Raw genomic sequence first — 72,089 nt, forward strand, 5'->3', positions numbered from 1 at the left:
GTGTAAATGGATTGTTTACTCGCAGGGTTTGACAGCAAACCGGCGACGCCAAAAGTGGCTTATTAGTGAAATTAATGTGGTTGTGCTATTTTAAGGGCTATGCTCCAGAGAGTACACATTCCTTCAGAAAAAGCCATTACGGGGAGCTAATTGTGCGCCATAAATGTCAGGTATGACTAATGCAGGATCTGTGCAGGGAAACTAAGTGTATAATGTCACCTCTTGAGGCTTGAGCTAGCATCTGACTGCATATAGTATATAAAAACAAAAACAGATATCTCTGTAATTAATAAGCCCTTCATACAAAGAGAATTTGTCAACAATTCTTGAAATTGAGAAGGAACAAATTGAAGTGTCTCAGTGTTTTATTACTATGAAATGTCCTGTGTTGTAACAGCTGAATTGGGGTGTGTGTGATTTTAAGCGCCGCACGAAACATGAGCCCCTTCACCGCCTGATCAATTTTAATTTAAGCTTTTTTATGATCTGACAAAAACAAGTTCTAAATCCAATCAATCATGCGTAGCAGTGTGCTGCTGGCACATAGCAAGAGTCATGCAAAGAATAATTGATCACAGCTAAATCCAAAGCTGTCAGACTGTGTTTATACGCGTAGCCCTGGAGGATACGTAAGGCCTGACTTTTAATGACATTATCTACCTGATTTATAACTTCCTCACCCATTGTGAGTGGCTGATGTTTCATTTCTTTTTTTTTTTTTTTTCCAGGAGACAGTGTACGCGCTGTTTTCCCCCTGAATTTCGGACCATCTGGCCACCTCGCATGTGTGCTTTACTTCAAAAGACTATAAATGAACATTCCTTAAAGCGAGATTAATCAAGGTGCCTTTAGACAGCAGGGAACACAAAAAGACAAACATAAAAACAATTTGCATGTACGGAGGCAAACCATATCTGGCGTGAGCAGATTTTGTAAGATTTTGGGTCTTGTCTTTGATGGATGGACACCTTCTTAGAGGTTAAACACAGGCCTTAGGCTCCATTTCTTGTAATTCATGCCAGTGTGTATTGTTCAAGCCTCTGATCGTGTTTGATCGGTATTCTTCTTTGATTGAAATTATGATCAGAAGTACTCTTTCAGGAGCTTCTCCAGAAATAAAAGCCCTCCTTTGTCATGATTTAACAAGTGTGGTGTGTCCGCCCGGAGACAAATACAGCCTTGGTGCTGTATTTTTGAGTCGATGAGGGCAGCTAACAGTCTATTAGAGACAGTCCTGGATGGCAAAGTGAGATGACAAGACTCCAAAGAGAGTCTCCAACTTTAACTGCAACTCAAATAACATCACAATAGTTAGTTTAACCCTTTTAAGCCTGGACGGACATCAGTTTTTCTTGCGCTGCATTCAGATACCTTTCAGAGGTGTTTAAACCTTTAAAACCTGAGCAAAAAGGTTTAATTCTCTCCAAAAACATGGGGAAAGGCAGGAGTAAATCTCAAGTACTTGGTAAGAGGTGACAAGAAAACAAAAATTTGTTTAATAAAAGAGAGAGAGAGAGAGAGAGAGAGAGAGAGAGAGAGAGAGAGAGAGAGGGAGGGAGAGGGAGAGAGAGAAAGGATAAAAAATTTAGTAAATAATAAAAAAGGGAAAGAATTTCCAAAAACTAGCTCTGAACTCAACTCGAAGTTATGCTGGTCATATTGGATTTGACTGTTTAATATGAATATTCCACGTTGTGTTTTGTTTTGCATATTAAATTTAAGTTATTAAGTTTTGAAGTTTGAATGGGCTCTGAGGGACATTCAGTGTGACAGCAGCATTCATCTAATGTAGGTAACCAGCTAATGATGCTAACAACAGGTCTTAAATGTGCAACAGCATTTTTTGCTGTTCAAACAAAAGCCAGACACTGTGTCATATTAAGTTGCTGTGAGCTGTAAATTCACCACTTTGAAGAATTAGGTCTCTCCTTTTCTCTCCCTGTTTGCTGCTGCCTGCATATCTGCAGGACCCTTTATCAAAGAGCAGTGTGACAGTCAAGAGCGCTCACTCTGCAGCAAAATCTGGGGAGCAAAACATCCCCAGAGGTACTCTGCATAGAAAAAAAAACAGAAAAAAAGCTTGACTTGAAGCAACCTCAGTCGACTGATGGTGTTTAACTTTAAATTTGAATCTCTGACTTTAAACGGGCAGCCCTACCAGAAAGTATATTTATGGTTATTTATTCTATTTTACAAATATATTGCAAAATACATAATATTTTTAATTATTTTGCACTTCAGCTAATTTCCTTCTTTGTTTTCTTTTCTTGTAATTTTTTACTGATTTGTTGCTAATATTTGGTTAATTTCTTGTTAAATTGCTCACTGCCTTCCTCCCATGTTTTTGAATGACATCGAGCAGATCTGCTCAGGTTTCAAAGAGTTAAGGGTGATTTTGTATTGATTTCTTACCCACCTCAAACTCAGCTCTTTAGTAATTGCTTAACTGTGTTATTGTCTCAGTTTTTCCTCTTGGATGTGTCTGTCGGGGTCTTAAAACCAGCCAAAAGAGGATGAACAGGGGTTTAAGTCAATGGGATGCGAACTGGACTCCAACATGGAATACTTCCATTACTCAAACCCGCTCGACAAAAAAGAAAAAACTTCCCCAATTCCCCTTCTTCTCACCCTCCAGCTTGACCTCTCTCCAGTCACTGTGGCTAATCTTGGCTGACAGAGGGCCTGTAGGGAGAGAAAGCTGGAAAAGAAAAGGAAGGGCGGAGGAAAAAAAAAACTGTACATCCCCAAAAAACTTTTCCACGAAGTCTGCAGGAGCGATGCCGTTCCCGTGAGGGGGAGTTGTTCTCTTCCTGGGCTCCCTGGAGGTGTGTTGGAGGGAAGGTGCGACTGCTATATGTGTCCTGGTTTCGAAAGGTAGGCGATGAGAGCTACCACCACCCCCACATACACGCCGGTGCCTATAGTGATGGAGAGAGCGGCGAGGAACAAAGCACGTCTGGAGGCGATGTTGGCCAGTGGGAAGTCACCTTTGTTCACCGCCTTGGTGGTCTGGAAAAGAGAAAATACAAGAGAAGAAGGAAGTCAGATACAGTTTGGATGGACCTCAAGAGAAGGAGTGACCCATTTTTCAAAAGAGCCATAATTACAGAAGCTGTCTGTTATTTCTGTGGCAGTGTGGAGGAAAAAATGTGAGTGGAGGATGGGCTCATTGACCGAGTGGCTCGCTGTGACCCAGGAGAGCTCATCGTCTCATGGCAGGACTAAAAAATGGCAATTAGTGTGAAAATGTCAAGGACCGGAGGTTACGGTCATATTGGCTGCTAGCAGTGAATGATAAATGACATATGAGCAACGCAAATTTATCATAATTTCACAATAATTCTGTGGAAACAGGACATTTCTTGTCAAATTACTCAGTATATATTTTACCCATATTTTTTGAGAGAAATCACACTAATTTTCTCAGATTTCAGAGGTTATATGCTTATGAAAGCCATCTGAACACAGCAGAGGAAACCTGACGTCGATCCAGGAGTTAAAGGGTTAAAGGAAAACATTTTTGACAAAGACCAAACATATGAAGAGTGCATTTAACAGTGCTGCTTTTGTTGGAAAGCTGCATTTTAAATTAACTTCATTAAAAGATTATGTTAAAAGATAAAAGCTAAACATCTGAATGCCTTTTGAAACAGGTCATTAAAGCAGGTTCCTCGTGTATTTTGTTGCACAAGAGGTTGTTACCCTTATTTCCCCTGACAACAGCCCTCAACAGCATGACCCAGTTACCATGTATTTAAGGTTATAGTGCATCTTTACAGCCCTCTATAGGCTTGTATAGGTCCTCTGTGTGGTGTTGTGTTTACCATTCTGCTCACATAATAGTTGTTGTGCTCCGCCTGACTACAGTACAGCGGTTCTCTGAGTTTGTCACTACGAGTGTCACATTTCACATTATACATAGTATTTTGATCCATTGCTAGGATCATTATATATTACAAAATATCACATAAGCTTTAAATCATTCCTTACTTAAAGGGACAGTTCACCTCAAAATTAAAAATTCATATAAACATCCAATTTAATTTAACTAGATTGCACATCCCTTTTTTAAATGAAATCTCTAATGTCTTTTAAGAAATCATGACCCAGTTACTCAAGATAATCCACAGACCTTGGTGTGAGCAGTATTTTCTTTCTACTAAACTACACCCACCTACTGTATCACCATGAAGAGGGCAGATTATTCGACTGCACTGTTGACACATACAACTATGTAAGGTAATGCAGAAGATACATAAACCATGTAATCAGGAAGGCTGCGATCACAATACCAATGTGCTGACAGGAGTAAAGAATTAAGTCTTGTCAAGAGCAAAACTCTGATGAGGGAGGTTAGGATTGTGGATTTATCAAACAAACACAGGACTTTCCCCAAGTATACTGCTGATAATATTCCATGCAAAATTAAGTGGTCTTTTAGCTATTTCATGGTACATTGTTACCATGTGTCTTTTTCCTAAATCTTACATATGTAATTTAATCTTCCTTAATCTAACCTATGTAACTTTATCTTCCTTAACCTAACCTATGTAACTTTACATTAAGTATAGAACATAACTATGCCTAACCATGTTCCTTTTCCTAAACGTAACCTATGCTACTTTACATTTAGTTCATAACTTTAAGTCAGGTGATATGAGGATACATTTCATTGGGAAGAGTGCATCTACTGAGCTAGCTAATGTTGCAACTCAGTCGAGGAGGACCCCATGAATGTTTACATCTCTTTCTGTCACAAGTACAAGCCTCTCATCCATGAGTAGATGCACTCTTCCTTCTGTGCAGTGATTCATTTGGAAGGTGCAGTTCGGCAGAAAGAACGTACTTTCTACATCAAACTGCTCACAACAAGATCTGTGGATTATCTTGAGTATGCAAGTCATGATTTCTGGAAAGGGACATTGCTGTTGAGTCTTTTGAATATTATTGTTTTGATGCTTTGAGCAAAACAAGACAACTGCCATTGTTTTGGAGAGAAGACAGGAATTTCTACTACTGATATCTCCAACACTCTGCATCTGACACCCAAAAAATCTAAACTGATATATAGCTTAGCTACAGCTAAGAGGGAAAACTTGTCATTTTAATTCTGGATGATGATTTTGTCCCTTTAAGAGCTTAAAGATGCCCTCTGACTTTTTTGGTGTTTCTAGTATTTAATACTGTTAAGTATGCAGTTAATGAGTGAGACAAAGTAAACTATCCATCTGAGGCTCTGTTTAACAATAAGCCAGTTGGTAACATCAGAGTGTACCTGATGCTAGAATGGATTCTTGCTTCTTGTATCATTCCATAGTATCTGGATAACATATACAAATACTTGGCTTGAAAATACAACAGTGACTAGGGGTTGAATAGTGGTTCCTTGTGTGTATCCTGCCCATTGTTGGGCAGATAATCTAGCTATCTCGCTCTTTGAATAACATGCTTACCACGATGGAAACGAATGAAAAGAGACGCCTGTTTTGATTTGTTGTTTTCATTCATAAAGCTGAATTGAGGTCAGAAATTACACACCGACAAATCGTTACAGTGTCTTTGTTTGGACTTTGTATTGCCTTTTCCATCTCCATTGTCTTCCCCTAAACTAATTTATGTTCCCATTTTACTCCAAATGCCATCACATATTATTCTATTAATTTATTGTTATTGTATTTATTTTTAATTCTGGCATCAGTGCATAATTTACTCTGCCTATGACAGGATACATTGGTCACACTGTTTTGCTGAATGTGTGCCAGAGCAGTTTGAAATGTGGAATATGAAATGACCTTCATTATTCTATTGAATTCATTCTAATGATAATGGAGCGGACTTCCAGCTCCGAGGCCACGGTCATCTCTGATAAAAAATCTGTCCCATTCATTTTGGAGCTCCAAGTAGACAAGGTTACGCTTCTTATTCATGGCGGAGGTTAAGAGGAACTGCAACTGCCAGAGTGTGTGGTGATGTTGATTTTTGTATTTGGCAGTGAATAGAAAAATAAACACAAAAGCGAGGCTCTTTACAAATCCTTGTTTTGGCCATGGTTTTTTCCTCCTGAGCTCTCAGACTGCGGATGGAGGTGGCTGAAATGAGGCTTCTTTGCAGGATGCCGAACCTTGCTCATAATAACTATGAGGACGTTTGGAATCGAGCCAGTGCTTTTCCTCATTGAGAGGAGCCAGCTGGTTCAGGTACCTGACCCTGTGGCTTCTTTATTTTTAGGTGCATGACTAGCTGAAGGCAGAGCCTGAGGTAGAAGAGACTAACAGTTAGTGGCTCTTGTAATATCAAGTAAAAACTAGATATATCGTCACGAGGTTGTGTGCCTCTGCCCACCGGTCAAGTTTCACTTTCAGCTTATATCCATGTCTAAAAAAACAGTGATGTTTCACACACATCTTCCCCTCAGCAACACAGAAGATCTATACAATCACAATTTAAAGGTGGGCACCCAAGAGTGAGTTATGACCCAAAACATGTTTTATGAGGTCACTGAGACCTTTGACCATCAGGTTCCTGTCAGTTCATTCTTTGTGCCAAATTTGAGAAAACTCGCTCAAGGTCCTCTTTAGATATTACACTTGAACATTTGTGCCAAATTTGAAGGAATTTCCTCAAGGTGTGAGGAGATATTGAGATATTGCGTTCACAAGAGTCAGACAGATCAGTTCACAGGGATCTTGCCCCTTGACCTTCGACCACAAACATCTAATCAGTTCATCATCTAATAAGACAAACACAAGATCACTGTGACCTTGACCTTTGACCAACACATGCTTATCAACTTATTGTTGAGTCCAAGTGAATGTTTGTGTCAAATTTGAAGAATTCAAACTTAAGTCTTTCTTGAGATGAATGTGCTGGTCGTACATACGGACGGACATCCCGAAAACATAATGCCTCTGGCCTTACGAGGTATAAAAATCAGTCTATAATTATTAAACCGATTTTACACCCTCACAGGCTATATGTCAACCTTTTTTTAAATGTATATGTCAGTTTTTCATTTCTACAGATGCTTTTTATGAATATTTAATATTTACTGACGCCTTTTCATCTCCATATTGTACCTGGAATTATTTAAAAAATACTCCATTATTCATAGTCTCTGCCCATTTGCACTACAGTCATGCAGATAAGGCCAGAGCAGACGCCCCAGACAGCGAACTCCCATCTACACTTTGACTCATCCCTGTTTGTCTCGGCAGTCTGGATCTTAATGTTTGCAATTTTGTAGAAAGTCAATTCAGTAAGACGGATGCAAATTACATTTGACACAAAGTGTGATGTGTTAAGCCTGGCTCCTGCCTACCATATTAGTATAATGAGGCGGAGAAGGTGCATATATCACTGCAGAATACTGCTAAGCAAAGCAAATGCAGAAAAGACAGATACCTCTCTGACTGCAGAATGGATACTTACTCATGTCAAGTGCTTTGTTGTGTTTGTTGAGGTGGAATGAGATATAAGTTCTCATTTGCGACTGCATGTCACCATGTTAGGGTTGTCTTTAGGGTGGGGAGAATTTCTTTTTGGCATTTATTGAAAAAGTTGAGATGTTTAAAACTTTGGTCCTGATGGCGTTTTTTTTTGCGTGGAAAACGGTGGTGGAATGAAAAAAATTATATTTACTCAAGTTCTTTACTTAAGGACAAAGTAGAGGGACTTGTGCTGAGAGTTGGGTGGATTCATGAGTGTGCTGGTCTGATTTGGTTTACCATTTTTGCACATTTCTGCACAAGACTTTACAGTTTTCTTATAGTTCAACAGCTACATTGCACATATTTGTTTTGTTTTGGTACTGTTTAAAGTATCTTTACCTTTTTTGTATTGTGCATTTTTGAAACCTGAGCAAATTGGCTGCATTATTTTCAAAGACAATGGGAAGAAGTCAATGGGCAACTTAACAAGAAATGGACCAAAACTAAGCAAGAAACCAATAAAAGGCAAAAAGGAAATTACCTGAAAATAAAAAAAAGAAAATTAAAATACAAACACAAACAGAATAACATGGTCTTAACAAAGATCCGTAACATCACTTTAATGTGGAAGATTTATTGTTTTCAGGACATTTTCCATGTGTGTGTGTGTGTGTGTGTGTGTGTGTGTGTGTGTGTGTACGGTATATATAGATATATAGAGATATATATATAGATATATATAAATATGTGTGTGTGTGTGTGTGTGTATACAGTATATACAGATAGATATATAAATATATATATATTTATCAAATAATCCTAAATTTTTATGTCATTTTTATGTCACCTCTTCCACATTTTCGCAATTTGCCTGACATTTCTTGCCAAGTTGCTCATTGCTGTTCCCCCCATGTTTTTAAAAATAAATAAAAAACTTTTCAGGTTTCAGAGGTTTAAATACTTAAAGGTGGCTGAATGCAGCAAAACAATACTGATTTGAACTATTTTTACATAATTAAGTAAAATTTTGATTGCAGGACTCTAACAGAGTAATTCTATAGAACGGTTTTAAGTACTTTTTCTTAAGTAAATGACCTAAATACTTCATCCACCATTGGTGGACAATGCAGCCAAAACAAGAGTACTTCTTGCACTGAAAAACTGACTAGTTAGGCAGCCCAAGCACAGAGTTAGTGCAGTACTTTTACTGTGTTGTAGGTACGATGCTTTCTGTGGCTGAGTTGTTTCTCCTCATGAAGCAGCCAGCTTTGCATCTCACAGTATGTTTAAACGTAGCACCTTCATCTACAGAATAATTAATAAATAATAAACACAAAAAAAATTCACCATTTCCCAGTGACTGTTGTTGCTGCTGAAAAACACTTCACATGAGGTCTTTCCCACTGTCTGCCAAATGTTTCATTAGTGCCAAGAAGCTTTTAGAAGACAATGCCTAATAGTCCAAGACAAAGACGGCCAGATGAGAGCCAGAGAGAAAGAGTCTTTAGACAAACGCCTGGAAAAGGTCAGGAAGCAAGTCAAGACAAAGGACATGCATTCAAGGCAAAGCCTTTAGCTTCCATGTCAATACTGTAATTATTGGAACAAAAGCGCCGTATGGAGACCTTATGGGAAATTAGGTTTCAAAACGAGACGGAGCGCCTTCTCCTTTTGACTACAGCCCTTACAGCAAGGTCTTTAGGAAGAGATGAGCCTAAAAAGAGTCATCGTGTGATGGTTGAATTGAAGTTGAAGGGCACATGCTTATTATTTCATTTCTCCTGTGAAAGCAGTTATTAAACTTTATAATAGATGCTTCAATCTTTCTAACACAAGTGATTAAAAATAATCATGTTGTGGCTTCCTGAGAGACACGACTACGACATACAATAATGCTATAATGTGGACAAAACAGATGAGTATAGTACAGGGATACTCAACGTGCTTTACTTGGGGGCCACTTTTGCAGTGACAGGAGGCCAGGGGCCAGTCGTAGCAGCCCCACACGTTTCTAGGAATTTAGGATTTTTCTAGGATTTTAGTTCGTTTCTAGGACTTCAGGACATTACTCAGATTTTTAGATGTTTCTAGGATTTTAGTCCATTTCCAGGATAGTAGCATGTTTCAATTTAAGGCAGTTTGTTGGATTTTAGGACGTTTGTATGATGTTAGGATATTTCTAAGATTATAGGATGCTTCTAGGACTTTAGGCCATTTCTAGGATTTGGCAAAATTTTTAGGATTTTAGGACTTTTCTCAAATTTTGAACATTTTTAGGATTTCAGGATGTTTCTGGGATTTTAAGCCATTTCTATAATTTGGGGAAAGCTTTAGGATTTTAGGGCATTTCTCAAATTTTAGGACATTTTTAGGATTCCAGGATGTTTCTGGGATTTCAGGGGCTTAACTGGGACCTCTGTCAGGGGGTGCAGAGGATCCTCCACTGGCATTTTTTTTAAATTAACTATTTTGATGCTGTCTTATCTACTCAAGCACCTTATGTTTAAGTACAAAAACAATTTCCACTGTGAATCACTTTATTTTTATTGTGCATTATAAAATGGTTGAGGGGCCACCCTGCACCCTGTCAGGGGCCAGATTTGGCCCATGAGCCATAAACTGGTATTGTAGGTTAGTGTGTCTGTGCTCTCATCTCCATGAGCATCCACTTTGTATAATGTACTGCATATTGTCAATGTGAAGATTTTTCCTTGAATCCCCTTGAGAGGAAAATGGTGAGAAGCATGAAGGCTTTATCTCCTCAACCTTGACAAAATGATTGAAATGTGGTGTCATAGAAAAAAAGATAACATCTCAGACTTAGCTGCATGGGGATTCATATTATGACGCGCTCTCGTAAGTCAATTCAGCATCCTTAACAGGTTTTTCCTCAGAATAAACAAATTTAAAATAAAAACACATAAAGCCCCCAAATCTCTCTCCCTCCAGCTCTCTGTCTCCCGACCTCCCCTGCACAGACAGGCACGCAAACACATCAACTGTTTCACAATAATTAGCTCGTTCATTTTCATCCATTATGATGACTTGTATGCTGTAAGATAACTTCAGGGGAGTCTTATTTGCATAATCGTGAAAGGAATCGCAGCGGCTCCTCAACCCTGCTCTCTCCAGCGCAGATGTCTCAGAGCCGAGAGAAACATTTATCAGCATCTCCAAACAAAACACTCACCCTATTAGTGGCAATAATTGAAACTCAATTCCGCTTCCCAATCAAATGCTCCAAGCTAATTTTCCCCAGATATTCACAGCATTTTAGTCATTATCAGTGCTGTGTGTGTGTGTGTGGGTGTGTGTGTGGGCGGTTAACACTGAATTCTAAAATGGTAAAGCACTATTTACCACAAAGTCGTTACAGAGAATTAAAAATGCAGTCTTCGGCAAATAGGATATGAGCCGTTTAAAGCAGCACATGAATGGACGGCTGTTTCTGTGTGTTCGCCGATGCCCTCCCTCAAAGTCCTCTTGGGAAGCCACTTGGTGGCTCTCTGTTCGACGAGGCCTGACCTTCCAGTGGGACAAAAACACTATTGATCTGCGTTCCACAGACTCTATTACAGTAGCTAAGCTGTTTGTTTGTAAATGTCCTCGGAGTAAGTGACGATGCTGATGTGCTATCAATTCTGAACTTTTCCTCTTGGCTCTTTCTGCTGTCCTTGTCGACCCATAATGCATCTGTTTACACTCTAAGGCGGAGAGCAGTAACCACAGAAAATAGCGAAGTTGAGAAAAAAAGTTGTGTAGTGTGAAGATTCTTTGTTATACATTAAAGTTTGATTTTTTCAATCTGGTCGCTGTTTTCCCAGGTGTCTGTGTCTGAGTAATGGGAACAACATTTTTTTAAACTGGCCCAGTATTGCGTGAGAGGGCTGCAGACGACAGCCACAAAACGGACTGCAGCTTAACCACATCTATCAAAATTGTTTGTTTTTTTGCCATTTTGCTCAGATTATTATTCTAAGTGTCTGGCGATCTTATGGAAAGGATCCCCACAGAGACAGACCTTCTGTTTAACTAGAAACAGCCCCAAAATTGCTATTGCCAACTCCTCCATTCATAAATTTTATCATCGTAAAACATTCATATTGAATTTACATCCAAAAATGCTTATATTTGCGACTGACAGGCTCAAATTATTATTTTAAATGATTGTCAATATTATGGATTTATATTATGTTTTTGCATTAGTAAGATCTCTTTTGTTTAGCCAGAGACACCCCAAAAGTCTTACTTGCCAAACCCGCCAAACTACATTTAAATAAACTGCCATTTAGTCATCGTGTAACACACTTCATTCAAACTTAATGGAAACAAAATAAAACTTGCAAAATCCATCTTGGTTTCTCTGCTCTCTGTCGCAACAATCAGCACCTCTAGTTTGGTTGAAATAAACCCTCAGTTCACCCAGTTAGATGTGAAAATATGCTGGCTCTATACTCGTTAAAATGACTGTTTATTTAAAGGGAGTCTGGTGGGTTTGATGATGGTGATTTTGGGGCTGTTTCTGGTTAAACAAAAAGGATCTTCAATAAAAAGTCCATCTCTGAAGGGATCATGTCCATAATGTTGTCAGACAGTTACAATCTGAGCCTGCCAGTGACAAAAACAAGTACTTTTAGTGGACATACATTGATGCTACCAAATGCCCAGAGTGGTTACACTGCAGCCTGTATTGGGGCTGCTGTCTGCAGCACTCTTGCTCAATACTGGACCAATTTTAAAAATAATTTTTGCCATTAAAAAAAAAGAAAAATACAGAACTTAACTTTAATTCTAGGGATCCTTTCCATGAAGTTAGACACTTAAAAAACGACAATCTGAGCCTGTCAGTGGCAAAAACAAACACCTTTAGTAGATGTAATTTCACAGTATAATGCAGCCATTTTAGCCACTGGCCCATCAGCGTTCTCTGTCAATACTGGACCACTTCAGAGAGTGTTGTCCTCATTAGTCATTTAGATGAAAACATGGAAAATTGGGCCCAGGTTAAAGAAAATACAGGGGTAACCCTTTAATTTTCAGTCTTTTTAGGTAGATTTATACTCCTTCAAAAATCATTGCCACAGACCTCACATATGGTGTAAAAAAATCAAGATTTTGCGCTCTAGCTTTGTTAGTAAGTACAGATCCCTAAACTCTTCAGGTCAGGTGCAGAGCAGATAATCAAACTCCAGGCCTCGTTCTAATGAAACACTTACAATATCATCGTGCTAAATCCTACAGAATTAATTAATTTAAAGAGGGGTGGGGGGGTGCTCCCTGAGCGATTGAATAAAATGAAGACCAGTGAAGTGGGTTATTGAGCTATAAAATGAAGCGATTCCAGACTCCCACCATATCTTTTCCTGACAGCTCTTCTGGACGGCACCTTCTAAAGGAGGAAGATTGGCAGAAAAGCCATCCATCCCTAAACACAGCCATCACTTCCCCATAATTACCCAGGAAGAATCAAATTAGCTCCTGACAAGATAATTCACTGACTGCCTTCATCTGCCTCGGACTCCTCGCCTCCGCAGATAAGTCTGCTAAACGTTTGCGCTTTTGATAAGAATTTGTAGTCAAAGGCAAAAAGGCTTGACCATCCCTGCTGTGTACGTGTGTTTACATTCGCCTTTAAATATACATGTGTGTGACAGCCTCTTAAAATGTCTTTTCATGTCAGTGCAAGTAAGAGAGACACAATTGATTAGTTAAAAGACAAGCAGCGATCCCTCTGCTCTTTGTTTGACTGACACACCATCAGCGGACATGTTCCCCACTGAAGTGAAAAGAGGGAAGACGTCCAGTTGGAATCCATTAGACAACCATTATGTGCAGTTTGCCGGTGTCAGCGGCTGAGCTTAAAAATGAACAGTGTTGCCTCGTCACACCGTGACAGCTGCGTTTTAAAATCACACAGGCTTGTTCTCTTTGGAAATAACTGCTCTCTCAAGGGTTCATAATAATGTGGTTTTATCTCTCCATCAAAGTAAGTATCTCTGGGAAGGAAATATTATTTAATCGTTTACCCATTAAGGTATTTAACACCCAAGCTCTGAATATAACATCTGATATTTGAATGTTGAAAGACACTACTTTGGTTTAATTCCTTGACATTTAAAAGCATATTATGAAGGATTTTTGTATGGACTGGAGAAGTCTATGGAGAAGTAATCCCTTCCGGTCATCACTTTTGACCCATTAAAAGTGTGTGGATTTCTTTTTATCTGCAGAGCCCTCTGCCTGTATTTTCCTCTTATTTTGCATTGTTCAGGGCGTTCCTGGGCACAGCATGCAGGCGACATCGGGACTTTGTAGCTCCTTTTACACTGCTTGTTCAAGGCAGGAATGTTGCCCTGTTATTCCGCCTCGCCGTTTTATATTTTATTTAGAGTGGGCACATAATGATTGAAAATAAGAATCACAAAAAACGGAAAGTTCACTGATATCATCTTTGCATCCAAGAAACTATGAAAATTGCAGACAGTACTGAAAATATGCAAATGCAAGGCGAAATGCCAAGAAGACAAAGCTCGTTCCAAATCTTGGTTTGGCTTTCACTTTCATTTATGCTCTTGATTCTATTTACAAACTGTAACTGACAATTCCTGCATAATACACCTTATTAAATTAAAAGAACAGTATATTTGTATATAAAAGCCAGATAGTATAGTTTGAAAAATGTCAGGGATAAAATCCTAAGATTTTCTGAAGGACTAAACCCTGTTTTTAGTGTGTTTCATGCATTTCTTCCAACAAATGTGGCTTCCCAAACTACAGCTCAAATGTATCTGAGAGCTTGTCGTCTTTCATCCGTCTGCACACCTGTTATTAGGTTCATCTTCAATCCTCGTGAAAACGCCACTGGTTCAAAGGCCGCTCTCATCTTGATCACTTCCTTCTTTTGGAGTTTGCAGATGGAGCCTTGAAAATGATTTATGTACTCTTCCTAAAGGCGCCTTTCCGCCTGTTTACAGAGCATCAAGCAGCCATTACAGATTGGCCTTGAGTTATTGATGGGTTGCCCAGTAAAAATTGGCCTTGCGTTGGCAGTGAGAGAGTCAGCTGTCAGTCCCTTTTTATGTGTGATAGGCCTTCATCTTTTGGTGATGAGTCATACACAGAGCTGGGTATGTGCATGTCTGCTTGCATGTCTAACAATTTATAAGGATATGTGTGTGTTTATGTGTGTGTTTGCGTGTGTGTGTGTGTGTGTGTGGGAGGATGCACCTGTTTTGTTAGACCTCAACAAACAGATGCTGTATCATATAGAATGTGTGACAAAACACATATTTGGAGGCAATGCACGCATGTGTTTATATGTGCATGTGTGTGTCCTCACCCCTTGTGAGAAGTAAAACGCTGCGATCCCCAGAGGCCAGAAACAGCAGAGCATGGAGAAAATGGCCAGGCCCAGGTGGTCTCGTGGAGGGACGACAATGAAATTGTCCTCGCTCTCGCTGTCGCTGGAGCAGTCCGTCTGCACAGAGAACAGCAACATGGGTCAAAGCACAAACCTGTTTTGTGTCCTGTGCATGCACAAATGTTACAATTCGTGAGTGGTGAAGCAGTAAACAAACAGGCAGTTCAGTCGACAGTCAACTCTGACATTTAAACAACGATGTTAAAGGCAGGTTGACATTTTGGGGAATACGCTTGTTTGTATTATGCTAAGAGTAGATGCAAAGATCGATACCACTCTCATGTGTATACGGTAAATTTAAAGGAGCTTAACCCCAGAATGACAATTTTTATATCAATAACTCACCCCATGTTACACCGAATTCACGAAGAAAACTTTGCTTGCAGGCCCCTGTTAACAAAGAATCTAAAAACAGAAAATTCTTGTTGAATTTAAGTCATAGGGGTCCATGTTTAAAAACTTGACTATCCTTTTACAAACTTTCACACAACTCCTACAGTATAATCCAAGTCTCATTTATCCCGTCATATCTTCAATTCTTCCCAAATAGACAGCTCTTTGCAACGTGGAACCGAACAGAAAATGAAACTTCTCGCTGCTCTCTTGAACTCCAAACTCCATTGACAAAAACAGTAATTTTACCTCGCTGAACACAGGAGCTGCTGGTCTAACGCGGCCTCGATGGGTTGTTTGTTTTTGTTATTGTGTGACTTTGGTGAATCCAAACTAACCTTTTCTAACAAAAGTTACACAATAACACAAACAAACAAACTTCTGGTCAAGGCAGGGACCAGCAGCGACCATGTTCAGTAAGGTAAAAAATGACTTTTTTTCAGTGGAGTCTGGCTTTGAAGAGAGCATAGGTACGTTTTTTTATAAATTCAGTTCACCGTCGTGAATCAATGAGCATCGAACAGGATAAATGAAACGTAGATTAAACTGCACAAGTTGTTTTAGAGTCTGTAAATGGATGGTTTTTATATAGTTTTGCTATGTTTACTGCTAGGCTTATTTTGTTACTAACTGATGGCGCTTGGCTAATTGTTTCCCCCTACTTTCAGTCTTTGTGCTAAGCTAAGCTAACTGGCTGCTGGCTGAAGCTTCATATTTAGCACTCAAACATTAGAGTGGTTTCAATCTTTTTGTGATTTTAAATCACAGTAAACTAATTAATTACAACTTCAGACAAGACATACATAGTTGCATACATAGTTTGGCAGTTTTATTTTTCCCTCCAGCTTAACTTGACTTATTCCAACAAATATTTGCAGCGACACTTTGAGCCTGTTAGAATGAGTAAACAAAAGTGCCCTGTTTGGACTGGCCAGTGCATCCATTTACTGAACTTTTGATCATTGGTGAAGTGCAGGCAGACAGGTGGATTGAGGCAGATTTCACTGTAAAAGACGAAAAGTTTTGGGTACAGGTGGAGGTGATTTTTAAGTCAACTTGGGAGGAGAAAGAATCTGCATTTGCTGAAAAAGAAAAAAGCCGTTAGTGTAATGGGAAACAAAACATAGTTGAGTCACTGCACGTCGGATCATTTCCTTCCACGTAATGTCACAGCTCGTATTCATGGACTTTTTGTGATGGCCCATTAGTTTCTCATTAGTTTTGAGATATGCAGATTCCTACATTTTGGCATCTAAACAACAGATGGCATAAAGAAAAAAGCCACGGTTGAAAGTACACTTCATTTCAAATGAGAAATAGTTATGAATCAAACACACCTCCTCCCTAAAGCTTTATGAAACCATTTCACGCTCCACGCAACATTCCTCACATAGAACTGAAATGCCATCAGCAAAAGAGAATAGACGCTCGTACATCTGCATATTGTTTAGGGGCGTTCTCAGTCCTGATCCGGAAAATATCAGTGTGTATTACAGTTTCAGAGTTTGTTTTTGATGACCACATCTGGCCAAACATCCTTTAACTTCCACATAAAGTGTACTTTTCCAGCACAACAAAGGCAGGACTAAGAATAGAGATTTATTTTCCACGGGGCCTGTAATGAAAAGAAATCAGATTGAGGCCACGGTTTCTATATGAGCCATTAAGCTGCATCCTTCACACATCATCCTGTTTGAGGGATGATCCAGCATGAGGGAGGAACACGAGAAATAAATGAGAGACATCAAGGCTAACAATATACTGTTGTGTCAAAGAAATTGAGTTCAGTATGATGCTGAATATTTCAATCAGAGATGGGGGAGATGAAGCAAAACACGGGGACGTTATCGAAAGTCCAATCATCACGTTTAAAATGGTAATCTCACAAAGGAAATGGTTTTCCTTCAGTTTTTACTGAGCAATTTGACGTCTTGTCTCTGTAATCCTTGTTTTGGAAGTATTTTCATTTGGTTTATAACTCTTAATCCCTGCATGTGTTTTGGGTGGTTGTGGTGTACCGAATGAATTTGGATTATTTCAAACGCAAAGATTACAGTGTTCCCTCTTGACCACAGATTGTTTTCTTGTATGGAAGCCAAGCATTTTGGGTCTTTTGGTAAAACTGAAGTCTACCCTGATGTGTGTTGGCCAAGACTTGAATTGCCGACATCAGTGTTAGAGTTGTTGGTTTTTCGGGGGTTGTTGTTGTGGCTGTAACGAAACATTGTAACCCTAATTTGAATTGGCCTTGTGATTGACTTTTCTCCTGAATTTTCAGGCTTCTTTTGGTTAACTGATGCTGTAAAATCCTCGTTGCATATGTACGTATTGTGTAAACTGTTTTTTTTGAGCTTTTAATTCCTTTATCATGTCTGGTATATTAAACGCCTGTATCGTCTACAAACTATGAGAAACTCATAACATCTCTCACTGCGTCCAGGTGCATCTCACTTCCTTTTCCTCCCCTTGCAGTTCTCGTACTCATTAAAGTGTAATTCAGTAACGACTTTTGTTGATGGCAGGAGTTTACTCTCAGAAACACCACGGTTTTTTTTTGTCTCCATGGGGGCAATAGCTGAGGCCAGAGGCATTATGTTTTCGGCTGCTCCGTCCGCCTGTCCATTCATCCGTCCATCCCTTTCTTGTAAACACGATATTTCAAGAACACCTTGAGGGAATTTCTTCAAATTTAATACAAACATTCACTTGGACTTAACATTGAGCTCAGTAGAATTTGGCACTCAAAATCCAAGGTCACTGTGACTTTGCATCTGTCTCATTTTCCTGAATGCAATATTTGAAGATGGCCTTAAACGAGTTTCATCAAATTTGGCACAAATGTCTACTTGTCTCTAAAATGAACTGATTAGAATCTGATGATTGAAAGTTCAAATGTCAAGGTCACCGTGACCTCAACCAACATGTTTTTGCCATAACTCAAGAACCTTGCTTTCTTACCTTGAAACTGTGGTGATTGGGGGAAGATGTGTGTGAAACATCCATGTTTTTCGCAGACATGTACGTGCAACTTGACTGGTGCGCAGACAACCGTGTTTTTCAACTCCAGTGTTTTGGATTGTGATTTTTTTTTACAACTTCATTAATATACCTTCACTGCTGATAGGCTATTACCTGATACGTGTGGCCAGTCACATGGTGCAGTGGGCAAGACATGCTGGTGGCACATCAGATCTAAGTGGCCCTTTTTTTGTTTTTATTTAATTGGCTTTCAGATTTAATAGTGAAAAGGTGAAAAAAAAAAGAAAATCTAAACGTGGTGTTCAATATTGACACAGTAAAAGTAGTAACACTAAAGTGTAAAAATATTCTGTTATTTGTAATAAAAATTTTGATGTGCATGTGTGCATCACTTTATTATTGCAGTAGGTAAAGGTGGAGCTACTTTAAAGTATTTTATATACTGCTGAGTAGCTGTATCTGTAATATATCATTTAGAAAATACAATATGTGCCTCTAAAAAGTAGTGAAGTTGAGGTATAAAGTATTGATTAAGTTTAGTCTACCGCGTGGGCAGTAAAGAGGTGAAAGGGGGCACCCCTGTAACTCACCATGTAACTTACTAAATTTTAAGTGATACTTGTATCTTGTTAAATTTAAAAGTATATCTTCAGAAAACCATTACTGAAAAAAATTGGGTCAGCTGAATGCAAAGGTTTATTTAAATGGACAAAGATGCTGCTCTTTTATAAATGCAGTTCTGTTTACATTGTGTGTTTGATTTAATAAGCAGGTGTGCAGTGTTGTGGTGTTTGGTTTGCATTAAAATTTAAATTACTGTAACTGGGTGAGAGTGTTGGGAATTAATTTGCTTTGAGGGGTGAAACAGTTGTCAATTAGTTTTAATAACATGTGGCCCTTACAGTCATGTTGCCTTATTAATGGAGGGGATTAGTGGGTGGGTGGTTGAAATGTGTGGGGGCCTTGCCCACTAATGGTCGAGGAAACACACAAGCAAACACTAATTTAATCCAAAAATAGACATCCTAGAGGACAAAACCAATAAATTAGACTCCAGAAGTGACTGAGCAAGCAAAAGCTGTCTAATCTGTCTCTGCAGCCTCAGACAATGCCACTCTGTGCTGTCAAGCTGTGAAGCTTATGAATGAACACGGACCCCCACTGAGATGATCGATATATTTTCATTCTCTTAATGTGAAGGCAAAAAAGAAAAGGTCATAACACATGAGCATAATGCGGTCTACATTCTGCATAATGTCATCCTGTCTTCATGGCCTTAAGCAAGCGCAATAGAGCAATCTCTGCAGAGCCAGCCGCGCTCAGCTCTGCGCCTCAGAGCTTACTGACAATATCTGCACAGCCTTCTGGCTGTTTGGAGAATGAAAACATACATCATCCGGGGATGCTAGCTGTTTGGTTGGCTTAGGCTACCAGAGAAGAGGGAGAGAAGTTAAAGAAGCAGGAAGTCAGTCAAGCAAGCCAACAGTGTGGTTGGCTGGAGTCACTGCAGACCTGGGGGGTGATCCACAAAGCAAGTTCAACAGAGCCAGGCTTTCTTTGTCTTTGCTGGCTCAACAAAATCCCAGTCAGAGATAACCAGTACCAAGGTGGTGGTTATCAGTTTGCTTTGTTTAGCCAGGATTTCTTCCTCAGGCTGTGTGCACCTTCCAGTATAAGAGGATCATTCGACTCCACTACCACACAGAATAGACCAATCATGTGCTGTCTGCCTCTGCCTCATAAGAATATCAATGCAATTCATTTCAGTTCAATTCAATTCTCTTCAGAAAGCCCGTTATCCCAAATCACAATTTGCCTCAGAGGGCTTTACAGCACATGACATCCCTCTGTCCTTGGACCCTCATAGCAACAACCCCCCCCCCAAAAAAATCCCTTTTACAGGGAATATGAAAATATTTAGGCTTCTCCCACTGCTTTTAGGCTTCAGGTTAGCCTGGGGCTAAAAAAGCTTTTACACTGGCACATTTAAATTTGGCCATGCCTGACAGTACCTCAGGGCAGTGGTTCCCAACTGGTGGGTTGCAGTCCAAAAGTGGGTCGCGGATCCATTCTGATTTGACTGCAGGTGACTTGTGAACGTGTCAAGTTTACAAAAAACATACTTTGTTTTGAGGTACAGTGAATTTCTGACACAGAGCTTTTATTTTGAAATGCCGGCCCTGTTTATTCTTTCAAGTTGTTTGATTTTTTTATGTTCTAAACATGATGTTTACATGTTGTGTAGTAAAATTTTGTTAATTTATAATTTGTGGACCTTGAACTAATAACGAAGAAGAAATCTGACCCCTGATTCTGGACCAGTTGGTAGGGCTTACTGACCTTATTCTGGAGCAGGGTTAGTCCAGGGTTTATACAAGTTGTCACTGTGAAATGGGCCAAGTAAACAACAGAATTGTAGAGTGTCTACATGAGTTTCGGTTCCAACTTAAATTTAACCCAGAACTAGTAGACGTGCAGTGTGATTCATATTGCGCTTGCAATACTGCTGTTTCTATAATATTTCAAATTTTTTTGTGCAGCCCTTATAACGCCCAAGTGGCACACCAACCACCATCCCCTCCACCTTCAGATAACAAAGTCAGCTCAAATTCTATGTCCCTTTAGAAACGTTGACATGGTGCATATGAAGTGTGCAAATGTAACGTATTCGTGGTTTGCAGAAGTGTGCAATGCCTAAGTTTCCTCTAGTGACTGAGCTACTTTAGGCTCAACATATCGCAAACCCACTAATCTCTCTTTGCTGTACATTCCTCTGCAGACAGGGCTGCATGTACTTTACAGAAAGCTACGTACAGACCTGTCTAGAAGCACAGGAAGGCCATTAATCATAACATTTTCGAAAGGTTGCAGGAGATCCAAAAGCAGATGAAAACAGGCCACAAATCCCTCTGCAGAGCCGCCTTGTTATTAGAGCATGATCGCTCCCTTATCTTTTATTTTTCCTTGAATTCATATCGTCCATGAATTCAAATGGTGCCCCTTTAAGAACGTGTGCACACCAGGTTGCAGGTCAGACCTGACAGGCTCTGGATTTACCGAGAAGCTGTGTTTGATTTAAAGTAAACAGAATTTTTGTTTACCAATTTCCTACCTGACTTTTAATGAGCATGTTTGTGCGTGCGCTGACATTCGTTCACCACCTCCCCCCATACTAGAAAATCCTAATGACTATGCATGCCGGTGCTGCTGGCTGCTCCCAGATATGTCTTGTGGGGCGTAAATCCTGTCAACATGTGGCAACAGGCTGACAGGTAATGAAGAACTAATGGATGGTTTCACCACCCTGCCATGACAGCGTAACCAAGAGGAGAGCTTGTGTCATTTACTTGTTGCCAAATTGCCTCAACAACATACAGGAAATGCCCTCCTGTCCACTTTTTCCCCCTCTCCATTCTCTCTGGAGATATGCCTTTGTGTTTTTTTGTCCTGATGTCGAGTGAATGTCTCATACCATAACTCCTGTGTGGGAGGAAGGTAATGATATGAGGATGGCATGAGGGCGAACATGAATTTTAATGTATCTTTGAATTGCACCACTCCACTGTGTGCAGAGAGTCTCACAGGATGTCACATTTATTTGATTTTCTTTTTATTTGTGAGATGCCAACATGTTTACAAATTCAAACTAAGCATGGCGGAGACGATCCCCCTGTTCATGATTTACTCATGACAGCAAAATAAATAAATAAATATCGGCTTTGTGCATAGTCCACATGTCGTGACTGCAAAAAGGAACAGAACCTGACAGGAGCCTTTTATACATTTTTTTTTTGCCAAATGTTTGGGCTATTTTAGTAAAAGAACCCTGTCATTATTATTTATTTTTATTATATTTTCAGTTCCCCTTCAGATAAAACAATAATAAATGTGTCTGAGGCCTTTTGTCCCATGAGAGTGGGAATATATCATAATCAGTCAGCTTTCTTTATTTTTCTTTGTATGCAGATTCATATCATGAGAGCTGACTTCTTCAATAAGATGCCACAGGCCTCTATGGGGAAAAATGTTAATATTCTTCCCCTTGCAGTATAATATAATACAGCCAGCATAGTCAGTGAGTCCATAACAAGTGTACAATTCAAAGGGTACCTGCTGTATTTTTCACCTTGGACCATATGTGTCCATGTTTTTGTGTCGAAGTGCCTAATGACAAAACTATTTTTAAAAGCGGTTCAGTATTGAGTGCTGCTGCTGACAGCCACAAATGCATGCTGTCTGTTGGGTTTTGGCTAAAGTGATTTTGTGGTTGTTCCGATACATGCATAGCTGCACACACGTTTAGAGCCTACATGACAAACCCCTGCAAAGTTGCAAGTTTTCAAAGTTTTAGGTTTTCACAAGCCTCCACCCATGCTGCTACTACTTCTACTCTTTTCTACAGCAGAGTCATGTACACAGATCTGCTTTACTTGCAATGGGAAAGCAGTCTTTTTCCTATTTGTAGCAGGTTTGCCTGTGTTTAAAACCTGTGTGCATGCACTAGTTTTGGTGGAAAAGAGGTATTAGAGAGGAAAATTAGAATACCATAAACATACCACATATATTTGAAGTATTGTTTTTTTTTTTCAATCATTTCATGAGCAGCACAGATTACATAAATTAATTGCTTTATTGTGCAGCAACACAAAGGTAGAGGAATCAAGAGAGAACTGCATGCTGAAAGAAACTACTTTACAACCAAAGGGAATTCAATTACTTGGCTGAATGCATAAGTAAAGTTAATGAGCGAATGCCATTAAAGATGCAATACGGCACAAAATGACATTTTCAGCACATTTACAATCGTGATGGGGAATAAGTACTTATTGGGAAATCACAAAAACTACAAATGATGTCATGCTATGATTGCAGCAGTGTCCATGAGAAAGCATGCCATTTGAAAAGCGAGCAGGGACAAGTCATTAGAATCTGCGCCCTTTTTAATAGTCCGATCTCATTTAATTATATTCCTACAAAAGATGTTGCATGTTCGCTTTGCATAAGAGTCATCTGCGGGTCATCTGGCCTCCCTGTCTGTCGCGGGCAATTTTAGCCAAGACACAATGTTCAGTCGCACCCTTTGCATCCTAATGCAGCATCAGCGCATCATAGACATCCACGCTCCAGATGGTCACGTTAAGTTATTCCAGGTTAGGAGCTCACGGCCCCAGATGTGACTGGGGTGTTGTCTTAAGGGTTTGTAATTTATCAGCGGCTGTGATTGAGTGCTACCAAAGCGGGGTGGCTTGTAAAAAGAAGTACAAGCTTTAGCGCACGGTTAATAAGACCTTGTGATTTACACAGTGCCTGCACTCGGCAGCCGTATGAGGTCCTCCACAGTCCTGCACCTCAGAGGGACACTCAGTCACAGCGCGTGTGATCACAATGATAAGAGCCTCGTCATGATGCAGTCCTCTCAAACATGTATTACAGTTGGCAGTGGGGGAATTATGCTACCTGGGGTGAATTAATGAACACAATATTTGTTATTTTTTCTCTCCGTTGCCCCGTGGCCTCTTTTTGACAGGTGTGCAATTTAGGATGTTGTAATGAGGCTACAACAGGGAAACACTACACATCACGCTTCACATCGTGCTCTGTAACCAGGTGCAAATGCACAAGCAAAACTGTGTTTGGAAGAAATCGGTGATTAAATCTGACAAAGAAAATAACAAGAAATTATTTTCCTTTGAAATAGAATACCTCATTTGTATTCCATGTTATCAGAAAAAAAAGCTAGGTGCCCTTTTTGCCTACAGGTTTAAATGCTAACTATGCCTGTTTTGAGTCCTGCCCCGGACCTTTCTTTCATGTCTTTCCTCACCTCTCTTATTTCCTATAACCTCTCGTATGTGTGACTCTTATAAAGGCATAAAAATGCCCTCAAAATCCCTTTTTAAGCTAAAGCTTTCATAATCCATAGGTCAACTCAGAGATCAGGGAGCAACTTTAAAACTAAACTAGAGTTACCTCCACAAGGTTGTATGCACTTACATTTCACATCCATGTGTGTGAAATGTGGATTCATCTTCCCCCTCGGCAGCACAGAAAATCTACACAACCAGCACAGTTTCAGCAAAATAGATTCACTGATTCAATGTCTGACCAAATGTCTCCCCTCCTGTTTCTGAGTTATGATGCTGAGTAATGGCCAGAAAAGCATTTTTGCAGAACATTACAATTTCACAGTGAAAGCCGACCTTTGATGCTTCATCATTATATCCAAATTATACGTTTGTGTGAAATGTTGTCATAATTAGCAAGTGACTTCTTGAGTTATGGAGTTATGGAGTTTGAGGTCGCTGTGACCTTGACCTTTGACCACAAAATTCGAATCAGTTCATTGATATGTGTAAGTGGGCGCTTGTGCCAAATTTAAAGAAAGTCCCTCAAGGCCATCTTGTGATACTGATTCACGAAAATGAGATGAGGCAAACTTACAGTGACTTTGACCTTTTACAATCAAATTCTAATCAGCTAATTGTGGAGTCCAAATGCATGTTTGTGCCAAATTTGATGAGATTCCTGTTCAGGAAATGAGATAAAAAGGGTAGTAGCCAAGGTAGTAACCTTTGACTTGTGACTCCTAAATATATAAGTCCAAGTTGACCTTTGTGCCAAATTGAAAGATTGAATTGGCATATTGCGTTCACGAGAATAAGATGTACGAAAAATGTCACAGTGATGTTTGACCACCAAATTTTAATTAGTTCATCATTAAAACAAACCCAACATTTGTGCCAAATTAAAAAAAATCCTTTAAGGCCTTCTTGACATATCACTTTCACAAGAATAAGACAGACAGAACTAAACCTAAAGACATCATACAACTCTTGCCGACAAAGATGCATAATAAAACATGAAAAAATGGGGATAATGGTGCACATTTTCAGACAGTCTCTCCTGGAAAACATTCACATTGTTTCACTGTGCTGTTCACATGGAAAACAACAGAAATAGTTTATCAATAATTACAAAAGGGAGGTAAATGAGTTCAAACCCTGGCTCCTTTCTTCTTTTTCGTATGTGCATCACTAATATTTCACAGTATGTGAACCTATGTTTTAAATTTGAGATGTGAAATTGAAGGCCAAAACAGACAGTCTAAATAACTGTTCAAATGAAGAAAATAATATGTAATACATGTGGTTATAACAGTTAACTGGAAAATGAAATATTCTCCTCATTCTTAGTTTTGAAAGCTCCTGAAAAAGAAGTGAAGTTGCACAGCATTGTCTCTCTGCCAAACTTCACTGGAGCTTCCTTAATCCTTGCCTGAACGGCAGTATTAAAAAGTAAACAATGAGAGAGATGCTTCTGTAATGCCATGAGTTTTGAGTAATATCAGCCCTCCGGGGATGATTACATGTTACAAATCGGAGCAGTTTTTTGGGGTGGCAGCCGTGTAATGATTGTCTATCAATCTGTTGGATTTGGATGGATTTACAGTCTTTTATTCCATAAGAAATTAAAGGGAGGAAAGGCGCGTTTTGTGATGTACGTGTAATCAGTGGGCAGTTACCATACCTTGCTTTTCAGCCTAATATCCACTCTGTTGCTCTCCATTACTCTGGCAGGTCACCTTCTCACTGAATGTGAATATGTAATACAGGCTTGTCATATGGTGCATTAAATGGCTATATGCACAGGCTAATCGATTACCCTCTGAATTATAGATGCTTCACTCTAATGCTGCAATCTCAGTCAGAGTGGCACTTACATGTAGGAAGTTGTTGGTTTTAGTTTTACTGCAGCTGAAATCTTTGCAGTTCGGATCTTTGGATCTGGTTTTTGTTGTGTGGAAGATTGATTGTAGAACATTTTGTACTCGACTGTTGATCCTATCTGCAGCTTTTGGGTCAAGTGTGAAGGAGTTTCTTTCATTTTTCAAAGCAGGTACATATGAAATACAGTTTGAATGATCTCTGGTGCACAGTCTAAAGTGCACAGTGCAAATGCTTTTAGGGCGTGTCCAACTCCACTTTTGTGACTTAAGTGGTGCATTATCTGGGTGCAAAGTAAGGCGCAAGGGGCACAAGGATTGTATTTAGTCCCTTCATTAATTATACTGTAGGTGTGTTTACGATGTAATATAATTTCAATCATCATTTCCCATTTTCCTTGAAAGCCAGGTGAACCTTAACCTGGTGCATTGCTATTTAAATGGCAGTTTTGGCAAACCAAACCAGTGATTAGTTTTCTGCTAAGAGTAATGTAGTAAGAAAAGTAATGTCCCTGCAGCAAATATCATTAAAGCAGCAAAATTACAAACTAATTATAAACTTGACAAATGAAACAGAACTGAAATTTTAGCTTCTGAAGTGATCAGAGAAGTTAAACTGCGTCTCCTGCGTAAATGTGCACAACGGCTCTCTTAACGGGGAGTCAGACAGCAGCTCTGCAGCTCTGCTCTGCTGTCTGCTATGTCAGCTTCTTCTCATTCTGAAGTATCACTGCTTTGTCTGTGAATTTGGCGTAAGATACAGACACCAGAAGCCACCTTTCACGGCAGTACAATACGCCGCAGAGCAGGGTCAGTTTGTAACAAGGCTGGACGGAACCTTATACAATGTTATGATATGCTGCCGGATGACACCTGGCGCGGCAGGATGATATGCGGATGGACAGCGTCAGTTGATAACATGGCCGGACAGAAACTGTATCGGCTGTATGCCGATGGATGACATGAGACTGCCAGTAATAGTAAGGAGCTGGAAGGACCTTATAGGGCCTGTTGTCTGTTTCCCATATGAATGTGTAGAACAAAACCATAATGGTTTTTTTTTTTTCTGTCTGCTGTCTGCTGTTGTTGCCCAAATCTAACAATGTGCTTTTGGTAATGTCCTGGCATTGGTTGCCACGTGATTTTGTTGCCTTGTGTACCTAAAGTATATGTTTACATGAAGGTGCACTGACAAAGCAGTGATTTGTGATGACTAGAGATGAGAACATACTTGCTATGTTCACATTCTAGACATTGTAATTAATATTATTGTCATTAATAATGTTTTATTTCACCCACCTGCAACCCATCTACATGTCCCAGTGTGTGTAGCAAGCAGAGTGTACATGTGTTTTGAACTGGCCTATGTGGGCAGATTTGATTATTTGAATAATGTGCCCTTTAAACAGCAGGAAAACACAAAACTAGACAAAAACCCCACTAAAATAACCCACAAACATGTGGCTTTTGTCTTTAATTGGAAAGGTCGATTGTAATTTAATACTGGGACAAATGACTTAGCAGTGATGGAAACATGACATTGGGGTGGAGACACCAATTTTCGCCCCCTTTCTAGTGCAATGCAGTGACAAGCTGCCATTAATTCTGCCCATCTCTGTCCAAGCAGCTTAAGTACATTGTTTCAAATCAGTCCACACAGAGTTTAAAAAAGTGACAGATATAGAAATAAACTAACCAATGTGACATTTTCACTGGCCTCCGTGATGCTTTCTACTGTTTTCAAACCATGTTTGCTTTGCCTTCATGACATTTACAGTGACAGTCCAGTTAAAATGACAAAATGACATACTTGTCTATTGTAGAGCTGTGTACACTGTTCTAGTTTACTTTCAAAAGGAATGCAGTCATGCATTCATTTCCTGTGTTCAGAAAAGCTGCATATATGTGCTACTTTAAGTAGAAAAAAGGGTAAGTCAGTCCTCTGTACACCTCTGTAAAAACAGACTCTACAGTAAGTGGAGACTGCATTATAACTCAGTTTGCCAAAAAAATACACCTAATACCTTTTTATTTTAATCAAAGTCATGGTTATATGAGTCTGGACAGATATAGATGTAAACTGCAACTTGACTGATTGGTGGAGGCATTCAGCCGCAAGGCAGTAATTCGAGATATTATGTAGTACAGTAATTCTTTCTCAGTCTAGGGACCAGAATAAGATGCTTTCTGCCTCTCTGTTACACTCAGGATATAATGACGACATAAAACCTATGACAGAAACTATGCTCCATAGTGTTTTACAGTAGGTTGTGAAAAGAGGGGTGAAATATGCTTAGATTTAAGACTGTGCAGACTTTCTTAAATGCATCTTAAACAGTTAATTACTGAATACACTAATACTTCTATAGATTTATTTGTTTACTTGTTGATTCGGTTATTTGTAGTGGCATGACAGCAGATGTATTGATAGGGGGGCTGTGCCAACTGAGGCAGCGTATGAATGTGGCCCACATTTCTTGCGCTGCTATCGAGGCCTTGTTCCAAACAAAATGACTTGGGATGCATCTGAACTTATGGGAGTACACTGGTAGCTACAGTGTGGGCCGGCAACAGTGATGAAAATGAAAATGGTCAGCCTGAAAAATACTACATTGGTGGTATCAAATTTGTTTTTGTTCTCCTGTTAAGACAAAGAGACAATAACTTATTCGCACATGAATTATTGAAGTAATGAAATCCCTTTGTTTTTGTGAGTGTCGCTAGAATACAGTCGGCTAGTTTATCAGGCGCCTGTGTTACATACTAAATACTTGCTGCAGATGTGCTGCTACAAAGGAATGGAATAATTCCTAATATCTAAATTATTTCAATTAAATACTCTCAAGCCTTTCGCCCATTGATCTATAAATGAAGGCAGGTTAACTCTTACAGTATCTGCTGTCCGTAGCTGCTTCATAATGTATGAAAAGCATCTCCTCCACTTCATAAAATCCCTGCAACATCTGAAGGCAGCAGGACTGATATGTTGATAAATCTGCAGCCTGAGAAGTGCCATGCCAGAGCGCAGTGCTGTTATGCATGGCTGTTAAATGTGTTTACCTTCATTAGATTGCCTGAAAAGAGGCTGCTTCAGTATTACCATAGAGACGTCTGCACACATCAGATTTGTTGTTATAAATCTGTTACAAATCCGTTGTTATAACTCAATATTCTGCTTTTTTATTGAGGAGTCACTTTAGTGAAGTTGCCAGGGCTCTTTTTTTTTCTTCCCCTGGCTAACCTAAAAGTAACATTTCATGTTTTATCCTTGAAAAATATTGCACTGCAAACACATTTGTGTTTTTTTACCGATGTGATGATGCACAAGGTCAGATACATTAGAATTACTGCTAAAATAGCGTCAGTCCACTATGATAGTGTTTCACCAAATCAGTTTCTTTATTTTTTGGATTTATAGTTAACACCCGGTGGAAAGTAAAACTTCATCTGTCTTTGGGTGCAGATTTGTGGTGATGTTTGTTTATGTTCATGTCCTGATGCTCTGACACATCCAGACATTTCCTTAGGTAAAGCTGTCTGTTTGCTGAGCTTATTATCAGCTTTAACTGTGATTGACAGCTGTTTCAGAGCTGTGAGACCAGTTATGTGGCTCAACACATCCGCTGATCAATATTCATTCTCACCCAGCCCTTTGGCACATTGCTCTGCTGCACATACATGAGCCAAAATAGAAAGTGCACATAGAGACGCCCACACAGTCTGTGCGTTTAAGACCAACAGTACCACTGTGCTCTTTGCATTTATCATTCTGATTTCATGTGAGGATGCAAGATATTGAGTTGATTGTGCAATGTATGCTTTTGTACCTTCATATATCTGGGCACGCTCCCACACACTCTGGGTAGGGTATAGACAGAAGGAGAGTGTAGACATGCAATCAACCTGCACCAATCACTGTAATTGCGACACAAATCCCTCAACAGTTTCCCACCTGGGAATGCTGCCAACTGTGGTCCACCGTTAAAGAACTGCTGCCGGCTTTTAATCCAAGGACTCTGCAGTGGTGGACGAGTGTTTCTTTCCAACGCCATTCTGGTGCATACACAGTATATATACTGAATATAGAGTGTGCTAAGTTGTCTGCATTTGATGACTGCACCTTTGGTTCAATTTGTGTAAATTTGAAATGCCAGTTATTTTCCCCTACCTTTTTAAAGATCTGATGTTAGATGATGTTTCAAAACTCAAAACAGTTTTTTAAGATTGACTGTCTAAAGGCCGATGGAAAGAGTGAGCAATGATGGTAATTCCAGCGGCATTAATGATTGTAAGCTTTCATCATTCATCTCTGAACAATGCCCACAGCATATTCATTGTAACCAAGCAAAGCTGAAGCAAACACTATCTACAGTTAAAGGCTTTATTTATAAAAGTATTCAATCCTCAATGATGATTTCTTCACTTTTCTGAGTAATTTAGCTTAATTTTCACCTATCATTCTACATAATCAGACCTTCTCAAGGTGAGAAAGGAGCCAGGGTTTGAAACTCTTTTTCTCTCAAGCTCTTTTTTTTGGTACCAGTTGAGCTGTGAGATTTGACTTGTCATGAGCTTTGTAAGAAGGCATTTGCAGACAGAGAGAAATTTTACAAATGTTACTTAACTAGATTTTCAAAATGAAACTTTTCTCCCTTATCCTGCACAAGGTCAGAATAAAAATGTACAAAAATAATATTAAATTTCCCTTTAATTCTGATCAAGGCTGATTGCTTGAAACTGACATATCACCAAAAATAAATGACCGACTGTTGGCTTGGTAAGTCAGGGCCTTAAGAGTCGCTTGAACAAAAGAAATGTTTGAAATGCCTGACTGGATGGTTAACTATTCAGCCAGCACGTTCTCATCCCAAGTCATCACATATTGCTGCTTTGCAGTGGACCTCTGGCTCTACTTTTTATGCTCTAGGTATCCCTCTGCATCAGCTATTGACGTTTCTGCTGCTGTTATGTCAACCCATGCACATGTTGGGATTAGCTGCATGTGGTTATGTTGATGTAACATAAGAACATGGCAACTAATACTAGGATTTAGACGAAGGCACATGCTGGCACAGATGGTTAGCATAAGCCAAAGAGCCACAGTGACATGATATTTAGACAGGAAGCAAACACCGGATTCATGCATGAAAGTCTGGGGTTTGTTGAATCATCCCCACACACACACACACACCTTTCCTATGGACCTTTTACCAGCATCGTTTCAACCTGAAACCGCCTTATGTGTCATGCGGACACCACAGATTCTGTCTGGCCGTGTTCTTAACTGATGTCAACCATTTGCGTATCATGCTGCCATGTGCGTAATAACACAGAGAACAGTTCTGTCGAGCCGTGTTCTCAGCTGACGCCATCAAGCGGCGTTTAATGCAGATGTGAAAGGTGGCTTTTGTTTGGGATCTTTCGCCGCAAGCATGGCAAAAGCGGCAATATTTGATGACTTCAGAATGAGAACGGACTCATTCAGCTAATGGTGTTTTATGACAGTTAGGGACAAAACACCAAAGAGCAAAGCTAAAATATTGGTACTCAATTGATGTTAATTAATTTTCATTGGTTTTTTTTTGTTTCTAGATCAATCCATGTAAAACCTTTAATTTATGAAATGTGTAAACGAGCATAAGGGACGTATTTATTCTTGGTATGCTTACAGATGTAACTCAGCATTAACTTAGGCTTTTTTGACATGTCGTAACTTTCATTACTTCTCGGGAACCAAAGAGTGCAGCTTAGGATTTAAGCTCAGAGAGAAGCACCAAACCATGGGATAAATATCCCCAGTTAGCAGAGGAGAGCAAGCTTTAAATTCCAGTGGACAGACCAGCTTATTGCTGAATTGAAACGATCTGAGAGATGGGTTTGTCATTTACTGCTAAATGAGAAATGGGATATCTCTGAGAGATTTCTCCATAGAATTCATGACACAGGCTCATTTTGGGTACTGGACCCTTCAGCAAAGGAACAATATGTGTGCACTGAACTGCAGCACAGCTACATCTCAGATTTAATGAAGGCGTAAGCACTCGTGTCCGCTCAAATTTAGCGAGAATGGATAACTCATCTAATGAAACTGGTCTGATTTGAAATGCTGCAGAGGTGAGGCAGAGGGCAGTTGGAAATGTATTTATTTTAGAACCGATCTGACTATTGATTTCACACCCTCGCTCATGATTTCAGCTCTCCCAATGTGCTGAAAAAAGAAAAACAGGGTTCAATCAGAAAAGCTGAGTGGAGGCTGTTTTTATTGAAATGTTGAGCAGGGGCAGGACTACCACATGTTCAAATTATTATGTGAATATAAAATGGACTGATAAATGCAAATTTCATGCACTGGAGACGGTGTAACAGATGGCAGACAAATAGAAATGGCGAGTCTTATCCCTTGCTCAAGTGCTATTTTTTATGCAGGTGAAAATGCATTTTTACATCCTAATGGGCCGAATGCCTGAATGCAAGATCAAAGATATCCAGGATCACGTCAGCTGGGGAGTACTGTCCTTAAAGTTTTAATCACTATTTTCAAAATGTGAAACCCAATTTAAAATACTATTTATTCTGCTATAGCCATTAAATGTATTTCCACTCATTAGTTACCTCTCTGTCTACTATATACTCTGTATTAGGGCAGGGAATTATGAAGAAAACCAAATGCCACAATAGTTTTTACCAAATCCCTCCATATATTCATATATGATATTGATAAGATATTGCAATGATGTTGTAGGGTTGACATTTGCGATGATTCTCAGCTTATCAGACAAATAAATACACAATAGAAACAATCAAAATGTTAAGAAAAGTAGTATTCTCACACCTATTTTCATTATTAAACAGAGAAACAAAATTGTTCACCTTTTGAATTCAGCTTTCTGAATTGACTGACCAGGCTCATTCAAACTCAACAGAAAAAAAAATAAAACTTACCCAAACCATCTTAGTTACCCTTATTAGTAATCTAGTTAGTAAGTCCACCATTCCAATAACCACTAGCTCCGTTTTTATCAAAAATAAGTCATTAATTCACCAAGTTAAATGTAAAAAACATGCAGTTATTTACCACAGCTCTCTGTCTGCTGTTTTCAGCCTTGTAACTTCTCCCTCCAAATCATAAGAAGAGTGCCTGTATTTATGACAGTAATAAAAGACATACCTGTTTGATATCTAAATACTGTGGTACACTGTAATACTGTGATACCACCTAGCTGTAGAACATCCATGTAGATCCAACCCTTATGTTTACCCTCCTCTTAGTATAAGAGCACAGTTTTTTGAAAAGACTCCGTCAGGTCAGATTTGTTTTTCACTCAGATAGTTGGGAGAGGCTTTCAGTTGAGACTAGAAATAAACTAAAAATTAAAATTGACAAATTTTAACTTTCAAATAAAATACCAACCAAAAAGCATGTTACAAAATGTGAGGTCTGAAACACTAGTCATGACTAAATTAGAGGTGCAGCAATAGGATCTGGTTAAGATGGAGGTAAATGAATTCCTGCTGGTTCATTAACCTCAGTCAGCTCCTCAATCTGAGGCTACCAGCACTAATCACAGGGATGAGTGGGTTAAACTAATGCCTAGACCTCATGCTCAACCACCTTCCTGGAACTACACTCTGCTGTTACATGTACTGTCCAGCTGCATAACCTCCTACTCCCGTCTTCACTTAAATTGTAGAGCAATGCACACAATTTAGTTGTTGATGTTTTTGAGTTTGTTGTCAGACATCAGAATGATTATAAACTAAAGCAGCAATTTGTCCGTGGCTCATAAATGCTACTTGTTAATCGTCAGTAATTTGGGCGCTGACAACATCGATCAAATCATTGTTTCATGCTTGAGAAGTCTCCTGACAGAATAAATATAAATGCAGGTTTGCTTCTCTTCTGTCATCTGCTGTTTTGGTATTCAAACATAGTTATTATAGCAGGGACGTGAGCATGCATACAGGGTGTCATAAGTGTTTTTGGGATAAGGATGCAAAGCTAAAACAGTGGACATGATCTCATCTGCCAGTGAGCAATGAGACTGATGCTGGGCTTACGCCAAACAGCTTTTCAAAGCAATTTCACTACTGCTGACAAACTTCCAGTGTTCTGATAAAACCATGAAAGTTTTATGAGAGTTGTGTCATGCACCTTAGCTCTCAATTGTCAGATGTAAAGTACTCATAAAACTGTCCGAGCTTCTCTTTCTTGTCTTGATCAATGGCAGTTTGTACCCTATGGCATGTCAAAAGTTACATCTTACAAGATTACATTAAACCCATCATGATAACATTATAATTTACCTTTGCCTAATACTTATTTTTACTGAGTAGAGCTTGAATGCATCATCTACCCCCCTTAGGATGCAGCCCCATGCACGCAACGTCACTGCCCACAAGCAATTGACTTTATCTTGGGAGTCTTGTATTCGCTGCCAGTGTGAATGTGATGATTTTTTTCTACACCTTGTCATGTGCCTCGTTCCCCTAAACCTAAGAATTCGTGCCAGCGTGTGCATTTGACAACATCCCGGCGTGTGTTGCCATGTGCTATTGTTGCCTGAACATAACCACATGCAGCGTAATCCCACCGTGTGCATTTGCTGACATCGCAGTACTGGCATCCCAGAGTGTAAATAGTAGATGCAGAAGGATACCAAGCTCGTAAAATGTGGACGTCAAAGTCCGCTGCCAAAGTGGCAACATGTGATGACTTGGGATGAGAATGTGTTGGTCTTGCAAACAGTGACCTTGCAATACCCCCAGTCTTTGCAAATCTTATAGTGTGTAACTACAAAACGTACACAGTCTTTAGATGTGTTAGACTTTAGCCTTTCAAAAGTATTTTCAAAGCCTTCTAGTGTATGGTAGGCATAAGAGGGAGGCAGTGGAGTCCACTTGGCAGAACTCCAGTCCTGACTGTACACTTGTTAAGGCCGGCGCTGATAAAAGGAGACAGATGAAATCGTCTCGGTTGTCCGGCACAAAGGCCTCTAACATAGAGGGACTTTAGCTCTGTGGCTTGTCGGCCTCTGAAGGCGAAATTCTCTTCTCTTTAATCTTCTGCATGTAAGGCAGAGTGCACAGCTGCAACCCTGCAGCTGCGAGGGATCCAGCGCCTTGCTAAGGGGCACTTCAGCACGGACCCTCTGCTTATCAGATGTTGTGTAACTGCACAGTTGTTTTCCAATACACCGCTCAAACAGCATAAAAGCTAATGTTAATGAAAGTTAATGAAAAAGAGGGGAGGGAAAGTGATGTTTCTTGAGGATACACAAACAGATAAATCCTTTATGATTTAAGAGCAATAAAGGGAATTGTCACAAGGAGATGTAAGGCATGAAAAGGTTCTTGACAAAGAGAATACACTTTGGTGAAACACTTTGAGCACATCTTACCGAGGACTGAGAATTGGATGTTTTTGGTGCTTGAATAAAAAGGTTTGCCCTCTGCAAGCTATTACTGAACTGTAAAGTGAGACCAAGAGGTTCAAATCATGGGAGGTTTACAAATTTCTCAAGTGATTTCATTAAAAGCTCCCAGTATGTTTTTATAATGCATTTCAAATTTGACAGGTAGGGATATGAAAACAAAGGGAAATTCAAATCTCCTTGATGAAATTTCTCTGCCACTTTCGTGATCCTCCTCAGAGGCTATCTGTAATTTACTCATGTTCTTTGATAATTGGAGAGTCTGCAGTATTTAAGAAATCAATTTAAAAGTAAAATGCACAACCCTTTATTCCCCTGCAGTCCTTTCCACTTTTTAATATTTTTTAAGTGATGGGTTCTGAAAACAGCACGCTGTTAATATCTACGAGTTTAAGGGAAAGCAGAACGAGCACATCTTGCACCGCCTGGAGTTAATGACCTTTTATGAATTGGTGAGGATTTAAAGCTTATTATTTTACACTGTTTCCCGTACTGTGTGCAGCACCTGGTGAACAGTGGCATTCTTCCACAACAGTCAGTACCTCTTACAACCCTTCTGTTGCTTCCTCAAGCCAAGTTTTACAACTTCTGTTGACAATAACATCTTTGATTACCTTAATCCTTCTAATATAGCACATTACATTTCACATATTTGCTGCTGTATCGACCTGTGAGGGACGTGTTGTGGTTAATAGTATGAAAAGTTTGCTAATCTCAAAGGTAATCAGCTTTCTCGCTATTTTTTTTTCTTATTTTGCTAAAAAGTGCTGACGAAATCTCTTCATGCAACACATATAATATACATTTGTAACAGCTGTATTGTTCCACACTGCAGGATTATGATGATTATGGATTAGACATCGAACAAGCAGCAGATTCAGTTCATCAACATGATTGGTGAAAAACATCATTTTCAGTGACACTAACTTTTCTTGCGGCTCGCTTTCAAGCTGAATCAGGAAAAAGCCAGAACACTTTACTGATTCCTTTATTAAATCAATACGACTCACTGAGAAGGGGCCGCATAATAAAAAGAAACAGACAAGATGGAAGGATTTAAAAACTTTAAAAAACAGCTGACATGTGGAGTGTGAAAAAGGAGCAGCAGTTCAGTCCCAGAAAGATGTCTCTATATACCATAGAAAAAAGCAGTACAGCTAACAGTCAGTTAGTGTGAAATCTCACACAGTTTATTCAAAAGGTGGTAAATATTTGTACCATCACCTCATGTCTCATAACTGTCTGTAAACCACATCATTTCTGTGCGGCAGTTGATTCTGTTCTGGCATCTCTGTTCCTCAAAAAGTTAGCACCATCAAGACAGCTTCTTTTGGGCAAAGGTGCATGTTAAAGTTCACCAAATTTGACCTTGTGGAGAAAAAAATATGATGATTAACTTGGCCCGCATTTGTGAATCTGCTAATCACGGTAATTCCATGAATTGATTTCGCAGTTTTAAATCAGCCCTTTCCGATCCCCAGATCGCCAAATACTGACACTTCTGGAGATGTGATTGTGACGCCAAAGGCACCCTATAGCATCTTTACTGGATGCACCAGAATTTTGAATAACTAACTCGAAGATGAGAGCGTTGACATGGTATAAAGAGCGAGAAAGAATGCGAATGCAAAACAAGACTTTCACTCAGGAGATTTCAGTTTATGTCAACCATTAAACCAAAAGTCAAAGTTATTTTAAAGTAACATCACATAATTTACATACCGTCAAGACTTGTTTATGTTGTATTTATGTCACGTTACGTAACAATGTATTTATGTTAACCCAAGTAATGATTTTTTTTCTAAACCTAATCAAATAGTTTTGTCGCCTAAACTTGATCACAGCTGCCTCACAACATTAACACCATGTTATAATGTGTTTCAGCTGTGAATCAGAAAAGGTTATTTAAATGCTAATGTGACTACGACTTAATATTTTGTATATTTAGTGTCAGTTTAAAGAAAACTTAAAGCAGTCTGCTTATGATGCTTAAAATATGAGCACTGTCTGAGGACATACTGATCAGCAACACCGATAAAGACGTTCTTTTACAGCCCAGTCTCACTCCCAGGTCATTAAATATCGATGCTGTGCCACGCCCCTTGGTGTCTTAGGCAGACTCCGAAGGCTCCCTTTAGCATCTGTATGACACACCTAGCTTTTAACTAACTCCAACGTTAACCAATCCATCTAAATATTAGACACTCAGAACAACTGACTTAGCATAAAGAGCTAGAAAGTCCACGAAGAAAGGAGGTCGGTTATATGGCTCAAACAAACAAACACAGGACTTTCACCCAGGAGACTGCTGTTAGTGTCTGAGTGAAACCATAAGTCAGTGCTGAGTTAGCATATAGCGTTATGTAGGTTACGCAGCACTGTTTACGACATGCAAATACATAAAGAGTACATCGAAATATGTACATATATGAAAAAAAACAATTCAGTGAAGTTTGTAGTAAAATATTTATAGTAGTCATGTTTGTGTTGTCTTTGTTGTGGCTGGTTGTCTTTTTTGTGTACGTACATTGAGGTCAACAAAAGACCAAAGTCAAATTGCTTATGTGTGCTCAAATATTTGGCCAGTAAAGTTCAGTCAGATTTTAAGTATGTCATGTTCGGCTACATCAAGTCACGTGAATTCTTTTTTAAATGAGTTGACCCTACGTCTAACCGTAATCCTGTAATATGCACCCTTATTTAAACCCAGACAAAAATCTAAACATAACCAAACGCAAACACAGCCGATTCAAACGTTAACCACGTTATGTGTTTTTTATCGAGGGGACCGCTATGCATCTCATACAGTCACTAAAGGATGTCCTGTGTATCACACGCAGACGAGGCGTGACAAAGCATTGATATTTGGTGATGGGCTGTCTTTTGCAACCTATATCGGCAGCAAATTTTGCCCTCACAGCAGACAGCACCTGCATCAACCCAAATCACAGTCTTACAGTACCCGTAATCAAACAAAACATCCTGCGCCACAGCCATCTTTTCCTCAAAGACAGAGTTTCCTAAAAATCCTCCATCCACCAATGCACACGTACAAAACTGCTGTGTCACTGTGAAGAACCGGACAGTTTAAGTTACACCAGAAAATTGCGGGATATAAAGGTATCATGTTCCAGCCCTTTGTCACAGTACCAATCGCTCCTCAGAGGAAGCCTCCACTTCCCAAACCTCTCTTCTTCTTTGAACTGTACCTCCCTCATGGAGAGAAAAAGAGATTGAATTGTATTTCAGCTCACTTCAGAGTTTTCAATTGAAGGTTTTAAGGAAATAAACTCGCTGTGCTGCTCTCATTTATCTAAAACACCACACATTTACTGATATGGTGAAAGTACGGTGAGTTAATAGTTGGGGAAACACAATTTAATTAAACACACTCACACATACAAACACCCACGATGCACCTGGCATTAACTTGTGCTCACTAATGTAAAAAATAAAAATTAGATTTTACTGCAGAATTAATTATTGACAAAACAATAATTGCTCATACAGAGCTGAAAAAGTCTGTTTGTGAACTTTGACACTTTGAAAAAATAAATGGTTCAGGTGTAATTTTCGTATCATTTCATATAACTATTACAGTCTCTCTATTTAATTCATAACTAAAAGCTGGAGAGGTTGTTCCAAAAGTGTCTTTGCTCCCTCTGAATCCCCCCTTTATTTTTTATTTTTTTCCTAAACAAATGAATATAACATAACAGAAAATCATGACTCCCCCCAGTGATGTAGAACTCCTACAGGATAATATTATGACCAACAGTTTTAATTATTTTACTTTCTCATGTGAAAAATTATGTTTCGTCTGTCATTTTGGCTTAGCAAATAGGTGTTAACACTACAATGCCCATGAGCTTCGGCTGCTGCTGCCATCAATAAGAGGCCATTCAGAGGTGCAATTCAGAGCAATTACAAATTCAAAAATGTTTATTACAGTTAAGAGCAAAACATGGCACCATGGTAGTTTTATACACCCCAAATTGAACAAAAATGTAAAAGTAAGCTGATTTACAAGAGCTGCAGATTGTGTTTTTAATGTTCATGGTAATCTAGCTTCTACCTGCGGTTAGCAGCACCCGATAGAGAATTTTAAGGTCTTTGATTGAATGTTTCATTTCCAAACAGTCAGTGGCAGAAATGTTCAAAGCATGGGCTGTGAAGAGCAACACAGCAAGCTAGAAAACATTTATGCAAATGCAAAAATAATAAAACAAATTCTGAGATAGAAGCAAAAGTTTTACACCGTTTCATAACTGCTTAAAATAATCATAATGTTGAGCAGCCACACCATTTCCATTCCGGGTTAGTAAAATAGGGCCACTTTGTTTGCTTTTAAGAGTGTGATGCCAAAACGAACGGCATTTTCTATTTCCAACCGATATGCGCACAAGTGGCGTTAGTTGAGAACGCATCCAGACAGGACCTGTCACGTGTACATGAAACTCGGCAGGGCGGCGGCAGATTGAAACGCTGCTGGTCATGATGTACTATGGGGAGTTTTTCCTTTAGTCGCTGTGAGGTCCTTAAGACAAAGAGATGTCGAATTTTGGAAAGGCCTCTTAGGCAAACTGTGATTTGTGATAATGGACTTTAAATAAAATTGAACTGTATTGAATATAAGGAGCACGAGGGCGCCTGTAGCGCGTGCTATGGATTTGTCAAACAAACCCAGACATAGATACAGGAAGCACATGGTAAGGTTCCCCTTATCAATGCCATCCATGCCAGCTTTTGCTTTTGTTGACGTCCTGGTGTTGGTTGCCATGTGCTTTTGTTGCCTAAACATAACCACGTGCAGCATAATGCCACCCTGTGCATCCTGGAACGTAAAAAGCAGACACAGAAGGATACCTAAAACGTAATATGTAGACATGGAAGGCCACTGATAAAGCTGCAACATGTGATAAGCTATGATGAGGACTTGTTGGGCTGATACGAACATCAGTTGTTCTGTGAATACAACTGCATTCATGTGACCGCAGCTGCCCATGGATGCGCAATGCAGACAGTAAGTCCTAGTTTTTACCGCACCAGAGTACACATGAACTCAAGGACACAGTGTTCACACAAATCAAATGAACTGGACTTAGGTGTCAACTTTACTCGGATTCGGGCCTCCGTCTCTGATATGAACGCCTCCTTAAAGTTTTATGAGGAGAGAAAACGCGTCCTAACGTTTCTCAGAGCTCACACAGTACATTTGTGTGCATAACCTTTGTTTGTTTACAAGAAAACTCCACAGGGTACTATTAGGTTAATTAATATTATTGCCAAACAAACCCACAAAGCTACATTTTCCCCTTAACTTGTTAGGTACATTCCCTCAGGAGAGAAACTCGAATAATAAAAAATGGTTGTTTTGTTTGCTAACATGCGATTCAAACTTCAGTTACATAATAAATACATCTTGTAGAGTGTCTTGTTTTGAACATTTAGAACGCCAACTAGTCTGTGCTTGTCAGCGGAGGGTCTTTTCTTGTCTGAGCTCTTTGCATTGTGTCAGACTGTCGGCAGGATTGTGGAGACACCCCGCTCTTTGTGGTGTCAACGGTCTACTGCTGGGAGGCTACATAATAAGTCCCCCTGTGCATTTTTCTCTTTGCATCTCGACACTGCCTGAGCGGCCTGATGATGCTGTTTTTTGTGTTCATTTGTGAACAGGAAGCGTGTGGAATTATGTGAACAATATGGTAATGTGTTCACTTAACCTTTGAACGGCTGAGAGCAGCCTCCAGTTGGCGCATGAAAGTGTTTCTAACTCATCTGTTGTCTTGTTTTTGTGAGCATCCTCCTACGTTTCCTTGCTAAAAAGTAGGACAGGAGGAACTTTATGGGAAAATGAGCAGGTTGTTTGCACTTTGGCATCTGCACATCAGTGTTTTTCTAATCTCTTTCTCTGAGCGAAGTTAGTGAAGAATCATGTTTTTTATTCATGATGTGAATGTCTCTCTGCAGAGCCCCCCGGCTATATGCACCCATGTCACATTGCATTTCAGCAGCTACAAGTTTATCACAGCAATCCAGGTTAATTCCAGCAGACTCTATGGGTGTGTGACCGTCAGTCCATTAGGTCTTGCAGCACACTGGTCGAACTCAACACCTTATCCCGCCGGTTCAATCCCCCTTAAATCCTTTAGAGTGCTTTGTGCTATTGGCCGTGCCAGTTTAAAATACTGCGGCTAATGCTGTAGCACTGTAGCACCGAATATCCCCGGGGGTGAGCCACGGCATGGGTGATTTATTATCATCTGACGGGGAATTTTACTACAGTTGGGAATTAAGGCCAAGGTCAGTGGATCAAATGGGATTTGCGGTTAGTAAAATGTCAGTGTGATCCAGGCGTCGAGCCCAGTCATGTGATGAAACAAGTGTACAAATACCACGGGGACACAAGCATACCCTTTCTCTCTTTAAACATAAACGCACTGCAGGTATCCAAGCAGGCGTTAAAGCGATAAATATCAGCTTGATATGAAATGCTGAAGTCACACATTTTTCTCCTAAAATACATATCTCACCTGCGTTGAAGTGTCTCGCTGAATTAAATACAGATCTCTGGAGATTTTTAGCATCCTCCCTGGTCTCTGCATTGCTTTGGATTATGGCGCTAATATAAAAACTCAAGGTTAAAGGAATACTTCTCCTCCTAATGATCATTTGTACATCAATTCCTCACTCTCCTCAAATGTTACCTTGTATTTGTGAAAAAAATCAGTTTTTGTCACATTACTCAACGGTGAATGAAGAATCCAAAAACAAAGAAAATTCGAAATGGTTTGATGTCATAGGGGTCCACATTTAACAACAGCAAAACTATATAAACACATCTGTTCACAAACTCACACAATTCATGCACAATAATCCAAGTCTCATTTACCAACTGTATGCTATACTTCCCAAATACATGCATTTTCAGTGAAACCGTAGTATTTAAAAATGAACAATAAGTGAAAGTTACCTGTGCTCTCTTCAAATCCAGACTCCATTAACAAAAACTGTAATTTTACCTCTCTCTCTCTTAAACACAGCAGCTACAGGTCTACTGCTGCCTCTATCAGTAAGTTTGTGTTACTGTGATTTTGGTGTTTTAAAGGATTATTTCGGATTCACTAAAGTCACACAATGATACAAACAATCAGTTGAAAGAGCAGAAGACCGGCAGCTCCCACAATTAGCGAGGTAGAAAAATTCATGTTTTTGTCACTGGAGTATGGATTTGAAAAGAGCATAGATAAGTTTCACATTCTGCTCAGTTTTACATTGAAGGTAAACAGATGTTTTAATGAATTTTTGCTGTTGTTTATTGTGGCCTGCTGTGACTTAAAATCATCAAGAATTTTCTCCATTTTTGCATTCTTTGTTCACATTGAGGCATGCGTGAAAAACAATGTTTTCTTCTCAAATGAAACCTAACATAGGGCAAGTAATCGATACAATGATCATATAGTGGGTGAAGTACTGCTGTGGAAAACGTTGGCAACTTTTAGTCCAATTCATCAAGGATTTTCTTCAGTTTTGGATTTTTCAGAGTTTGTAAACAGATGGGGTTTTTTTTTATAGTTTCTTTATTGTTACATACACACACTTATGACTATCAAAAAATATATATATTTTTGGATTCTTTGTTCACTGTGGAGGTATGTGAGAATTGAATGTAACATGGCATAAATAATTGATAGACAAATAGTCATTTAGGGGGCTGAAGTATTCTTTTAAGTGCTACATGATTTATTTAAATTCAACAATCTAATTTGACACTATCACAAAACCTGCCTATTCACAGCCAAACAATCGATCATGGCCAAATGCAAGCTTTCTTCTCTTATTCCACTCGTGCATTTTCTCTCTTACCTCGTACTCCACGTACTCCTCCTCCTCAACCTCATAGGACACAGTTTGGATCTTGATGTGCTCGCCGTCTTCCAGCAGCTTTGCCTGGGGATCCTCGGTGCCAGGCGTGTCCGCCCCCGCCGTGTTGGACGCCTCCTTGGCTTTCTTCTCTGTGAACGTGGTCTCACAGCACTCGCTTTTGTATTCCTTAGCCTTGATGCTGCCGCTGTCCTCCTTGTACAGGATGAAGTTGGGCCTGTAGAACGCCTCAACCGCCAGATGCAGCGAGGTGGCGTCCAAAAGCTGCTGAGATTTCATCTTCCCATTGGTATTGCTCACTACATTGCCGTTATTCACCTTTCCTCCTCCTCCCTCACCTCCACCTCCTCCAGCAAAGTAATTTATAATGTTTTCCTGGTACTGGTTGTTTGGGAAGTCGCCCCCATAACCGTTGACCATGTGCTTACTGTTTTTGTCCAACAACGGGTTCTGGAGCTCACTGAGATTCTCCATAACAGCAGGGGACAGAGGGTGAGCGGGTGGAGCTCCTCGGTGACGTAAGCTCTTGCAAAGAGATGGAAAAGGCGAAATAAGACTCCTCAGTAGTGTGTGTTGATGTCAGTAAAGGTGTTCAGCATTCAGCACTCTGAGATCTGCAGAGGAAACAACAGGGAGAGGAGAGTTTGAGATGTTTTACATTCATGCTCACAGTTAACTTAATAAATGCAGAATTTACTACTACTACTATATCTACATATGAATTTTACATAAAAAAGAAAGAAAATTAAAACAGTACACCCATACATTTATACTCATACATCTTACACTTTCATACCACCATGCATGCATTTAAAATGCCACTAAAACTGCAATTTACACAGCACAGCATTACCCCAGAACCCCAGAAACGTCAGCTTGCTCGTCTGTCTTTTGAGAGTTTCCTAGATTTAATATAAAACTGGAAGAATGATTTCATTTGACATCCAGCAGCAGGTGAGAGTTTGCCAAACACTCGCTTACATTAGATCAAAAGTTTAGCTGTCGCTCCCTCAGCAGCAACAACTTTCACAGCATCCCGCCTGTCATGAGCGGCGCCCTGCAGATGATTCAATAAAGTTTAATTTGCTTCCTCACTCTCGACACATAAAGTAACTCACTCACACATATACACGTGCCAGAGTCGCAACAGCAATACGTCAAAATGTTGCCATCTGCTTTAATATAATTTCATTGTTATCGCGCCATTGTTAGGCCATTATTAGGTGTCATCGGCCTCACTTTCTCAGCTGAAGCCTCCCGCACCTTCATCGCTCAGAGGGCTGTAATCTTCCACATCAGTATCAGTCTATGGTCAACATTTTAAGTAGTTTGTGGTTGGTTGCAAATTTTCTTCACTATAAAGATACAAAAAAAAAAAGTTGGAAGAGCTTAAAAATATTTTATTTGTATATCTGTTTTGTAATCTTTAATGATGATGAGTTAACTAAGATGGACATGTCTGCTCCATTTCTATGGAATCACCAATGACCATAAAGATGTCAATTTTGGAAGTAACTAAATACTTAATTGTGGCTTTGAATTCCTGCTCCATCAATTCTAGAGCCTGAACTTGTCCGGGTCAAATAGAGCAATGCAATTCTTTTACTCAACTCGAATTTTTAGATCTGAATCGAGCTTATTGAATTTGCTTTATTTGAATATAGTTTTGTTTATATTGGGTACTTGACTTGAAATGGACCACTTACAGTTTTAAAGAGGGCCATTCAGACTACATACGTTTGAATAAATGGCTTTCAAAATAAAATATTTCTGTGTTATTAAATAAGTGGTATTTAAATCAGGTTTGCACCAATCTGATACTGATGTCTGATATCAGGCCGATAATGACTGAAAGAGCTGTATCCAGTGTCCTACATACATTCTATAGTTCTACATTTACATCTGATTACACATGTGCATAGTGTGTCATGCGTCAGCAGACAGCTGGTAGACCACATTTTCTTCATGTTGCATGTTTTGACCAATTTGTTGCTGCATTTACAAGGTTTACACTTGAATTGTAAGCTTTTTTTTTGCTGATGCACAGTTTATTATTTCAATAATAACAATTTAGTACATTTATAGCTATGTAGTTAATTGTCATATTTTGTTTGACAAAATTAAAGGTTCAGTATGAGAGATTCAGAGAATTACACTGCAAAAACATCAGCTCTATAAACAGGGACAAAAAGGGGGAAAAAAGGGAAAAAATATGACTTAAAATTAGCAAAATTATCTGCCAACAGAACAGGAACATTTCTTTTAAGATCTTATGTAACAGGTAAAAATATCTTGTCTCAAAGAAAAACTAGTATGGCCAGAAAACAAGCACATCTGTCTAGATAAAAGATTTAAGAGTTATTTTCTCAATATGAAGAACATTTTTGCAAATGCTGGAGCAATTGTTTAAGAATAAGGATATCTGTTTGGAAATTGTATCTTAAAACCGGCACAGCTATACTTCACAAAAATGGTGCTAAATGACAAAATGGCTTAAAACGAGTCATAAATTCCCCAAAACAAGCATATATTGCCTTAATTTAAGATATTCCATCTTACTTAGACTTCACGTTTTGCAGTGTAGTATAGAGGCAAACCACTATTTACTATGTAAAGATATAGTGGTGTAATGTTGTCCTAAGCAGAGAACGGAGTCACGCTCCGTCTGTGTGCTAATCCGAGCTGCTCTGTGCTTCATTGTGGTCAGACGGTCTGACCACACGTGCATGTGTGTTTGACACTCGCCAGCTCATCATTGCTGCTTTGCACTCAAAGGTCAGTTACCATTGATAACGGGATGGTGGCGTAACGAGGCGCAGCGCCCCCTGGTTAACTACACTGTACTTGTAGTACTGATGATGTTGATGATTGGGTGACAGTAGCAGTACATGTTGTAATTGTAGTATTGATGATGACAATGTTGATGTGAGAGTGGCAGTAAAAGTACGTGTTGTACTTGCAGCGTTGGCCTTTATGGTGCGGGTTCTGATGCTGCATTGTTGTGATTTTCATGACTTTCATGACTGAATTATTAAAGGTCCTGTGGAGTTTTGGTGGACATTTATTAATCTGCTCATGTGCAGCTTGAATGTGCATAGGTGTAAGTCTTGCTGCTGTATGTTTCAGTGTCATATTGTTTGTGCTTTACGTGTTTTTTTCTGATGTTTTTACACTTCCTGCAGCCCTCTGGGACAAGTAAGAAAACTGAACTGAACTGAATTAATTTTGATAATATTAATAATTATACATTTTATTTATAGAGCGCTTACATAAGTTAAAAATGGTCATAAAATAGAACACAATAAAATATACACATTATTCGCACATTAAAACTTCGACAGCGCTTTTGCTCTTATTAGCACTGTTAGCTGCCGACTCAGCCAAATCCAATTCACAAAACTTGTCCAGACTACACGTACATTATGAATTTTACATAGAAAACCTTTGAGAAACCAATGTCAAACCTAACGTCGCCTTCACATTAAAGAGTGATCCCACATGCTTCTCCACAGCCTGACATACAGCTTATTAATTCAGCACTGCTGTCGGGTCAGTTCTTGGTATCAGCCTATACCCAAAGTTCAAGTATCTGATCTGCTGATCACATCTTTATGGCCATTATTTCCCTCCATAAACTTTACCTCTCTAGAATAAAATAAGGTAATTTGGCATAAAGCTGACGGGGTTAAAGCCCTTAAATGTTCTGATATTTCAGCATAAATGTAAACCAGAGAAGCACAACCCTACAAATAGACATTTACTTTAGAAAATGCATAACTAAGCCATTGTTGATTAGCTGTCATAAAACTGATGCCAACCATACAGCAGAATGCTAAAATCTGCTGAGTGTTGGTACCACAAAGGACAGCCTGTGGTGTTAAGACCAAGCACTTTACCATCTGATTAATAGTCCTAAATCTGCTGTACAATGATGCATCGACTCTACATTTAACTATCACAAGAATCAAAACCAAAGTATAAACTTCTTCCCCTCCCAGCTTTTTCCACACTGCAAAGTTCTCCGCTTCTCATCCATCACCCTTAACCTTTGTCTGATTAATCTGCGTTCAAAATAGAAATGCCAAAAGCAGATTATTTCTTGGGGTCCTGAACCCAATCGTGCATGTCAGGCTTACTGCGTTATTTCCAAATGCTTGAAGAGAGGGTATTTCCAATCGAAGACAACAAGATTACACATAATGCCAAATAGCGCTGTGATGATGGGACAGAGATAATAGCTTGTTGGTGCACAGGTTAATAACTTTTACATTAATCATCTCATGGGTGGATCATATATTTTCTTTATCCTTTGGTTAATCGCGGTCAGAAGCCTTTGCTGATTCATATGCAGCAAACAAAATGTCCATTTTTGTTTTGCTTGACCTTAACATTAGGTGTCGTGCATTATTTAAAAAGAAGAGACATCCAGAATACATGGTTTTCCACTAGAGGACATGTTATGAACATGTCAAGATTTGTCCTTATTTCAACTTCCTTCAGCTCCATAACATCCCATAATACAGAAGAAAGAGAATGACTGGACAATAACCTGCAGTGTGTTTCATTTATGCAGCATTTTCTGTCATATTTCACGCTTTAATTCCAGTTTTCATCTTTAATTTACAGTGTAATCACTTCCCTTCCCTCAAAGTCCTTTACAAATTTATGCAGCCTTTCTCTCATTTTCGCTAAATCTCTGTGTTTCTTTCTTGATTTCCCCCAACGCAGGATTTTTTGTTTGCTACACTTTTCATGTTTTCTGCCCCATGAATAAAAGACAAGCCCCTCGCTCCCAGGGCTTCCTGAAGCTCGGTAAGCACCGGACAGTCAACAAAGTTTTCGTAGTTCCTCCCTGTTGGACCTCCTGCATCTGAATGTGCTGACATTGTTGTTCCACACTAGTGCGCTCTTTGGTCCGGGTATAGCTCCGGGGAATGCACACTCTCGCAGTTCTTGGGTCAGTTGAGTGGTTTTGTTAGTACTTTACGTTATGAGCAAACTGAAGATGAGCAGGTGCTGAGGCTGCTGTCTACTTAGGATGTTATTGCTGCATATACTCCTGCTTTTCTGGGGCGGAACAGTCTTTGACCCCTATACAAGGCCTGTGGTGACATCTGTCTTGCTGAAGTGTCCTTACAGGGACAGTTCACCCCAAAATATGAAAAATGTGTCTTTCCTCTTACCTTGAGTGCTATTTATCAATCTAGATTGTTTTGGATGTGAACTGCCAAGTGTTGATGATAGACGTCCATCTTTCTCCAATATAATTTTTAATAATAATATATAAAAAAAATAGCATTTGAAAAACTAAACAGCAGTGTCTCTTTACAGAAATATATATTTTTTTTGCTTTAGCATTGTTTTTGTGTTGCAAGCACTTAATTTAACATATTTCCACACACCATCGAGTCAGAGGTTGTTAAGACTTTGTGTCCATTTCACAGGTTTCTGGTTTCATACTACAAGCTCACCTGAACTAGCTAATGTTACAGCTCAGTGAAAGAGGACACCATTTAATGTTTACATCTCATGTTGTCACAAGCATGAGCCTCTCATTCATGAGTAGATGCACTCTTCCTTCTGCTTGGTGACAGGTGTACTTTGGCAGAAAGAAAATCATTTCTACATGAAACTGCTCAAAGCAAGGTCTATGGATTTTCTTGTGGTATTTCTGGAAAGAGGCATTGCACTGCTGTCTCACCTAGCATCATTGAGCTAGCAAACATTACAGCTCAGCCAAAGATGACGCCATGAATGTTTACATCTCGCATCACAAGCAGGAGCCTCTCATTCACAAGTAGATACACTTATCCTTCGGAACAGTGATTCAGCTGGTGGGTGTCGTCCGGTAGAAAGAAAATAGTTCCTACATAAAACTGCTCACAAAGAAGTCTCTGGATTATCTTGAGTAACAGGGTCATGATTTGAGAGACATCACTGTTGAGTTTTTTAAATGTAGCATCTATTATATTAGAGAGCAGGCAGACATCGCGACGGCCGTTATCACCAACACTCTGCAACTCACAGCAAAATAATCTAGACTGTTAAACAGTGCTACAGGTAAGAGGAAAAATATGTACATTGGATTTTTCAGTGAACTTGCCCTTTAAAATACTGACGATTTGTTGCCGTGTTAGCGGTGACCACCTGGGTGGGCTTGACCAATAATCAAAACAAAATTTTTGGAAGTAAACTACATTTCATTTCACCTTTCATTTGTGATGCTCTCTATTCATCACTTCCAACTAGGTGTCAGAGGCAACTTTTATATAACGCCCCCTTGTGAGTTTTTTGAATGTCAGAAAGCATATTTTTCAAACCAGAGGATAGCCACTTAAGTTGAAGGGGCTACAAATAGCATTTTAACATCAATAAATCACCACTGCATTAATACTGAAGCACAGCTGTGATTACCATAATCACGTGAGACAGCCTGCAAGAGGAGAAGCTACTTCTGCTGGCTTCAACGACACAGTTTAGATTTGATGGTGTGATTCTGCAGCTGAAGGAAATATTGCCTACTTTTCCAAAAAGAGCTGAAGATTTCAGAGCGGGTAGACAGCAGGGACAAAAATGACCATTTTGTTTTGTTCTTTTTTTTTTCTTCAGCAAGCAAAGTGCATCAGATATTGCAAATAGATCAATGCTAAAGAACTCACACTCTCTGACATGCAACCAGATACAATGGCTGTCATGCATACAGCAGTAATAAGTATTCTTGTACTTGCCTGTTTCTGTCCCACTCCTGCTCTGCACAAAAGCTACAAGCTGACAGCGGATTACTTTTCGTGTCATTACTTAGGGATGCTCTGAGAAATCTTTTTGGTGTAGTTATGCTTCCAAAATATGTCGCTGGTGCAGAGGGGGACTCTTTTTCTTTTGGCAAATGGGAATTTAAGTGTGAGTAAGCTATTTCAGCGAGCAATGTAGGACACCTCCAAATCAGCAGAGAGTCATAGAAATAATCTGCGTTTCTGTGTGTGTGTGCACATTTGTTTGTGGGCGTTTGTGTTTTGTGCATGGACAGCCTTGAGTAAATATACGTGCATAGGAGTGGGTGGAGGTGTTTGGGAGAGGAAGAGAGAGCAACAAAGGAGTCAGAGCGAGAAGAGGGAAAAAAAAAGAAAGAGATCATACTTAAATGCGATTCTCTGGTTGAGTGCGTTTGGGCATGTTGGTAGACAGCAGCGGCGGGGAGGTATAAAGAGCCGGGAGGTATAGCTGGAAGCGAATGAGGCAGTCGCGAGGAAAACACTCCAGCATGACAGAGATGGCACAAGCACGGGGCCTGTGTGCTGCAGTGCTGCTGTGTAAGAGAGCCCAGAGGTGTCTGACAAGGGGCTAATAGATTAGTGAACAACCTGTAAGCATCCAGGTGCGCAGGGGGGGTGGGGGGGTTAGAGTGGCATCGCTAACATGCCAGCCACGCTGATCCGTGCGTGGCGCTTCAACCCCATTAGACTCCAGTCAGCACACTCTGTTTCCCTGTGTCAGCCCGTTGCCAATCAACCCCCGGACCTCTGACCCTGGAGCCGTGAGCGGGTATTATCAGCCAGGCCCGGAGGCCAGCGCGGCGAGATGCAGCTGAATACCAATGCGTCTTATCTGTCGGCCATGTTTACCAACTCATTTCATCCGGCCTGTGTCTCTCGCTGCTTTTTTTTCCTGTGGAGATCTGCTCACCCACAACAACAACTTCATCTTTCTGTAATTTCATTTCGGGAGCGCTGGCTGGCGTATAATGTGCATAATAAGGTAACGGCAGGTAGTTATTGATGATCATAGATCGGGATAATGCATGAGAGCTCGTTGCGGAAAATGCAAATGCATCCCGGAGCACATTTGTCATGTGAACCTTACCCCCTGGCCTCCGCACATGAAAGTCCACCGACAGATTAAGCAGCAGAAAGGGATGAAGTGAGTAATGGGCTTATAACCGTGTTGACTGATCCCTTTATGAACTATTATCATCAAAGGAGACTGTGTAAAAATGTCATAATCCATTTGAAATTAATCTGAACTCTATTCCTGCGTCAGCAGCAGCCGCTGATAGTCTGTCCTCTCTGTCTACTCGTCTATCTGCGGAGCTGATAAAACATTAAACCCAAAGTGTTTCGCCCTCCACAGAGTCAGGACTCGCACTGGACCCTCTTGCGTTGCGGACTCTCTTATCACTTGGCTTAGTGTTTTCCACACCTCCGTCAGACGGTTTAAAGTGTTCCTTGATGTGTAAATCCTCCATTGAAAATCTCAGTCACATGTGTTTGAATAATTCAATGAGGCGTTTGCTGTCAATAGCAGCCATGTACTCCGTTGCTGGAGTGATCTGTTGTTAGTGAAATGCAGGCACCAGCTAAGTCTCTTCATTGCCTATTGATCATTAGATCACGGCCTCCAGGAGCCTCATGGCAAGAAACCAGAATCTAGATAGTGTTTTGACTCCAGCACTCATTTCTGAAAGCATGGATGTCTTTGCTTTGTCTGGAACCAAATGATGTTCAATGTGTTGTTTACATTTAAAAAGCTGGATTTAGGATTTTGACTTTTTTGAGCAGCAAATGCTGCAACTAACGAATATTTTTCATTGTGGATTGATCTGTTGATTATTTTCTCGATTAATCGATGAGTTGTTTGGTCTATAAATTGTAAGGAAACGATGAAAACTGTTCATTGGCCTTGTCTTTGTGTTTGTCAACAAACCAAAAATAGTCAGTTTATTTTCAAAAGAGAAGTAAAAAAAAAAAAATTACATTCAAGAAGTTACAATCAAAGAATATCGACTTTTTTTCTTAAATTATTAAAATTTATCATTCGATAATCAAATTAGTTGGTGATCGATTAGAACTAATCGATTAACTGATTAATCATTGCTGTCTTTCAAGATTTATAAATAGCACTGCAACTAACAATAATTTCCACTGTCAATTTATTTGTCAAGAATTTTGTTGATTAATTGATTAGTTGTTTGGTCTTTAAAATGACAGAAAATGGTGGAAGATGGCGATTAGTGTTTCCCAAAGCTCAACGTGATGACCTCAAGTAGAGTTTAAGTTTTCTTAAAAAAATACTCAAACTGACTCAAATCGCTTATCAAATTAGTTGGTGTTTCATTAAATTCTTGACAACTAATCGATCGATTGATCGATAGTTTGAGCGAACTTATGCACCTCTATAGATAGATAGAGATTAGGCTGCAACTAACGATTATATATATTAAAAAGTACTTGGACTGATAAACAATAGTCAAATTAGTTATCGATTGATGTATTTGTTGACAACTAATCGATAACTTGTTGCCTCTCCGCAGATAAATTGACAAAAAGATGTCTGCAATTAACAATATTTCATCGTTGACTGATCTCTCAATTACTTTCTTGATCAATCAATTAGTTGTTTGGTCTTTAAAATGTCCAACAATCATGAAAAATATACAAATTTTGACTTTTTTTCTGTAAAAGATGACTCAAATGGATAATCCAATAATCAAATTGGTTGTCGATTAAAGTCATCGATGACAACTAATCGATTAATTGATTAATTGTTGCAGCTCCTTAGATAGGGCTGCAACTAACTATTATTTTCAATTTTCAGTGAATCTGTCACTTTTTTCTTCATCAATCAATCAATTGTTCCATCTATAAAATGTAAAAAAGTGAAAAATGTAGAGAATTTTGTCTGTTTTTCTAAAAAAAAAATGTTATCAAATCAATCAATAATCACATAGTTGGTGATTAATTGTTGACATCTAAATGATTAACTGATTAACTGACTAATCATTGCCGCTCTATAGACTGGTAGGCAGGTAAGTAGATAGATAGATAGATAGATAGATAGATAGATATGGATTCAACTAATTACTTTCTCAACTAACCGATTGTTGTTTGGTCTGTAAAATGTCAGAAAATTGTGAAAAATGTCAAAATTTTGACATTTTTTCTTAAAAAATGACTCAAACCATTGAATCAAAAAATCAATTCAGTTGATGATCAATTTAATTGTTGACAACTAATCGATTAATCATTGCAGCTCTATAGATGGATAGATTGATAAGAGTTCAACAGCTGATTCCAGTATCACCGACATGCAAAAAAATCAGACTACACGGTGAAATGAATCTGTAGTGGACTGAGTCTGATTTCAAATAAAAAATTCTGCTCAGGCTGTGAGTTGAAAACCAGCTACTTTCTGTCTGAGGTTTTGCAATCTATTAGGACCGCAGTTCAAGCAGCGATCAGACCCGACATCACTTGTGCTGTCCCAATTGTTGCAGGCACCTGGGGTAGATCAGAGGGAAAGGAGTGGATTGATAGCTCTGTGTGTGTGTGTGTGTGTGTGTGTGTGTATGTGTGTGTGTGTGTGTGTGTGTGTGAGAGAGAGAGAAAGAGAGAGGGCATAAGCTCCTTGCTGCATTTCTTTTTTTTATTTTGCCCAAGGTTCTAAATATTGGCTGCAAGATTTATCCTTGTCATCACCTTAAAAAAAACAACTTCCTCATGCATAAAAAATGAAAAACCATGAACTCGACAGTGAACCACTCCTTTTCTCACTCCTGCTTATTTTTTTTATTTATTTGCTGTCTTTGTTTACAGGGTGAAACGTCGTCTTGGATGCACTCTCCCCCTCCAGCCAAGTGTTCAGCCCAATCCCCATACAGGAAAAAAAGGCACTTTTACGGAACAGAGCCCACACATGAGTGACCTGATGACTTCATGCCACAATCGCACATCACAACACACAAAGAGGGTCGGATCCATGCTCCAGCAGTGGCAGGTGGGAACTGAGTGAGTTCTTTATCAACAACATCCTCCATCACAACAACTGCGATGCGACACTTCACTTCTTTCTCTTAACCACGGACACATGAGCGTGTGCGTAAATGTAAAAAAACAAAACACATTTAGATCAGTATAATCACGCGTTTAGAGCTTTAAAACAGAGCATTACGCGCGCTGCTGAAAGAAAAACTACAAAAAATAATCAAATTCGGGTTTTAATTGACGGATGAATTCCTTACCTTTGAGTTCTTGACAATCCAAATATTGTTTGGAGGATGCAAACGCTCGCTTGTTTCCGCCCGTACATTATGGCTGGGATGCTGATAGTGCCGCCCGGGGAAAAAAGACATTTCTCAGACTTTCTCACTGGAAAAAATAGCCAATCATTTCGGGCTGAACAGGTCTCCGCTCGGCGAAAAAATTAAAAAAAAATACGCTGCGCCGCCGTCAGTCTCGTTATCTCTCTCCTCTATAAATATGAAGGTCTCCCTCTCCAATAAAGCCTTTACCTTGAGAGTCGAGCGAAATGTTGTCGCCTCCGGAAAGTTAAAACACCTTCTGAGAAAGAGAGAGAGAGACGAGTCCTCTGGTGCGGGGAGGTTCAGAGAGGCAGGCGCGGTTGGAGAGAGGAGGGTGCGCTTCGTAATGCGCGCACAGACGGAAAACAGCGTCCACCCTCCCTGCATGCGTGCGCTCACTTTCACTGACAGTGTGTGAAGGTGGTTAATGCTCCCTTACAGTTTTTCCCCTCTTTTAAATCGTCACCAGGCAGCTGCACCCAGAGCCACATCTTAGACAATTAATTTCACAGTTTGAAAGCAGGTGACGAACCTGTAAACCATAAAACAATGTTGTACAAGTGATAAAAAAGGTATAAATAAGTGCCACCTAGTCGTCAGTAGGATTATCATTGAGAGGGTGGATCCTCTGTCAACAAAAGGTCCTTTCTTAAACAGCCTACAATTACTCTTGAGAGGACTGGCGATGTCTGTTGTGAGTCCATTAGTTCAAGTGGACCGCAGAAATGCCAGAGAGGAAGCACTCCGCGGCCTGTTTTTGGCACCCAAGTCAGTCACTTTAACTTTCTTCAGTTTTAAAAATAGACCCGAGCAGCGAAAATAAAAGCAGTGAAGAGTTGTTTTTTTAATCAGCCTCTCATTAGGAGCAATGAGGTTCCTGCACGATCTCATTTTCTGCCCAAGTTTGTTTGTTTTTCATGACAGATCTTGGTTTTTGTGTTTTTGTCCTCATTGCTGCTCTGGAGTGGGCGGGGCTAAAGTGGATAAAGGTGATATAATAATAATAAAGGTCATATATAGAGAGAGCGCTTCGTAATGCGCGCACACACGCACAACACCGTCCACATATATATATATATATATATATATATATATGTGTATGTATGTATTTGGACCAATGAGATTTTGTCACATTTTGATCAAAATTTGATGGCAGTTGTGGGGTTGTTTGCTCATGTTGCTATGCAACTGTCAATCAACTTCGATCAGATGATGCAGATTGGTGTAACTTTAAACATATTAACTGAGAGTCTTTTATTTCATAAACACATTTGCTTTTTGCGAGTTATATGCATTTAATGTTGTTAAGAAGATCTTAAGATATGAAATCAGCTATATAATAATATCATAATGTGATGTAGTAAATAACTTGTAGTTTGATTTTAAACTGTCTGTTATCATGATCGGAATAAAAAAAGTCAAAGTGATTAATAATGGTTAATGATAGTAAACTATAAGCAAGTTGTCAAACATGTACCTCACTCCAAAGCAATCACTCCCTTGAAGCAGATGTGTCGGTCACAGGAGAATTTAAGGTCAGGCATAAAAAGAAAGAAAATGAGAGAAAGAAGATTTTCTTTAATTTAAAAAAAAAAAAACGAGAACAAAGTTTGAATTTCACATCTTGCCAGGCATAATAAAAAATGAATCAATGGAGGGAGGTTTTTTTTCTTTTTTGCATTTTGATAAAAAAAAGTCAAAATATTAAAAATAGAGTTGTGGGGCGGCCTCAAGCTCAGCTGAGGCCTTTGCAGCGGCCCAGGTTCGATTCCAGCCTGTGGCCCTTTGCTGCCTGTCATCCCCCCCTCTCTCCCACATTTCCTGTCATTCTACAGCTGACCCGTCAATAAAGGGAATAATGCCCCCAAAAAATCTTTAAAAAAGAGAGTTGTGAATTAATTTGAAAAGTCGACAACAAAGTAAAACTGTGGAGGATAAATTCAAAATCAAGAATACTGTCGAGAATAAAGTCAAACTGTCGAGAATAAAGTCAAACTGTCGAGAATAAAGTCAAAATCCAGAGAATAAAGTCAGATGTCGACAACAAAGTCAAAATGTTAAAAAAAAAAAAAAAACCTTGATATTTCAATATAACAGTTTAGTTTTGGAGAATAAACCACTCGCTTTAGCACATGTGGATAATTCGACAAAGTGCCTCATGTAGATGAATTTGTGAAATTGTACTTCAGAATTGGCTTTAGTAACAAGGAAATGTATTTTCTTTAGTGCATTAACACATTGTGGTAAAAGGAATTAGGAAATTGAAGAGATTGCACTGTTTAGAAGAAGAAACCACACAAATGATGATTACACATGCGTGCTATACAAACAGACACAGTTGTGGACCAGAGGAGTCGACTCTATTCTCGACATTTCAACTTTTTTTAAAAAAAATTCAGCTTTATTTAATTTTCAAAAATGCAAAAAAAAAAACCCAAAAAAAAACAGCAAACCTCTGCAGTCAGCTCAGTCACAGGAAGAAAAAATGTTGGCATTGTACGTTTCTCGGGATGCTTTACATTTATAGATACCACAATGCAAGACCAGTAAACAACAAAGTTAGTTGTTTTTTTAGCAAGTCATGGCTACATTTCCAGCTGTTTTTATCCACTTGACACTTGTTTTTTGCAGTAATGTGGTTGTGATTCCATCAGTGTCATGAACAGTGTTTTTTTGTACTGATGATGTGTTTGTTTTGCCAAAACATAGCTGCGTTTCGAGTAGAGATAGCGCCACGAAAACCAGGTATTTTAAATCCAATACATGCTCTTTTCCAAGCAGTTTCTGTGCCTAAACCTAACCACACATTAACCACAGCGTTGTTAAAACCAGATACTTATTAACCCTTTAATACCTGGACAGAAATCATTTTTCTTGTACTGCTTTCAGATGCTGTTCACGAGTATTAAAACCACTGAACCCCGAACAAATTGGTGTGTTTTCTTTCAGAAACTTGTGGAAAAAAAAGGCAATGGGCAACTTGGTAAGAAATGTTTCACAAGTTGCACGAAACTAGTAGATATAGGAAATTATTTTTTCAAAAGCTAGGGAAAAATGTCTTGGTAAAAATTTCTAGGAATACAAGAAATAAACTAGGGAAAAATGACATTTAGAATTATCAAAATCAAATAATTAAAATTATGTTACACAATTATTATCATTTCTAAAACATGTTTTAATTTTTTTTGTTTAATTTTTTTTAAACTTCATCATTATTATTATTATTATTATTATTATTATTATTATTATTATTATTATTATTATTATTATTATTATTATTATTATATATATATATATTTTTATTTTATTTACTAATTTCAGGTAATTTTCTTGTTCATTTTTATTAATTTGGAGTTTTTGGGTCTTTTTTTCTTTTGTTGCTCATGGCCCTTTTCCTATGTTTTTGGGAAAAAAACTATCCAATTTGTTTAGGTTTCAAAGGGTTCATGCCAACATTTATTCTAGCCAGTAGGTTACTTCTCTGTAGTGAATCCATTGGATCGAAACTATCACCGCCTGTGAAGCTCCCCCTCCGCCCCCCTCCTGTCGCAACACTGCAGAGCCCAATTAATACAAGAATGTCTCTGATAACTACATAACTGCATCATAATTTTGGACAAAAATCAGCTCTATCCACCCTTATTGATCACGGTGGTCCGACCTCAGCCTGTACCTTGTCAAACCTCAGCAAGCCTAAAACCACCAAACATGCGAGGTAGTAAATGGATATTCTCACTAAGTTCAAGAAATCATATTTTTTAATCAACAGTCTCTGCTGCACTGGACATCATTAATGTTCTCTATTTAAAAATCAATGAGCATTAATTATAGACTCTGGAATCATTTATTTCAGATTTCAGCCTCCCTGTAGGTGGAGCTGATGCCTGATCATTCATCTCATCCTGCCTCTTCTAACAGATATTAATAACATTATTATTTTGACGACTTCTTGAAGATTTAATGCACACATGCACTCATTATTAAAAATAATATAGCCATAAATTTTCTCTATTTATGGCTAGCTGTCTTCTTGTAGTAAATGTATTGTTGTTGTGTAAAAGAAAACAAAAACAAACAAACATCAAACACACACACCACAGGATGGGAGGCAAAAAATACAGTTTTTGATCCGACAAATCCAAATTCTGTCAGACTCCATGTTCCGTGTGCACATGCTTTGCCTTTTTCTGGGCACACGAGATGTTTTTAGCCGTGTTTTGGAGTTCAAAGCAGCGAAACATTGTTAGACATCAGAGAGCGACTGAGGGAAGAAAATTCAACAGATATCTCCAAAGAACGTAGAGTGATGGGGCGCTCTATTAACGCTGGGCGGGAATGGAAACTGAAGAGCGCAGCAGATTGCTACTGTTGAGGTGAAGGACTCATCAGCGAGGTGTCATTTTCACTGCTGCCGTTTCACAGGTGTTTTTACATTTAGAAATTCATTCATTCATTCATTTTCCGTAACCGCTAGTCCTCGTAAGGGTCGCGGGGGGGCTGGAGCCAATCCTACATTTAGAAATGTGATTACAAAAAGTCACTGCAGCGTTCTGATTTTATGTGAGTGTAACAGTGTTCTGTGTTAAATGTAGAAATGAAAATACTTTCTGATTTATGGGACATAACTACTAAACCGTCTTTTTTTTGGGGGGGGGGGGGGGGGTTAATGAAGATTATAATACAAAGTTCAGGACAGCCTCTTTGATTGGGGGCCACCTTTGCAAAATGACAGGAGGCCAGGGGCCATTCACAGCAGCCCCACACATGTTTCAGGGATTTTAGGACATTTTTAGAATTTTATTTTTAATTTCTAGTCTTTCTCAGATATTACGGTGTTTCTAGGACTTGAAGACATTTCTAGGATTTTGGGGAGTTTCGAATGTCAGATTTTAACAAGTTTCCGGGATTCTAGGATGTTTCTATGATACATTTTTAGGATTTTAGAACCTTTCTTAGATTTTAGGGCGTTTCAAGGGGATGTTCTGATGTTTTTAGGATTTTAAGAAATGTCTAGGATTTTAGTATGTTTTAAGTTTTTTAGGGACTTTCTAGGATTTTAGGACATTTTTCAGGTTTTAGGGCTTTTCTCAGATTTTAAGGACGTTTCTTGGATTTTAGGACGTTTCTAGGCTTTGAAGACATTTCAAGGACTTTGGGACTCTTCTTGGATTTTAAGACATTTTTAGAATTTTATAGGATGCTCTATAACTTTAGAAAATTTCTGGAAGTTTCTAGAATTTTTGGGCTTTTCTGGATTTTTCTAGTCCTTGATTTTAATAAATTTTTAGGACATTTCTAGGATTGTAGGAGATTTCTAAGATTTTAGGATATTTTTTGGATTTAAGGACATTTCTAGAATTTTAGGACATTTCCTGGCTTTTAGGATATTTCTCGGATTTTAGGGCGTTTCTCGGATTTCAGGGTATTTCTAGGATTTAGGACATTTTTCTAATTTTAGGATATTTATTGGATGTTATGACATTTCTAAGATTCTCTGGGATATTAGGATGTTTCTAGAATGAAAGGACATTTCGAGGATTTTAGGACATTTTAGGACGTTTATTTTTATTGTAAACTAGAAAATGTTTGGGGGGCCACCTGGCACCCTATCAGGGCCAGATTTGGACCGTGAGCCGTGACGTGAGCATCACTGCTCTACAGGGTTAATGTGTAGTTCAAGTAGCTCGTTTAAGTGAGTGAACTTCAAAGGTAGTCCTGCACCAGGTCTGAAATCCCGCATTATTATCTGGGATCTAAATCTTCTTCAGCAGTACGTAAGTGGAGTCCTGACCACAAAATGCTCCCACTTTTGCAGCCAAGGATTCAAACGTCCTTCCTTTCATGTGCAATATATTGTGGCCTTTTTGCACTACAGAGCAAGATGGGGGGAAAAAAAGGTCAACAAATAGCCAGAAAGTGAGAGGATCAAATGTAGTCTTGTAGCTGCACCGATGGTTGCTGAGGTTTGACCGAGGGTTGGACAACAGGGGAGTGAAAAGAGGGCGAGCACACGGGGAGGTGGCTCTGACGGGCTGTGTAATAGCCTGAGTGTTCTGAAACACTGATCGCACCTCCATTTCAACATTTTTCCCAAACCACCTTCTGTTCCAACCCTGCAGTGTCTGCTGTTTCTCTCTAAGTCTCTCAGAATTTAAGGTTTTTCCCCCATTTTGCCATCAAGTATCTTTTTTTCTCTGACTCCGTATCACTGCCCTGGGCCCCCTAAACAACTGAGCTACCTAAAAGATTTCTTAAAAAGCTAAGGAAAATAGTGTTATTTTTTATATTTATTGCATTTATTACTAGCAAGAAAAACACAAACAGGAGCCTATTTGTGATTTTCAACAGGAAAATGAAGCCGTTACACTGCGATCTCTTTAAAGCCAGACTCGAAAAAACAGAAAAACAGGAATTTAACATCGCTGACGAGCTGCTGGTCCACTGCTGCTCAGTTATTTTGTTTGTCTTACTGTGTCACTTTGGTGCTTAAAAGGCTTAGTTTATAGTACATAATAACATAATTAATTAATTATTAAATGATTTAACATTTTTAAAATAAAAAGTATCAATAATAATAATAACTTTATTTATATAGCACTTTATAAAGCATTTATATAGCTTTGACAAACAAGGCAAAGCAGAAGCGAGAGGGGTTTGTTGCAGAGGTAACATAACAATAAGAGCCAAACAATAATGCTGAACTCAGGCCAGACAAAAGACAGAAACAATTACAAAACAAAAATAACAAAAACCCACACCGATGAGAGTAAATGCTGTTTGAAGAATATTAGCAGTAAACACAGAATTAACTGTACTAATAATAGAATTAAACACAGTCAGGGCCGAATAAAAGAATGAATTAAAAGATAAAATAAATACAAACTAAAATAGATGAATTAAAACAGACAAATTAATAATAATATATTATTGATTTTTTTTTTTTTTTTAAAGAAGTCACTGATTCTGCAAGCCTTATCTCCATTAAAAATAACAAAAGTGCAGAGGAGGATGTGTAAAGATAAAAACAATATAACAATAGCAAACACTTAAACTGGTACTGATTTTTTTTTTTTTTGGTGAATAAAAATTCATTTTGATGCTGACCCCCATCCACAGCAGTACATTTTTTATCTTCCAGGGCGGTGTTTCTGCCTGCTTCACCAAACTGGAGGTGTGCGGACTGACATCTACTGTATGTGATACACTGACTATTGATAAGTAACCCATCAATCCCACTTCAAAAAGGCCAGAAACTATCCCTTTAAACTGAGCTGCATTGCCCAAATTAAAGATAATACCCCTCTACAGACCAGCTGTTACGTCTTATGATCATTCCTCACTTTTTTTTTATTTTTTATGGATGAAAAACAAATAAATTAAGACATTTCTGGTGGCGGTGGCGTCTTAGGCAGCCTGTCAATGTCACCTATAGGAAGATCCACCACTGATCATATCGGACCATCTGCAGTCAGAACCTCATCAGAAGAATCAGTTATAAACACTATATCATAGACAGCTTCTTTTCCTTCCTTCACTTCTTTTATTTTGAACCCAGCTTGACCACTGCACTGTTGTCACGCCCTGAGAATTTATCTGTATCCTCCTCTGCTTATCGGGGGGTGGGGGTGGGGGGTCATTCAGCTCGCCGCCGTACCTGCGGGCATGTCTTGCATCACAGATGAGCCGCAAGATCCAATTTGTTTGTGTTGAGATGACTCCAATTCCTTTGCCACAGAACATTAGGGCTGCAAATTAATATCCCCTGGCTCAGCGGCTCACAGGTCTGTTTCGAGACAGGAGACGGGCACGCTGGGATAATGGCAGATGCATGGCGAGAATTCTTTACGATCGGAGGTGCTTCGTCTTTCTAAACACCTTGTTCTCCCCTCCCACCTTCTTTTTTTTCCCCCCTGCATGGTTTCATCTGTCATCTTTAGGGACCTCCTCCCAAATGAGTTTAGAAGGCACAGGCCTCATCTACACTGTCGTGCTCGGAGTTACAAGATCTCGAGTCACTCTTACCTCTCAGCAGACGTTCACAGAGGAGAAGGACAGGGAATACAAATGAGAAAATAAAGTTTTGAGAAGCCGTAACTTTGTACAGCTGAGCCAGATGATGGCGATGTTTACAGATGCTGGATGGTAATCACCGGTGTATGTCATCATACATTATGCAGTGTTTATGTTGCATGTAGTAAGTGTTTTATGTGTGTGTGCGGTATATATTTCTCATTTCTTCATCATAAAACACATTTGTGTTGACACATAAAGGTTAATAAATGGTAGAGGTATAATGTATGCCATAATTAAGTCGTAACAGGATGAAAGTGCTGCTGGCGATGCTGCTGCGAACTGCCGTCTGTTTTTGAAATCAAACATTGGTTCTTGAATATAAAGACTGAATATATATGACTGTTGCTCAGTATATGTTACATATATTAAAATGTAGTTACTTATATTGCAGCACATTTTTGGAATAGTTTGATATTTTGGAAAATGTTAGATTCGAAGACTCAGTAGTTACTTGTTGCTGTTTTGTCAGTCGACTTCCGCGTCTGTGTATTACAAGTCCTTCGGCATCTGCTATTTATTTCCCAGAATGCCGCTACCATGATGTCAGCATATGCACATGGTGGGATTACGCTGCAGGTGGTTATGTTTAGGCAACAAAAGCAGGAGCGTGCTGGTGTGGATGTTAGAATTAGGGGAAGGCGGCGCATGGTAAAGTGTAGAAAACAAAAAATCTCATTCACATGGGAAGCGAACACCTACCTCCTGCATGAAAGTCTATTGTATCTGGACCATTTCCCCTCCCGCCCACCTTAGGGGAAACATGGTCCTTATATTACGTCGTTACTTGCACTCTTTAAACCTGACACTGCTCTGCTGTGTTTCATGAGCATGCGACAGGTTTTGTCTGGTCATTTTCTTAAGAGACGCCGCTCATGCGTGTGTTGTGAGGACACAGCGAGTGCTGTCCGTCTGTCCATCATCATATATTAACACCATTACTGCTTCTGTTCGACTCATTTTGGAGCTGTTTCTACCTCCTGTGGCGACTTAAAGGTGTGAAAGCTTTGATTTTACCCTTTACAGGGTTCCCATGGTCTGGAAATTCCTTTAAGGCTTGGAAATGCTTTTACAACATTTTGGAAAAATTTTGAATATGCACGGTTTTGGTTTGCATTTCAATTATGTCCTGGAGCATGTTGAACGTCACGCAAAATACATTTTATTTAAAACCTGCTGCATGACCATGGCTCGGATTGATGTTTTTTTTTTATCCCCCAAAAATTGCTGCAGCCTTGACATTTTGTTCTGGTCTGTTGGCATAGACAGTTAGTTTCTGACAGGAATATCTAACTTGCAAGGAAAGATAGCAAGCACTAGCAGTTTTTTTTATCTGCAAATGCACAGGAAGCACGTGTGTATAGGCCGAACTGTTATTGACGACTTCAATAAAGTCATGGGAACAGGGTAAAATTTTATGGAAAATTCATGAGGTTGGGTTAGAATTAAAAAAATGTGTGGAAAGCTTTTTTAGTTTGCATTTTAAAATAAATAAATACATACAAACCAATAACATACAAAAAAGATTTTAAGTAAGCGTATGTACTAGTTCACATTGGGGATTATTGTGAGTTAGCAGGTGAGGAAAAGAAGGGAAACTTTTTTCCTTGTGTTATGTATTTAATCCATTTCCCCCATCTTTCTTCAAATGTATGTATTTGGTTTCTATTTCACAGTAAAACCTGCTTTAAACAGAACGGCTAGGCGGCATAACACCTGCCTTAAACAGGAAGTGTAAAAAGGGCTGTTGAAAAGAGTTAGTTTGTGGTGAGTAAATTTTTAAATATGAAAATAAAACATGTCTGTAATAATCTATATGTAGAAGTTACACAGAGTCTGTCTAAAGTCATGTTAAATTCACCAGAATATATTCATTCCTCGGGCTAAAGCGTTGTCTCGTGGCAATAGCTGCAAGGTGTGTGGAGTCTTACCTTAGTTTCGTGTGTTGAATGTGGCCATTGCAGAAGAGCTGAAGGTTTGTATGCAGCATACTAAACACAACCACCTCGAGGTAAACAAAAAAAAAAAGGATTGTGGGCTTTAAGCTCTCTGCTGAAGGTATCAGTTAATAAGAGCATCAGTCACGAACACTCAGCTATAGCATAGCGCCTAACCAATGCGGCAGTTTGCAAAAGAGCTTCAACCTGTGAAAAGACAAAATAGTTGCCTGCATGCTCTCAGCAGCATCACCCCTCTGAACATAAAGCAAACCAAAATATTTCATCTTTTGATTCCAAGTCTGTTTGAATGCAGAGCACTTGGCTCATTGATTTAAATAAAATGCCATTTATTTTTAGAGGTTACTCCAACTTTGTTTACACGTTTGTGGGATTTTGCAGCGAACGAGAGCTGATCACAATCGCTTTTCAGATGGAGCTTTGGGTTTTTTCCGCAAAACGGAACAAAAAGAGGTCTGAAAATAATCAAGCTATGAGTGGACCCTTCACTGGTGCTGAACACACGCTGCTCGCAAAAACGACTTTGAAGGTCTTTCATGAATTTTGTTGTCATTTGAATATGAAGAGAGCAGTCAGTCATAGCAGATTATTGGGGAAAAAAGCAGCGAGGCTCTGAAGACAAACTGTGTCTAGACGTATCTCTCCACTCCAGCTATGTCTTTAATGTACGTTCACGGCGAGTCCTCGATAATGCTTTCTTTTTTGCCCTCCCTCGTGTCAAACATTAATTGTTTTTCCGCTTGTAAGCACCCTTCTGTTTGTAGTAACCGGCCTTTTATTATTGAGCTCCATTGGGAAACCATGAAGCCTCTCGTTTTAATAGTTTCTCGGTTCCTTGTTGAGATTGACATTTCAATCCCGACTTTTTGCCTTTAAAAATAATGCTGCTTTTTCCGTTTTCCACCAGAGATCCATTTAATTTCTTTTCTGTTAGTTTACTAAAGTAGCTCTTCACTGTTCTGTCTCTAGTTTGAGTAACATCTGGATATTTGTGCAATTAAAAGTAATTGGCAGAAGTGGAGGAAGTACTCTGAAGGTTGACTTATTTTAATAACGACATAGCTGTGTATGCTGCTATGTTAAGTAAACTTTGTAAATGATGTATGTGACGGGTCGTATATAAACAGAGGTGAAGAAAGTATTCAGATTCTTTAATGTAGACTTTAAAAATACTCTGTTACAAGTAAAAGTCCTGCACTTAAAACCGTACTTTAGTAAAAGTCTGAAAGAATAATCAGCAAAATGTACTTACAGTATGAAAAGTAAAGGCACTTAACACAACTGGGTATTTTTAATAAAATGCCTGGACACTTAGCAGCCATTTTTTTAATAAGACGTGGATTTATCAGATGTTTTTCAGGAGACAAAATCTGGTATTATTAACTAGACAGGACATTTAGTAGTAGTCTTTCGTCAACAAAACAAGGTATTTTATAATGAGACATCAGGACATTTAGCTGACGTTTTTCTGGTGACAAAACCAGATGTTTTTAACGAGACATTGGGACATTTAGCAGATGATTTCTATCAACAAAAGCAGGTGTTTTTTTTTTACAAGACAACAGGACATTTAGCAGAAATTTTCCATCTACAAAAGCAGGTCTTTTCAATGAGACGTTGGGACATTTAGCAGATGTTTTTCTGTCAAGAAAACTAGGATTTTTTAACAAGACGTAGGACGTGAAACCGAATTTTTCTGGCGACAAAACCAGCAATTGTTAAGACGCCTGGACATTTAGGCAGCTTTTTATGGTGACAAAACAAGGTATTTTAATGGGACATGGGGACATTTAGCAACAGCTATTCTGTCAACAACAAGTCTTTTTAACAAGATGTCAGGACATTTATCGGACATGGTTTTGGCAGCAAAACCAGATGCTTTATATTTAGCAGTAATTCTGTCAACAAAAAAACAAGTATTTTTAAAGCATTGTCTGGACATTTAGCAAACGTTTTTCTCACAACAAAACTGGGTATTTGAGCCACAATCAAATAAACAAATGTCTTAATTTGAAAAGTAACGAGTAACTAAAGCCGTCATTTAAAGTAGTGGAGTAAACGTACAGTATATTTTCTCTGAGATGGTGTAGAGTGAAAGAAGAAATTGGCATAGAATGGAAATAGTTCAGTACAAGAACCTCAAATTTGTATTTAAGTACAGTACTTCAGTATATCTCCTTAATTGTAATTTCTAATACTGTCATTTTATATTCACTTCTAAAATGTTCCCATATGAAGGTAATATCTTTCTCTGTTATCCTCACACAGACTCAGAGTATAAGCGAGTTATTCAAATTTTGATATCTTTTTCATAACTGTTCAGATGAATGAACGCTGGTGCATAAAAGTGGAAGACGGCATTAAAAGCAGGAAAAAAGTGAGTAGAGTTAGTTCAGGCATATAGACCCACTCAGGCAGAGATTAATCCTTTAACACAAAATCTCTTGTCAGAACAAGCTGAACATGGTTTGGTGGTTCAACTGTGCATAGCAATTTCTCCACTGTCAGTTGTTTTAATGAATCGTTGTGAAGATAAGAGAGTTAAATAATCACAGATTTGTTCAGACACAAATGGAATAAACCTTCCCAGTGTGAAACCGCCTGGACAGGCTCATAGTGTTATGACTGATAAGGGCAGAGTAGCCCGTCACTTTAATTACAGTCATTATGCTGCTCAGCAAGATGAACATGAAGTGTTGAAGGAGATCCCTTTAATGACAGAGAAAGAGAGGAAAAATAGGGCGAGGTTGGCCTCAAGGTGAACCTATGAAGCTCCCGGCATGGCTCCAGGCTTTCATGTGGTCTCACAGTTTGTGTGTGTGTGTGTGTGTGTGTGTGTGTGCAACCCAATCACCTGAAAAAAATGTTAGAATTGTAGAGTTCTGCAAACCATGGGTATGTCACATGTGCATGTGATTATGCACTGAATACACCGAACCTTCATGTTTCAACAATGCTAAAGGTTAAAAACAAAACCAAAAACCCCTGTTTTTCATGCTACTATCCTCTAACAGAAAATGATGATGGGTCACCAAAAACAACATTTAGGGGCTAAAGAGCAGCTGGAATAAGAGCCTAGAGTTGCTAGTTGATATTCATGTTTTCGGGCCAGAGAGCCCAAAGAAAAACAACAACAGGTCTCTAAAAAGCCAAAGGAAAATGAGTGGAGTCCCTAAAAAGAGTCATTTTGGCTGCAAAAAGCTGCAGCAAAAGCGGCAACATGTTTCTAAAAACACCCTGGTTTATGTGCTAAATGCTGCTATAAAAAGAACCACAGGTCACTAAAATTTGCCCACATTTTAGGGGCTAAAAAGCTGCAAGTAAAACACCAACAGGTCACTAAAATGCATCCACATTTGGGGGCTGAAAAACTGCGGGGGAAAAAAACAAAGAATTGCATAACAACACCCACATTTGGGACATAAAAAGTCACTGAAAAAGGAGATGAGGGTTGCCCAAAAATAACCACATTTGTGGGCTAAAAGCAGTTGGAAAAGCAGCAACAAGTGGCTAACAGATATTCACGTTTGGGGCCAGAAAGCCAAAGGAAAAACAGCAACAGGTCTCTAACAAGCCCACAGGAAAATCAGCGAATAGCCCCTCCAAAAACACTCATTTTGAGGGCTAAAAAGCTGCAGGAAAAACAGCAACACGTTCCTAAAAAACACTCAGGTTTAGTTGCTAAATGCTGTTAGAAAAAAAGCCATGGGTCACTAAAAATGCCCACGTGTGTGTGTTTTTTAGTTAAACATTGCAGTATTTCCTGCAGATGTTTAGCCCCCAAATGTGGGTGTTATTTAGCAGTCCATTGCTGTTTTTCAGCCCCCAAATGTGGATGCTTTTTTGTGACCCATGGCTCTTTTTTGGGCAGCATTTAGCACCTAAACTTGGATGTTTTTTTTTAGGAACATGTTGCTTTTTTTCCTGCAGCTTTTTAGCCCTCAAAATGAGTGTTGTTTTAATGGACTCTTCACTAATTTTCCTGCAGCTTTTTAGAGACCTGTAGCTGTTTTTTTTCCCTTTCTGGCCCCCAAATGTGAGGATAAATTAGTGACTTTTTGCTGTCTTTCCAACTGCTTTTAGCTCACAAATGTGTTTTGTTGTTTTTTAGCAACTCAAGGCTCTTTGTCCAGCTGCTTTTTAGCCCCTGAATGTTTTTTAGTGAACCATTAGTGTCTTTCCAGAGGGGATAGTGGCATGAAAAGTAGTTGTTTCTTTTTACCTAAATACAATGATACATCATATTTCTATATATATACAGAATACCATTTAGCCTGTATTCTGTCTTTGTTAAAATGGCCACTGTACTGTATCTGTCTGAGTAATATTTTGCATTCAAATTAAGCCGTAAACTAAACACAGTGCAAAATACTCTTTGGGACTCAGCTCATCCTCCTCTTTGATCAGGAACCCTCTCCATCTCTGTTGCATCACTGCCAGCCTTTGGGTGTCCTATTAAGCATCTCTCTCTCTGCTTCTTTGATTCCACCACCTGCCTGAGTTTGTTGTGTTGTGCCTGACAATTACTGCTACAGCCACCGACCAGTCAGCATCTCTGCTTGTGTGACCACGGGTAACCCCTGAAGACTGCTTTAAGATCACAAGACCCGCCCACCAGCAAGTACCAAACAACAAACGAAGCCATCGATGTTTAAAAACGCCGGCGTGCATTATAATGACTGCAGCAGCACAGTCTCCTTGGCAATTAACTAAACTGCAAATTGAATTATCTTAATGGAAATATATTGCAGAAACAGTTGTGCAGCTGGGTAAAACGAGCCTCTATTATTATTTTTCTTAATAGTCTGTCACTTTTTGATTTGGCGCAGTCTCTTTCATCCCTCTTTTGGGGAAAGGGAAACCTGCTTCTTCAGGGGTTAAGTACCAGCATGGAAGCATATCAAACCCAAATAAGTCTGCATCTCTCATCTTGTATGTTATCTCAAAAGAGGGGTGCCTGCCAGAATACCAGGCCTTATTTCACCGTCCCTCAGTGCTCAGCAAAGCCTCCTGCTGCTGCCTCCGACTTGATCCTGGATACGTGATTGGCAACTGTTTAATGAGGGCCTGTGTACCTTTGATTACTAGGCCCCACTAATGAACAGCATGTCAGTTTTGCCCTATTAGCAGAGAATACAGTGCGAGCTACCCCGGGTAATCAGTGGAGCAGCGTGTCCAAATGCCAGTCAAAGGGCACAATTGATATTTCATGCAGCTCCCTGTGGAAAATACTAATCATCAGTTCAAAATCTCAGATAATATTTCTCTGTGGTGACGTCATCTGCTCTGCGTTAGTGGCTGGAACTGATTTGAACACACGCTGTGATAGCAGAGTATTTATTTATGCTCTCCCGATATTTATCACACACTTCAACAACCTTGCTGACTTGAGTTTTCTTTTCTTTTCTTTAATAAGGAGAGACACACAGATGTATTTTCAGCTTGCGTTGGGAAACAGAGACTGCAGGTCTGGCAGAATTTGGAACATCATGCCTATACTGGGAGTCCTGACGGACCGTAGCCTGAGTAGTCTAGACAGGGTGATATCCTGGTTGCTATAGCGAGAGGAATCATGACAGCTGCTGCAATGCTGGCCTGGTAGGAGAAAAGATTGTCATGCATTGCACTCAGATTTGGAAGATGATGCATATTCTTTCTGAGTTAGCGGATATCAAATTCAGCTGATACTGAACCTTTATTTTAAAAATCGAAGGGTCTGTTTACACAGCGACGGTTCTTTCACGAAATGTTAAACATTTGTTGCGGTTTGGCCTTGTCTTCACAAGACAACCGCATTTTTAAAACCAGGTTACAGAATGCACTTTTTTGAAAACGCAACCCCTTCTGTTACCGCGTAAACTGGCAATGTGCGGCTCCTATGAGTACTGTGGCATCATGGCTGCACATGGCGCATGGTGTTCTTCTATGGTGTTTCATTATGAAGTTAAACGGCCAACTACTGGCCTGGCATGGATACTACAGCGTTTTAGGTTGTTTTTGCGGATCCGTGTACACAAGGATCATTTTCACAATGTTAGCATATAAATGCAGATTTTTTTTAAACGTAAAGAAAAGACTTTTCCGTTTTTAGTGTGGTGTAAGACAGTATAAGAAACATCAGACCAAATTGTCATCTCCATCAATAGGTGATTTGAGGAATGACACCATTTCCCTTGTTAAAATGACCCAAATGAGTCTCCCTCATTAACATGCTATCCGCCTCCATCCCCTAGTTCCAGACCTAGACATTTAACTGATCAATAACTGAGAATTATTCTGTTTTTGATGGAAATATTCTGTTTAAACTGACGCAGCATTTGTAGCACAGTGGCCAGGAAACTCACAAACCAATTGCATGTGCTAAATAATCTATGGTTATGCTACTCAGCCAGTCAAGTCTGTGCATTTCAATTAGCACTGTGACTCCAATGAGTGAGAAACAAGCACAAGAGGCAGCAGACAGAGAACTAAGTTGAGGCCCAAACCCACCAAACCAACATCAAAGAACTTGTAGCGGCAAAAGCTGACTGTCGCATTACCACTAAGACTTCATCCAACGGCCAACCAGCACGTACAGCACTATAACACAAACAGTTCTAAAATAATTTCTGCTCTGATCTCATGCCATCCTGACTTGAGACGCTTGTTTGCTTTCCTCACTTTCATTTGAAGTTGAACTGCCAATTAGAGTGATTTCACTCACTGGCGGTCTTCACCAGCTCTGACAGCTCAGATGGTAATTCAAAATGCTGAATCGGCTGAAAAAAAAACTTGACAAGTACCTGATTAGTGCCGAAGGTACACCACAAAAACTACAGTGACAGGAATCACCAATAGCCCAACACTGAACGATAGCCAACTGTCTGGTGTGTCAGGGCCCTTAGGCACAGAAAAGTAATTTAAGAGAAGAGAAAACAAAGTCTGCACACTAGATTATGCTCCCATGAATATTTAATTTAATAACCACCGAGATGTGCGTCCTGTTGTGATATTTTTATACAGAAAAGTGATTTCACATGGCGGCACCTACTGTCTACCATTTATCCTAAAAATCCTTGGATGTTTAGTAGCTAAACAACTGCTATATTCCCATACTTCCAATAACCTTTTTGGATTTTGAATAGCCCTAAAATCACATGAATGAATGTGGCTATAATATCCAAATCTCACCACTAATTGCTCTGAAACCTCAGTTTAAATTCTAATTGATTAAGGCACAGTTGTTTCTCCTATATTAGCATCAGCAACCTAACACTGTCACAATAGCTAAAAAAAAGAGGTGATAGTTCATCTTGGCTAGAAATAGCAATTCATCTCTATTATTAGATGTATCCTTCAATGCTCATGTAAGGTCTTGGTGATCGCATTTGCATTTTTGGCATAAATTTCCGCTCGTATGCAGATGACACTCCGCTGTACGCTGCTATTAGTCCTAATGATAGCTCAGAGCTGTGTGACCTTTTGGCTTTTCCCTCTCAGAAGTTGTTCTTCTCTGCTTCCAGGATCTTGTGCTGCTCTTCTTTCTCTGGCATTCAAGCTCACATTTTAATTTTCCAGATTTTAACACCCTCTGCAGTGTAAACATCATGTAGGTTACCTGGGTTACTATTGTTCTTTTAATTTATATATTTGCATCGAGACGCTCTGGTGCATAATCATTGACTAATTTGCATTTCTTGTCTTATTGTTCTTTTCACTCTCTGTTATTACATACAGGCATATTTGGACCA

The 72,089-nt window shown here is 39.2% G+C and overlaps 1 protein-coding gene across 1 annotated transcript; it reads right to left on the reverse strand.

Moving 5' to 3' along the window:
• Window positions 1-2,374: 2,374 nt before the first annotated feature.
• Window positions 2,375-54,576, reverse strand: syndig1l (synapse differentiation inducing 1-like). The gene is made up of 4 exons (XM_042503522.1): window positions 54,272-54,576; window positions 43,240-43,871; window positions 14,767-14,904; window positions 2,375-3,009 (listed from the first exon to the last, which is right to left on the reverse strand). The coding sequence occupies exons 2-4, from the start codon at window positions 43,729-43,731 to the stop codon at window positions 2,851-2,853; spliced, it is 789 nt and encodes a 262-aa protein (XP_042359456.1). The 5' UTR covers window positions 43,732-43,871; window positions 54,272-54,576; the 3' UTR covers window positions 2,375-2,850.
• Window positions 54,577-72,089: the final 17,513 nt, after the last annotated feature.

This window comes from Plectropomus leopardus, chromosome 16, assembly GCF_008729295.1.
Source record: "Plectropomus leopardus isolate mb chromosome 16, YSFRI_Pleo_2.0, whole genome shotgun sequence".
NCBI lineage: Eukaryota > Metazoa > Chordata > Actinopteri > Perciformes > Serranidae > Plectropomus > Plectropomus leopardus.

Bases quoted from the DNA above. Each gene is read 5' to 3' on its own strand.
- syndig1l (XM_042503522.1), bottom strand. From the start codon at position 43,731: ATGGAGAATCTCAGTGAGCTCCAGAACCCGTTGTTGGACAAAAACAGT. The intron at 14,905-43,239 runs GTAAGAGAGAAA...TTCTCTGTGCAG, and splicing joins AGGAGTACGTGGAGTACGAG to ACGGACTGCTCCAGCGACAG. The intron at 3,010-14,766 runs GTGAGGACACAC...TCTCTTTTCCAG, and splicing joins CGTTTTACTTCTCACAAGGG to ACCACCAAGGCGGTGAACAA.